Source organism: Nyctibius grandis (genome assembly GCF_013368605.1).
Source record: "Nyctibius grandis isolate bNycGra1 chromosome 34 unlocalized genomic scaffold, bNycGra1.pri SUPER_34_unloc_1, whole genome shotgun sequence".
In the NCBI taxonomy this organism is placed as follows: Eukaryota; Metazoa; Chordata; class Aves; order Nyctibiiformes; family Nyctibiidae; genus Nyctibius; species Nyctibius grandis.
In genome coordinates, this window is record NW_027167468.1 from 164,178 (window position 1) to 235,376 (window position 71,199).

General features: G+C 49.7%; 1 protein-coding gene and 2 pseudogenes across 1 annotated transcript; 1 reads left to right on the top strand and 2 right to left on the bottom strand.

Moving 5' to 3' along the window:
- Positions 1-3,497: 3,497 nt before the first annotated feature.
- LOC137676990 (olfactory receptor 14A16-like) lies at positions 3,498-4,463 on the bottom strand. Its single transcript, XM_068424184.1, has one exon. It carries the CDS (start codon positions 4,461-4,463, stop codon positions 3,498-3,500), a length of 966 nt encoding a protein of 321 aa, XP_068280285.1.
- A 12,993-nt stretch (positions 4,464-17,456) lies between these two features.
- LOC137676991 (olfactory receptor 14C36-like) lies at positions 17,457-46,212 on the top strand (annotated as a pseudogene).
- Positions 46,213-66,310: 20,098 nt separating this feature from the next.
- The window catches only part of LOC137676993 (olfactory receptor 14A16-like), a 6,133-nt pseudogene continuing 1,244 nt past the window's right edge, over positions 66,311-71,199 (bottom strand).

Below are 71,199 nucleotides of genomic sequence, written 5' to 3' on the forward strand. Positions count from 1 at the left end.
CTGGCTCTGGGCAAAGACTGAGGAGTCCTGGGCAGGGAAGGTTTTGAGGGCATGGGGCTCTGTACAAGACACCAGATGATCCCATTTTAATGCCTGTAGGCCTGTCAGATGCCAGTTAATGTCAATGAAAATGAAAGTAAGAAGAACTTAAGACAAAAGCAAAACAAACAAATGTGTCAACACACTTGTCAGCTTTTTTTCAGTCTTTGGGGCAGATTTCCGTTTTTGAAATGGAAAGTGCTTTCCAGAACTGGGAATGGATGTAGGACACAAATGTCTTCAGCTACAGTGACACAGACACCTGGTGCCAGTGTAGATGCCCGGGGAACCCCTGCCCAGCCTCCACCTGCAGCTTGCAAGGTGCCCCGGTCTCCCACAGCTCCTCTGTGATAGATGCAAACCCCAGGCCAGCAACGCCTGTATACTGGGGCCCCTAAAAGTGGCACTGCCTCTTTATGGTCAGACAACTTATGTCTGCCTGGAAAGGTGCACAATTTTTAACTACTTTCATTACATTTGAAAATCACATACAAGCAGATTTTCATCAGCTGAATCATTGGAGTGCTTTTAAGAAATAACAATGTTTTCCCACCATGACAGAATGGGAATTTTCAGGAAGTGTACTAATGGCATGAAAGGAAATATTGATCTTTCTTGTACTTGTATTGCCGCTATTCTATTATTTCACCTCCCCCATCATTCAGGTGTTTCCGCCTCTCCTCATTCAATGGCCATGCCTAAGGACATCTTTTCAGCAGACTGTCTGGACTTATGCCCTTCCCATTCACCCAGGTTTCCTTCTCCCCTTGCTCTTCGGTCATTCAGATGCCTCTCAACTATCTGGGTTCTGTTTTGAGCTTCAGGGAGTTAGAAACTTACCTCAATTTCAGAAGTCTAATTAACTCTTTACTCAACACCTTAATTGTGTTTATGTCTATCCTTTCTTATCCCTCTGTCTAGAACAGTTCTTGTACGGAACCCCCTTCTGAAAGGTGGATCATGTTAGATGCTGCTTGAACTTAGCATACAGCTGAGGAGAGAGTTTTAATGTTTATTAAATTGTATCCTGCTTAACTTCTGTTTGTTGGCAATGAAGAGAAATCTTTCTGTGCCTGTGTGCAGCCAGTTGTCTAAGGAAAGCAGGTGGGAGCTGGTGCAAAGGAGCTGTAAAATCCAGCTGAAGACCTTGAGAAGTCATCTGGTGTGAAGAAAAAGTGATGCAAGTCCCAGGTGGCCTATGAGGGAACAGGTGGGCTAGGGGAGGTGAGGAGCAAGGCTGTCCATAGAGACCTCCAGGGACTGCTTGTCCTTCTTTTCCAGATCTCCTTAGGAGACAACATGGATCAATATCCATTGGAGTGTGCTGCTATCCCTGCTTCAGCAGACTGAAAAATTAGACAAAATACCCTTCAGATGCACCCATGGCTGCCCTCCCACCACGCCAGCTGTCCCACCAGGGCTCTGCAGTCCCTGTGGGCGAGCATGTTCCTGCCTCCCAGCAGAAATGACATTGCCGGGGAGGAGAGAGCCTGGCAAAGTGGAAGTGCATGGGAAGTTGGCTGGAAATTTACTTCTGCTGCAGGAAGAGAGAGATGCCTGACGAAGCATTGTAGCTGGGAGGTTGATTTTGAGGTCACTTGTTTGGCAACCTGACTGAACTGCAGCAGGCAGGCAGGTACTGTGACATCATCAAGCACATCACAAATGCCAACATGACACAGATGACTGCTCAGGGAGAGTAGAGATGAGGCTGTTGCTGGGAGGTCACCTCATGACAGCAATGTGATTGGCCAGGAGCAGGAAGGCATCATGAAGTCATCGAAAGCACCAGATGTGAACGCACAAGCAGATGAGAGATCCCCTGGTCAGTCCTTACCCTGGGGTGAAGACACCTGCACATCAGATGGGAACATATGGGACATGGAGCGAGAAACTGTGGGATGTGACAGAGATCCGTGTGAGAAGGGACTAGAAGTCCAGGCAGCACCATGTGTCCCAGCTGGATCCCACAAGTGGTTGAAGAGCAGAAACATGAGAAGAGGCGAAACTGCACGGGTAACTGAAGCTTCTGGGGAGTCAAGACTTGCAAGGCCAGCAGTGCCAGGGGAACACATCAGTGATGCCATTTCAGGCCCAGATGACCCAGGCAATGGTGTCCCAACTACCAAATAATGGTACAAATGGAACAAAGCTGAGACCATTGGGGAAAAAGTAATTGGTGACAGCTGGTAACTGGAGAGGGGCCTGGGGCACAGAAAGGGAAGGATCAAGGTGAACTGGGAGGAAGAAGCCTGTGGATGGGAAGGGATGCAAGGGGGCTGCTGCAGCTGTGAAGGGGCTGCTCAGTGCTGATCTATCCAAACCCTGTGCCTGATCACCATGGTGTGTCCTGCCTTCTTCTTAACCTCTGATCCTGGCTATTTGCTATGCGAACGTGCTCATTTGGGTGTGGGTGTGGGTGTGTATGGGGGAAAGAGGGTGTCTGAATGTATGTACATGTTTTGAAGGCCACCTCCAGGTGGCTGGAAGAGGAGGACATGAGGATGTGGAGAGACCCAAGGCTGAAGTTGCCAAGTGAGTAATGTCTCCAAGACTGGGAAGGACACCTAAGCACACCCAAAACTCAGGCCCACACTGGAGGAACTGTGTGTGTGTGTGCCCATGGGTTAAGTGCTGCAGCGGACAACCAGACCACTCCTGGCCTTCACCCCAGATCAGCCTGAGAAGGGAATAGCATGAGGACAGTTGTGTTGTCCATGGTTGTGTGTGTTCTGTTATTGGTGTGGTGCCTTCAGAGGTGCTGTTCCCTGTTGGAGATTGTCTGTTTATGGCCAGGTATGTCCACCTTTCTTTCGTTGCAGATACCAGTATTTCGCATTTTCCATTTCGGTGATGCCACCTTGGGTGACCTCTCACTTAATGGAGCTTCACTTACTGCTTACCCCAGGCACACATTGTCCCTGTAGAACACCAAGGCTCTACAGGAAGCTCTAGATTACCTTCCTGGAGAATTTCTTCTGCACTGGCATATCTGAGAAAGCCCTGGCTATGTACCTTACTGACCATTCACCATCTCCACAGTCACCACACACCACTGGGTGAGTCCAAAATCCAAGCCTGGTTTCTAACAGCTACCAACACGGAACCATGAGCTTTTCCCTTCCAATTCCAAGGAGAAACAGGGCTTTTTGGGGTGAAATTCCTTGGGCCTGTTGTTGACATCAGCTTTGGAAGAAGAGCCCAAGCGTCATTCAGTGCACTGGGGTGATCCCATTTAATTTCAGAGCTGCAATGAGAGTGTCAGCTCAGTCCCAGTGAAAGACACACTTTTATATCAGGTCCAGGTTAGACAGAGCAGGTTCATTCCTCAAGCGAAGTAAGATGGATTCACACATTTATATAGGAAAACAATAATAAATAATAACAACATAGATAATGATTAAAAAAATTATTATACAGCAAACAAAGGACAGGTCTGCAACGGGGCATGATGGGAGTCATTCCTGAAGAGCGCTGGAGAATTTACCAGTATTGACAACCATCCTTGAAATAACTATAACTTTCCCGATGGACTCCTTGAGCTCCTGGTTCCTCATGCTGTAGATGAGGGGGTTCACTGCTGGAGGCAACACCACATACAGAACTGCCACCACCAGGTCCAGGGATGGAGAGGATATGGAGGGGGGCTTCAAATAAGCAAATGTGCCTGTGATTATAAACAGGGAGACCACGGCCAGGTGAGGGAGGCACGTGGAAAAGGCTTTGTGCCGTCCATGCTGAGAGGGGATCCTCAGCACAGCCCTGAAGATCTGCACGTAGGACAGCACAATGAAAACAAAACACCACCAAAATACAAAAACACTAAACATGACAAGACCAACTTCCCTGAGGTAGGAGTGTGAGCAGGAGAGCTTGAGGATCTGGGGGACATCACAGAAGAACTGGTCCACAGCATTGCCTTGGCAGAGAGGTATGGAAAATGACTTGGCCATGTGCAGCACAGCATTGAGAAACCCACTGGCCCAGGCAGCTGCTGCCATGTGGACACAAGCTCTGTTGCCCATCAGGGTCTTATAGTGCAGGGGTTTGCAGATGGCCACGTAGCGGTCATAGGCCATGACAGTGAGAAGAAAATACTCTGCTGAAATGAAAAAGACAACCAGAAAGACTTGGGCAGCACATCCTGCATAGGAGATGACCTTGGTGTCCCAGAGGGAGTTGGCCATGGATTTGGGGAGAGTGCTGGAGATGGAGCCTAGGTCAAGGAGGGAGAGGTTGAGGGGGAAGAAGTACATGGGGGTGTGAAGGTGGTGGTTGCAGGCTACAGTGGTGATGATGAGGCCATTTCCCAGGAGGGCAGCCAGGTAGATGCCCAGGAAGAGAGAGAAGTGCAAGAGCTGCAGTTCCCTTATGTCTGCAAATGCCAGGAGGATGAACTCGGTGATGGAGCTGCCGTTGGACATTTGGTGCCTCTGAGCATGGGGATCTGTTCAAGGAGGTGAAGGAAGTGAGAAGTTAAGGCAAACTTGTCTGAGAAAAATCTATCCAATTTCATATTGAACCCCCTCAAACCACCTTTCACTTTTCAGGAAGACCTTCGGTGAGCTCTGGCTGCTGCTGCCTGAGTGTATCCCAGGAAGCAAGGGGCTCTGCTGTGAGCTCTGCAGGACTCTGTCTTGACATATATAAAGAGATAAATAAGAACATGAGGTAGTCTCTGATTAAATCCACTTATGATATCAAAAAAATTTTCAACATCATTGTTCGCAATTCACCTGACTGCAGAGCAGAGCTGAGGGGATTTTTGTGGTTTATGTTCTAGTTGCCCCACCACACCTGAGGAGTGTTTTTAAGGCAGAAATCCTTGGCATTTCTGCTGCATTGCAAGTGAAACCTTATGGGTTCTGAGAGACAAAGGGACTGTCCCTTAGTGCAGAGTGAGGACAACCCGTCTGTCCATCAGCCCTGTGCTGGCACCTCTTTGAGCTGGAGAATGATAGCACTCAGGTGTTCCCCCCAAAAGAAACAGGACACTGCTGAAAGCAGAGGAATCCAGTTCCCAAGAGCCGATCTCCAAACCCCTCACTCCATCCCATTGTACCTGAGGAGTATCTCAGCTCTGTTCTCCCAACTAGGGAATCATTGGTCTCATTACTGTTGCTTGTACACAGCAGCCCAACAACATTCCCATGGCCTTAGCACCGAGATGTCTTCTCCATGCGGCTCCTGCATAACACAGAGTTGCCATGGGAAAGCTTTGCCCTACTGGAGGGCAGCCTGCAGCCCAGCAGGACCTCCCAAGGGAAAATTCAACTGTCCTAAATTTGTTACGTCCTGAATGAAGGGTGAGATCACTGCCAGCCACACACACTGCAGCACCCAGAGCCCCAGAGATTAGCAGGGTGGGAGCTGGATGCTTTTCCTCCATGGCCATACGTGCATGACAGTACACACAGCCCTGGTGTCTCAGCTGCACTTGAAACCTCACCCCCACATGCCAGTGAGTGTAACAGTAAGAACAAGGGCAGCAGGGAAAAGAGGAGAATATGTCAAATTACCCCTTTCAAGGGAGGCAGGAGAGGGGCACACAATCAGACACTGGAGTTTTTCTCCTCTTTGGCAGTCAGGCTGCTGGGAAAACAACTCATGACCAAGATCCCATGACATTAAGGGCAGAGGCTGTGCTGTGTGAGTGAGGAGACCAGAGGGTTGCTCCAGGGAAAGCACTTACACTGCAGGGGATGGCTGGGAGATGCCTGAATCCCTCCTCACACGGCATTTCTGGTGCAGTTCTCTCTTCCTTCCTGCCCATGTCTCTGCTGCCTGGAGCTTGTCCTGGCCAGGACCTGCTTTTCTGTCCCCACATCACCTCCCTCTTCATGCTCACAGACCCCATCCCAGCTGCTGTGTGCTCAGCTCTGCTCTGCAGACCCTTCCCATCATCAGGGCACTGCCCAGGGACATCTCTGTGCATGCAGAGGCTAAGGAGCAGCTCAGACAAGTCCTAATGAGAAGTGGGGTCTCAGTGCCTACTCCAGAGGAGAGAAATCAATTCCAATCTCTCCCTGACCACGCAGCCAAGAAAGAGGAGAAACCTGAAAGCACAGATTTCTACCCTTTCAGGTAATCCAAACCTTGACATCTATCTTGCAAATGACCCTCTGCAAATGTCCTCAGGGTGATGCAGAATACTGAGCAGCCCTGACCCATGCTTCACCCTCTGGACAGAAGAAGGACCATACACTTCCAGGAGTCCCTCATTCCACCCACAGCTTCTTCCCACCGTGTCATGGAGAGCTCCCCAGGCAGGCTGAGTGCTGACCCTGGCAGGCAGCAGAGTCCCTGTCCCGCCACAAAGACCCCTGGGGTGCAGGGACCCTGCTCTGAAAGACAGCCCCGGGCACCTCTGGCTGCACACTCACCTTCACATCCTGGAGCTGTCTCCAGCAGAAGGCAGCTGTAATAACTTGTCCCTCTGAAGATGCAGCAGGAAAGCCCTGCTCTTCAGCATGTCCTCCTCCTCTTTTATGCTACGGGAACTGTGAGAGTCCTCCTGAAAGATCATATATGCTGCAGAATGTACAAGGTCTTGGATATCTCTCCAGGAACCTCAGCTGCATTGTCCTGCAGCCAGAGATTTACTGTGTCAGGGGCTCTGAATAATTCTCCCCCAGTGAGCTCTCAGCACCCTCCCACCCCACACTGCCTTTAACCTCTCTCTGCCTGGCTCCTCTCCCCTCGCTGCCTGCAGACAGTGCCCTCAGCCCTGCTGCGCTCTGCAGAGGAGCTGCTCCTGGCCAGAGCTGTCTCTCTGCAGTGCTGCCCACTTGCTATCAGCTCCCTCCATCCCAGGAGCCCAGCCCAGCTCAGCAGCAGAGGGACCAGCCCAAGGTGTCTCTTCCTCTGTCCCCTCTGGGCTCCCTCCAGGTGTCCCTGGGGCTCCAGGAGAACCTGCTGTGACACAGGCTGATGCAATCACCTGATGTTCTCTCCCACAGCTGGGGAAGGACACATCTTTCCAGCAGCAGCATTTCTCCTCTCAAAGACACAGTTAGGTCTAAAATTAACGTTCCCTTGTCCCATCATTAGACAGGACAAGTGGACCGTGACCGGGAGGGATCTCCTTTACCCCTGCTGAGGGAAGGGATGCAGATGAGTCAATAGAAGCATCTCATTTGTGGGTTTGTAGTCCTGGGGCTAGGAGGGGACTCAGCCCCCTCCCATGCACACCACACCCCAGAGGAGGTGGGATTCCTCTTGCCTCAGGTGGTCAGGTGTGCACAAAATAGGCATCTGCATGTGAGCTCCTTGTCTCAGCTCCCATAGTAATAATGCAGATGCAGATCAGGAGTGAGCTGTTCAGGCACAAACACCTGGTGACATGTGGAGTTCAGGAGGTGGTCCAAGATATGTACAGGCGACTGCAAACACTAATGGAGCAGTTCATAAAGACAGGGCAGCATCAGGGCTATGGGCCCAGATGGGATTCACCCCAGAGTAATGAAGGAACTGGCAGATGAACTTGCCAAACCACTCTCTATTATCTACCGGCAGTCCTGGTTAACTGGAGAAGTTCCAGCTGACTGGAAATTAGCAAATGTAACGCCCGTCTACAAGAAGGGCCGGAAGGATGATCCAGGGAACTATAGGCCTGTCAGCCTGACCTCGGTGCCAGGCAAGGTGATGGAACAGATCATCCTGAGTGCCATTACACGGCACATGCAGGACAATTGGGGCATCGGGGCCAGCCAACATGGATTCATGAAAGGCAGGTCCTGCTTGACCAACCTGGTCTCCTTCTATGACCAAGTGACCCGCTTAGTAGATGAGGGCAGGGCTGTGGCTGTAGTCTATCTAGACTTCAGTAAGGCATTCAACACTGTCTCCCACAGCATCCTCCTAGACAAACTGGCTGCCTGGAGCTTGCATGGATGGACTCTTAAATGAGTTAAAAACTGGCTGGATGGCCGAGCCCAGAGAGTGGTGGTGAATGGGGCAAAGTCCAGCTGGCGGCCGGTCACTAGAGGTGTTCCCCAGGGCTCAGTTCTGGGGCCGGTGCTGTTCAATATCTTTATAGATGATCTAGACGTAGGGATTGAGTGCACCCTCAGCAAATTTGCAGATGACACCAAGCTGGGTGGGAGTGTCGATCTGCTGGAGGGTAGGAAGGCCCTAGAGAGGGATTTAGACAGGTTAGATAGATGGGCCGAGACCAGCGGCCATGAGGTTCAACAAGAACAAGTGCTGGGTCTTACACTTGGCCTCAACAACCCCATGCAGCTCTACAGGCTGGGGGAAGAGTGGTTAGAAAGCGGCCTGGCAGAAAGAGACCTGGGGGTGCTGATCAACAGCCGGCTAAACATGAGCCAGCAGTGTGCCCAGGTGGCCAAGAAGGCCAATGGCATCCTGGCCTCTATTAGGAATAGTGTAGCCAGCCGGCCTAGGGAAGTGATCGTCCCTCTGTACTGGTGAAGCCGCACCTTGAATCCTGTGTCCAGTTCTGGGCCCCGCACTTCAAGAAACATGTTGAGGTGTTGGAGCAAGTCCAGAGGAGGGCGACCAAGATGGTGAAGGGTCTGGAGGGTCTGACCTACGAGGAATGGCTGAGGGAGCTGGGGTTGTTTAGCCTGGAGAAGAGGAGGCTCAGAGGTGACCTTATTGCAATCTACAACTACCTGAAGGGAGGTTGTAGTGAAGTGGGAGTCGGCCTCTTCTCCCGGGCAACTAGCGACAGGACAAGAGGACACAGCCTCAAGCTTCGCCAGAGGAGGTTCAGGTTGGACATTAGGAAGAATTTCTTTTCAGAAAGGGTTATTAGACATTGGAATGGGCTGCCCAGGGAGGTGGTAGAGTCACCATGTCTGGATGTGTTTAAGAAAAAACTGGACATGACACTTAGTGCCATGGTCTAGTTGACATGGTGGTGTCAGGGCAATGGTTGGATTCAATGATCCCTGAGGTCTCTTCCAACCTGGTTGATTCTGTGTAATGGGATGTTGGGGCTGAGGCTGACGTCATAAGCACCGTGATTGTCCAAGAGTGGAAAAGTGTGGAGCGAGTAATGTTGGTGCAGTGCCGAGCTCCCCTTGACATGCTTTTTCCAGCCCCAGTGTCCATGGAGCTGTAGGCTTTGTGGCTTTCTGAACCCCAACCCTAACCTTAAGAATAATGGGATGTTGTGGCGGAGACGGACGTCACAAGCACTGTGGGTGTCCAAGATTGGAAAAGTGTGGAGAGAGCAATGTTGGTGCAGTGCCGTGCTCAACTTGGCATGTATTTTCCAGACCCAGTGTCCCTGGAGCTGTAGGCTTTGTGGCTTTCTGAACCCCAACCCTAACCCTAAGAATAATGGGATGTTGGGGTGCAGACTGATGTTACAATCTCCATGGTTGGCCCTGACAAGAAATGTGTGGAGGGAGCAATGTTGGTGCAGTGCCATGCTCAAGTTGGCATACCTTTTCCAGCCCCAGTGTCCCTGGAGCTGTAGGCTTTGTGGCTTTCTGAACCCTAACCCTAACCCTAAGATTAGGGTTACAGGGGAATGCCACAGCGTCTCCCTGGTGGCAGGGGGCTGTGTGCGCTGTGAGCAGGTAGATGATCTGCTCAGCCGAGCGGCACAGCTGCAAAGCCAGGTTGAAAGGCTTCAAGCCGAAGTAGAAAGGCTTAGGAGCATTAGGGGGGCTGAAATGGAGATAGACTGGTGGAGCCAGGCTCTGCCCTCCCTGCAACAACAATGGGAGCACCTGCCGGAGAGCTCCCAGGATCGAGGGACCCCTGTACTCTGCCCCTCTCAGGTGGAAAACAATAACCTAGAGGAGAGGAGTAAGTGGAGGCAAGTCTATGGCCGTGGCAAAAGGCAAGTGCCCTCCTTGCCTACCTTGCCTCCACAGGTGCCTCTGAGAAATAGATATGAGGCCCTGGTGGCATACAGCCGGTCCAATGGGGATGTGGTGGAGGGGCAACCTATATCAGAGGTCCCACCACAGTCAGAAAAACCTGACAGGCGTATAGCTACCTCCTCCACAAGGAAGAAGAGAAGAGTTTTAGTGGTGGGAGACTCGCTCCTAATGGGAACTGAGGGCCCAATATGCAGAGCTGACCCCCATCACAGGGAGGTCTGCAGTCTGCCTGGAGCCCGAATCAGGGATATCACCAGGCAACTCCCCAACCTGGTGAAGGCCACAGACTACTACCCCCTGCTGATCTCCCAGACAGGTGGGGAAGAAGCTGCATCCCGTAGTCTGAGGGGGATGAAGAAAGACTACAAGGACCTAGGACGGTTGGTGAAAGAGTCTGGGGCACAAGTTGTTTTCTCCTCCCTCCTTCCATTTTCGGGTGATGACGTGGGATGGAATAGTAGGATTCTCTGTATAAATTCCTGGCTACGAGACTGGTGCTACAGGCAGGGCTTTGGGTTCTTTGATAATGACTGGTTTTATAAGACACCAGACCTGACCGTAATACATGGGAAAGGTTTATGTTGTAGGGGCAAAAGGGTTCTGGGACAGGAATTAGCAGGGGCTCATTCGGAGAGCTTTAAACTAGATTCGAAGGGGGATGGGGTAGTAGCTGGGCTTGCACCACTGGGGCAACGCTCTAGTGTTGAGGTAGACCAGGAGGCCTCCCATCCCCCTGGGGTGAAATCGGTGTGCTCAGCTCGCTCCCTGAAATGCCTGTACACCAATGCACGCAGCATGGGGAATAAATGGGAGGAGTTAGAAATCCATGTTCAGTCGGGGGGCTATGATCTAGTGGCAATTACAGAGACTTGGTGGGACACCTCGCATGACTGGAATGTGGTCATGGATGGCTATGTCCTGTTCAGGAAAGACAGGCCGCTAAGGAGAGGTGGTGGAGTTGCTCTTTATGTGAGTGAGCAGCTAGAATGTATTGAGTTCTGTCCAGGGGCGGATCAGGAGCGAGTTGAGAGTTTGTGGGTGCGAATTAAGGGGCAGGGGCTGGCAGGGGTGATACTGTTGTGGGTGTCTATTACAGGCCACCGGATCAGGATGAGGAGGGTGATGAGGCCTTCTACAGGCAGCTGAGAGCAGTCTCTCAATTACAGGGCCTGGTTGTCGTGGGGGACTTCAACTACCCTGATATTTGCTGGGAGGCCTACTCAGCCAGCCATCCTCAGTCCAGGAGGTTCCTCCAGTGCATTGATGATAACTTTCTGATGCAAATGGTGGATGAGCTAACTAGGAGAGGAGCGTTGCTGGATCTTGTTCTCGCTAACAAGGAGGGACTGGTTGAAGCGGTGAAGGTTGAGGGCAGCCTTGGCTGTAGTGACCATGAGATGGTAGAGTTCAGGATCTCATGTGGCAGGAACAGAATAGCTAGCAAAATAACAACCCTGGACTTCAGGAGGGGCAACTTTGGCCTTTTCAAGCAATTGCTAGGGGAAATCCCATGGGACAGGGTACTAGAAGGTAAGGGGACCCAAGATAGTTGGTTAGCATTCAAGGACTGCTTCTTCCAAGCTCAAGATCAGAGCATCCCAGCAGGTAGGAAGTCAAGAAAGGGTACCAGGAAACCTGCACGGTTAAACAGGGAACTGGTGGGCAAACTCAAGTGGAAGAAGAGAGTGTACAGATCATGGAAGGAGGGGCTGGCCACTTGGGAGGAATAGAAGTCTGTTGTCAGAGGATGTAGGGAGGCAACTAGGAAAGCTAAGGCCTCCTTGGAATTAAACCTTGCAAGAGAGGTCAAGGACAACAGAAAGGGCTTCTTCAAATACATTGCAGGTAAAACCAACACTAGAGGCAATGTAAGCCCACTGATGAATGAGGTGGGGGGCCTGGAGACAGAGGATAAAAAGAAGGCGGAGTTACTGAACACCTCCTTTGCCTCTGTCTATACAGGCTGTCCTGAGGAGCCCCGGACCCCTGAGGCCCCAGAGGAAGTCAGGATAGAGGAGGAGTCTGTCTTGGTTGATGAGGGCTGGGTCAGGGACCAATTAAGCAATCTGGACGTCCATAAATCCATGGGCCCTGATGGGATGCACCCGCGGGTGCTGAGGGAGCTGGCAGAAGTCATTGCTAGGCCACTCTCCATCATCTTTGCTAAGTCGTGGGCAATGGGAGAGGTGCCTGAGGACTGGAGGAAAGCGAATGTCACTCCAGTCTTCAAAAAGGTCAAGAAGGAGGACCCGGGTAACTATAGACCTGTCAGCCTCACCTCCATCCCCGGAAAGGTGATGGAACAACTTGTCCTTGGTGCTGTCTCTAGGCACATCAAGGATAGGGGGATCATTAGGGGCACTCAGCATGGCTTCACCAAGGGGAAGTCATGCTTAACCAACTTGATAGCCTTTTATGAGGACATAACCCGGTGGACAGATGATGGTAAAGCTGTGGATGTGGTCTATCTCGATTTCAGTAAAGCGTTTGACACGGTCTCCCACAGCATCCTCGCAGCTAAACTGAGGAAGTGTGGCCTGGATGATCAGATAGTGAGGTGGATTGTGAACTGGCTGAAGGAAAGAAGCCAGAGAGTGGTGGTCAATGGGACAGAGTCCAGTTGGAGGCCTGTGTCAAGCGGAGTCCCTCAAGGGTCGGTACTGGGACCAGTACTATTCAATATATTCATGAATGACTTGGATGAGGGATTAGAGTGCACTCTGAGGGGGGGGTCGCACGTCCAGTCACGGGATGGATGGATGAACCATGGCACCAGGGACAGAGAAAATATTTAATTATCATATTTATTGTAAAATTTCAGGTGGGGTGTGCCCAATGGGGGTTCCCAGCCCTGCACCCCATGGTCACTCAGTAGTTGGAGAACCTGTTTCTCTTCTGGGTCCAGCGCTGCCGGGGGCTTGCAGAAGTGGATGTAGTGGGGTTGGTAATGTCGTCTCCACCAGGCCTTCATGCAGTGCCAGAACCGGGTGCAGGCCTCCCACAGACGCCGTCCTGCCTTGCACAGCCCCAGCACCGCCTGGCCACATGCCTTGCCCTCAGGCACCCACCACCACGGACAGGACTCTGCCGGGGTGTTCCTGGACGAAGCAGTGGGGATGCTCCAGCCCAGGCCCATGGAGCTGCTTCTGTCTGTCCCCACAGTGCTCCTCCTGCTCTACTGCACGGGGCTGCTCCTGTTCTGCTCCATGGGGCTGCTCCTGTTCTGCTCCACAGGACTGCTCCTGTCGAGCCCCATGCAACAGCTCGTGCCCGGCCCGATCGAGCCCCGTGTAACAGCTCGTGCCCGGCCCCATTGAGCTGCTGATGTCCAGCCCCATGGGGCTGCTCCTCTTCACTTCCACTGGGCTCCTCCTGCCCAGCTCCACAGGGCTGCTCCTGCCCGGCTCCATGGGGCTGCTCCTTTCCAGCTCCATGGAGCTGCTCGTGTCTGGCCCCATCTCCATTTCTTTGCCCTTGTCCCCATTTGCAGCTTTGCCCATGTCCGCGTTCACCCGTGGCCGCTTCACTCCAAGGCACCGGGGGCACACTGTGGCCGCCAGCAGCCCCAGCCGCTCCTGTACATGCATCTGGGTGTGGGCGATGGAGGGGTCCCCACGAGGGGTTGCACCACAGTCCCCTGCCACCCCTTGCCACTGGCCCAGACCTGCCTGCAGCAGCTGGCGGAGCTGCTCAGACACCACCCGGATGTCCTGGACGACACGGTTCATCCCCAGGACAAGCTCCTCCTTGTCCATGGCCTTGGCTGGGGGGCTGCTGCAGGGGGGATGCACAGCCACGGGACTCTGTGCCCTGTTCCTCCTGTCCCCGGGGACCCGCTCTTGCTCTGTCACCAGCGGCAGATCCAGCGGGGGGTCCTGGACAGGGGCCGGCCCTGGCTTCCCCACTGGCCCCTTGACCAAATCACCCTCTCTGCGATGCTGTCTGGGGTGTCTGTCCTGCACCCTCCCTGAATTCAAATCGCTTTCCTGTAAGTCCTCTGCTGTCCCTGCAAGCCCTGGCATCTCATGTAGCTCTGTGGGCCTGGATGTGAACACTAACTTGAGTAGCTGCCCTGAATTCTGATAGGCAATGTGGGGCTGAACATGAAACCACTGCCAGTGCAGTCAGGAGAGACCTAGTAAATACAGCTGGTGGAGAAGAGAAAGAGAGAGACTGAGCTCTCCCTGTGGCACATGACTCTAATTGTTCAGATTAATAACTCTGTAGGCTGCCCTGAACGTAATGAGTGGGGGCAGGTTCAGTTGCCTTAGTTTGGGCATCAGCTGTCATTGCAGGTGGTCAAAGAAAATTCCCAGCAGCCTTTAAGAGGATTCCCTCTGATGTTGTCCTGTCTCTATGAACTGCTCTGTTAGAGCTTGCAGTTACCTGCACATCTCTGACCACCCCTGACACCTTCAATGTCACCAGGCTGGTGTCTGAACAGCCCAATCCTGCCCTCCATCTCCATTAATCACCATGGGAGCTGAGACAAGGAGCTCACATGCAGGTGCCTATTTTGTGCACACCTGAACACCTGAGGCAAGAGGAATCCCACCTCCTGTGGGTTTGTGGTGTGCATGGGAGGGAGCTGAGTCCCCTCCTAGCCCCAGGACTACAAACCCACAAATGAGATGCTTCTATTGACTCATCTGCATCCCTTCCCTCAGCAGGGATAAAGGAGATCCCTCCTGGTCACGGTCCAGTTGTCCTGTCTAATGGTGGGACACGGAAATGTCAGTCTTAGACCTCACTCTGTCTCTGAGAGGAGAAATGCTGCTGCTGGAAAGAAGTGTCTCTCCCCAGCTGAGGGAGGGAACATCAGTGATTGCTTCAGCCTGTGTCACAGCAGGTTCCCCTGGAGCCCCAGGGACACCTGGAGGGAGCCCAGAGGGGACAGAAGAAGAGACACCTTGGGCTGGTCCCTCTGCTGCTGAGCTGGGCTGGGCTCCTGGGATGGAGGGAGCTGATGGCAAGTGGGCAGCGCTGCAGAGAGACAGCTCTGGCCAGGAGCAGCTCCTCTGCAGAGCGCAGCAGGGCTGAGGGCACTGCCTGCAGGCAGCGAGGGGAGAGGAGCCAGGCAGAGAGAGGTTAAAGGCAGTGTGGGGTGGGAGGGTGCTGAGAGCTCACTGGGGGAGAAATCTTCACAGCCCTCGACATGGTAAGTCTCTGGCTGCAGGACAATGCAGGGGCAGTTCCTGGTGGGATTACCTGAAGCTGCTGCATCCCACAGTTTACAGGATCTGTCAGGATGTCTCTCACAGTATCTCTGTGGTAGAGGAGAAGAACATGCTCCAGAGCAGGGCTTCCCTGCTGCACGGTCAGAGGGACAGAGCATGACGGCTGCCTTCTGCTGGGGACAACTGCAGGGGTGTGCAGCCAGGGGTGCCCAGGGCTGTCCTTCAGAGCAGGGTCCCTGCACCCCAGGGGTCTTTGTGGCGGGGCAGGGACTCTGCTGCCTGCCAGGGCCAGCACTCAGACTGCCTGGGGAGCTCCCTCTGGTGCTGCAGGGAGAAGCTGTGGGTGGAAGGAGTGAGCCCAGGCAGGGCAGGGTCCTTCTGCTGTCGAGAGGGTGCTGTGTGGGCCAGGGCTGCTCACAGCTCCAGATCAGCACTAGGAAACTTGCAAGGGGATGTTTCAAGAGGAAGGTCAAGGCAGGGTTTAGTATAAAGGAAAAGAGTTTTTGTGAGCCTTTGTTTTCTGTTTCCTACTTTGAGGGCAGGGGACAGGAGGGGAGTGGTTGGGGGAGTGAAAGAGAAATAGAAAAGGAGCTTTCAAGTTTCAACAAGTCACAGAGACTCCTGAGCTGTATCTTTGAGTGGTCAGTAGGACTGCTAGGAGCCTCCTAAAGTGCCTTCAGCCACTCCTCTGCCCGTGGACAGCACCAGCATCACTTTTGCTGGACCCATCAGGGTGTTCTGCATTTCTGAACCTCTAAACAGGACCATGCACACAGCCAGTGCCCTGCAAACAGGCAGGTTTGTGTAGGTGAGTGCACAGAGGTTGCAATGGGGTCTGTGAGTGCTGACAGGGAAACACCTCCCAGGAGGAAAATCTCCAGGCAGCAGGGATATGATCTGGGAATGAGAGGAAACCAAAAGCAGAAATGTTGTGGGAGGGATAGTTCAGAAAACTCCCTGTGACCCCCTCCAATGCAGACCCCTTCTCTGAGCAAGCCCCCTTGCCTCCTCTCCCACCCACCAAAGCCTCTGCCCTCAGGGCCGTGGGGTCCAGGACATGAACCCCCTCCTGTGCAGCCAGAGCTCCAGCAGAGCCGTGGTGCAGCTCTCCAGCCACGTGCCCAGTTCCCTCTGCAGAGCACAGGGGCTGAGAGCAGCTGCCCGGCAATGCTGGTGTGTGGGAGGTGGCGTGCACAGCTGGGTCAGGGTACCGCTGTCCTGAGGGCCCGGCTGCCTCTGCCCTGGCCTCTCCCAGCCACACCCTCACTGGATTTTCCCTTGTTTCTCCACTTGTCTCTGTTATTGCTGTGGTTATTTCATTCTTGCTGCCAGGCTCTCTGGGGAGGTGGAGTTTCAGCTGCAGAGTCACACACTGATCTTGTGGGTCCTTTCATGCAGGTGTGTCCAGGGAACAAGTGTCCCAGCTTTCCTCTCACCTGTGGGATCTGGTCAATACAGTCTGTGGGGCTGGGATATGAGCTGACTCCTACTGAGATGCCCTTGTTAGGACACTTGTCTGTCCCCTTGAGATGTCCTTCCAAGCTGTGAGCTGCCCTCAAGGATGCAAACCCATCTCATAGCACCTCTGTTTTATCTTAAAGTCCCATGGAGAATGCAAAATCTCTGCAACTGAGGAAATGCTGTTGGGTTGGTGAAATAAGGCATGCGTGTTGTGGGCTGGAAGTGGGGTGCTGAGACCTTGAGAAAGGGTGAGACATTTAGTGGTCTGCAGTGGATCCCTCTGCTCTCAGCAGTGTCTGGTCATTTTTCATGGTAACATGGGAGTGTGATAAACCTCCATGTCAGAAAGGTGCAAGCCCAGAGAAACTGGGAACTAGACAGAGGGACAGACCAGCTCCTCTCACTCTGCACTAAGCCACAGGCAATCCTCTTGCCTCGCAGGACTTGCTCTGTTCTCCCTGAGTGCAGCAGAAATGCTGAGGGTTTCTGACATCCAAGAATACTCCTCAAGTGAGATGGAGGGGGAGCTGTAAAAGAACCTAGAACTCTTAAACTGCCTTCTGCCCTCCCTGTTCCTTAGCACTGGGGGTGCAGATGCTGACGGGTTGTTAACAGCAGTTTCATAGGACAAAGTTGACCACCAGGACCGGTCCCTGCCCCTACCCACTTCTGCAGAGCGGGGCTGACTTATCGAGAGCCCATGGGCAACTGCCCTGCTCTTCATTGCACACGCGGCCTGCACCAACCAGGGCTCCAGCCACAGAGCTGAAGGAAGGTCTCCTAGAAAAACAAAAGGATGTGTGTGTGTTACAGTGGGGGGAGACTGTGGGAAATGGCTTTGATTTTGCATAGAGAAGTCTCCCCTAACTTGTCACTGTCTTTTTCTCCTATGACAGGTCCCCATGCCCAGAGGCACCAAATGTCCAACAGCAGCTCCATCACCCACTTCTTCCTCCTGGCATTTGCAGACACATGGGAGCTGCAGCTCTTGCACTTCTGGCTCTTCCTGGGCATCTACCTGGCTGCCCTCCTGGGTAACGGCCTCATCATCACTGCTGTAGCCTGTGACCACCACCTCCACACCTCCATGTACTTCCTCCTCCTCAACCTCTCTCTCCTTGACCTAGGCTCCATCTCCACCACTGTCCCTAAATCCATGGCCAATTCCCTCTGGGACACCAGAGACATCTCCTATGCAGGATGTGCTGCACAGGTCTTTCTGTTTGTCTTTTTCATTTCAGCAGAGTATTTTCTTCTCACCATCATGGCCTACGACCGCTACGTTGCCATCTGCAAACCCCTGCACTATGGGACCCTGATGGGCAGCAGAGCTTGTGTCCACATGGCAGCAGCTGCCTGGGCCAGTGGGCTTCTCTATGCTCTGCTTCACACGGCCAATACATTTTCACTACCCCTCTGCCATGGCAATGCCCTGGACCAGTTCTTCTGTGAAATCCCCCACATCCTCAAGCTCTCCTGCTCACACTCCTACCTCAGGGAAGTTGGACTTATTGTGGTTAGTGTCTGTTTAGCATTTGGGTGTTTTGTTTTCATTGTGCTGTCCTATGTGCAGATCTTCAGGGCCGTGCTGAGGATCCCCTCTGAGCAGGGACGGCACAAAGCCTTTTCCACGTGCCTCCCTCACCTGGCCGTGGTCTCCCTGTTTATTAGCACTGCAGCGCTTGCCTACCTGAAGCCCCCTCCATGTCCTCCCCATCCCTGGATCTGCTGGTGTCATTTCTGTACTCAGTGATGCCTCCAGCAGTGAACCCCCTCATCTACAGCATGAGGAACAAGTACCTCAAGGATGTGCTGTGGAAACTGATGACTGGGTGTTTTTCCGAAGCAATAAATGACCATCATCTTCTGCAGAGCAGTTATAATGTAACTCATTACAGGCCCAGCCTGTCTTCTTTTTTTTTTTTGGTAGTGGTGATGGCTTTTTTGTTTGTGATAATGTTGTCATCCCCTTTCTAATTCACTGTCTGCTTTTCTTTTGTGGCTGTAGAAATGAGGAGCCGTGCTCTCTGTGTGTTTAAACAAAATAAAAGACCCTGTAGTGACTATTTCTGTCCTGATATCCTTCCTCCAAGGCCTTTTTGGAGATGCAGGGACAGTTCCTTTGTGCATGGGTGGAGGGGAAAAGAGTCCCGGCGTGGCAGCACTGCCAGTGATCACCACCATCTGATCTTCCAGAGCTGTTCTCTTTCCACTTCCACACTCTCTGATCCCTTGTGTTTATGTAAGGCCTGAGTGCTGTGGCAGCTTGGTCACAGTTGTGCTGCATGGTAGTCCTGTGACCACAGGCAGGGACAGGCAATGGGCACCTCTGTGAAAGTTTTGACCTCCATAACAGTCTTCCCATAAAGAAAGGTGATGTCCTCAGGGCAGTGCCTGAAGGCTTAGGTCTTCTTCCAAAGATTCTGTCAAGAACACGCCCAAGAAAGTGGTCCACAGACAAAAACAACAGTGTGCAGCTGAACAGTGTGGGTGTGCAGGGTTGGAGCACTCAGCAGTGTCCTCACAGCCAGACCTACTGTGAGACACCTGAAGGGCCAGTGGAGCAGGGTCTGGTCTGTACTCGTGTTCACTGGACACCCCAGGGCAGCTGCCCCAGAGCAATCATCATGGACCAGCCCCTCACAACCACCGTGCCCATCACTGACCTCTCATCCAGCTTGGACAGATTCTCTGTCCCTCTATGGAAGGACATCAAATGAATAGGTCACAATTCCATGTTTGCATTGTACAGATGTAAGCACGCACATCATGTGCGTGAGGTGACATGAATCTGAGTGAGCGCAAATGCCATCAGGTCTTTCTTGGGGTTCCGTGAAGGCCTGTGGGACAGAGAGTGGGTCAAGGTCACTTCACGTTGGGAGTAACATCCCATGGAAGCCACCTGAATGCAGCCCTTGGATGTGCTTTCTTGAACTGAGGTCCCTGTGTCCATTCCTCATGATGCTGGGCATCCCAGATGAGTGTGGAGCAGGGCGATACAGCACAGGGCTGAGGTTTTTCCCATCCTCTGGGAGTGGCAACAGGAGGCCAGAGATACACTGCGTCTGCGGCAGGGCACTGCCTACTTGTGTACAAAGTAAAGACTCTGTCTCTGAATATTCCTGGGTGCATAAGGCGCCCACGAGGCCAGCTCAGATGTGGACACCTCACAGAACCCTGACATTTGTGTGTGTAACTCCAGGAACAAACTCCACCGGCCCAGTGAGATTCATATCAGCTGCCTTGGACAAGCTTGTTGCAAGTGCTCCTGTCTGCTACGTCACCCTTGCCTGTGATTCTGGATTGTGCTCTCAAAAGTGCCAGAGCAATCAGAGAGGTTCTGGGGTCCTTGGAAAAGGCAGACATCAAACTCATCTTCAAGAAGGGCAGGAGCGAGAACTGGGAGAATTACAGGTTGGTCAGCCTACCTCTGTCCCTGGGAAGGGGATGGGACATGTCCTCCTGCAGCCATTTCCAGGCACTTGAAGGACAAGAAAGGGATTGCTGAACCAAAATGGGCAGGGGAAAGAAAGGCATGTTATGTGCATGGAGTTTTGAAAGGCCTTAGACATGGTGTCCCATGGTGTCCTTATAGGCATAGTGGTGCTTCTGGTCTGAAGAAGTGGACGATGGGTAGGAAGTTGTCTGGACGATCAAGCCCAAATATCATCAGTGGTACAAAGTTCTCCATGCAGCCAGTTACATCAGTGACCAGCACTTGGGCCAACACTGTTGAACATCTTTATTATTCCCCTGTATGATGTGATAAGCGCACTTTCAACTCCTTTGTGGATGATGCAAAGCTGGGTGGAGGCCTTGAACAACCTCATCTGGCTCACCCTGCCTTGAGCAGAAGTGTGAGAAAAGATCTTGTTCAGGGCTCTCTTCAAACCTGAGTTTTTCTAGGATTTAATGAATCTTTCCCTTGGACAGGTTTTTGAAGACAGAGTAGATGGAAGAAGAAGAAAAAGAAAAGAGGCAGAAAAGGAGATATAAAAGTTGTCAAAATAAATACAGCAGTTCCTGTAAAGCATGTTTCTCCACTCAAATCATGAGTAGGAAATATATTGGGTAAATTTGATAAATCAAGCAGACTTTTATCTGGTCAGGTCCTGGGCCATAGGAGGGTGATGGTTGGGTATGGTATTATGAGGTCAATTGTTTCTCAGAAACTCGTAATCCAGCAGGAAGTGTATGGCTGTGAAGGGGACTGTGAGGTCAGTTCTGTGTCTGGAGGTGATAGGCCAGCAGCAGGAACATGGCTGGGAAAGTACCTCTGCCAAAGTTCCCCATAGGCCCTATCCAGGAAGAGGGCTTGGATATGGGTTGTCATCTTCATTCTGCCTGAGTACATGATGGGACAGCAGCAGGCACATGGTCGTTTCTATCTGAGGAGCGGAAAGGCCAGCAGCAGTTACGTGACTTAGAAGATGGTGGTGAGGTTACTTGTCTCTGGTCAGGTGAAAGACCACAAGAAGGCTAACAGGTTGGGTCCCCTGCTTGAAGGTTAGTTTCTGAGATGGTAGAGCTTTCCTTGGTGGTAGGAAAAAGAGAGAGAGAGGAAAAATGTCACAAAGTGCAAATTGGAAAGTCAGGACTGGATATTAGGAGGAAGAAATGTCACTTGAAGTGTAGTGCTGTGGTGCAAGAGGTCACCCAGAGGGATTCTGGATCAGCCCACGGTTTTGTGTTTCAAAGAACAGCCAGTGAGGGTGGAGACATATCAGTGAAGATATGGAAATGGTAGTTTGAGAACAAGACGGGGAAGCAAGATGGGTGCCTACAGCCTGCAGGGAAAGAGGGGCAGGTGTAGGACGGTGTAGAACAGCCTGTGATGGAGATGGCCAAGGGCGCTGGTAAGGCTGAAAGGCACCAACAGAACCCAGGTCTTTGTCCCCTTGCCTATGGCAGTCGTCTCTGCCTCTAAGGCCTATGAGAAGGCACGTTGTCCTCATGGTACCCAGGTCTCGTTGCCTCCTTGCAGCCCCATGGGGAAGATGGAAGTAGTTGTACCATTGTTGTCCTTCACTCGGCCTTGCACACCCCACATCCAACAGTCCTAGGAAATGCCCTGAGCTGTGCGTGAGGGACAGGATCCCCCTTCCCATTGTCTTGAGGTCAGGGCTTGGCCCTTCTGCTTCATAAAGCAAACCAAGGGTTTTCTCACCATCAGAGCCACCTGCACAGTGCCTTGGCCTACCTGTAATCACAGCCTCCAATTATGTGCTCTAACGAGTGCCTGGGGAGGCTTTGTCACTAGTGGCTTTCAGTGGGGCCCATTAATACTTCATGTATTTTGGTTTTGCCTTTTGCCTCCTTGAAAACTTTGTTCAGTCTCTTCTCTTCATGCCCTTAGCCTCAAATACACCATGGGCTCATTAAAACACCAAAAGCCCTAACAAGCCATGTCTATTCCATCATTTTCCTCAAGTCTTGAAGACTTGTATAGCTGATCAGAGAGGTTTCAGGAGGGTAGGTAAAGAGGACGTTTTCAACGAGCACTTTGAAGAAGTGATAGAAGAGTTCTCCAACAGATGTTGATGCAGAGTGTCTCCTAAGGAGGTGTGGACAGGTAGGAAAAGCAGTCTCTTGAGGCTAGACATGGTATGGACAACCTTGCTCCTCACCTCTCCCACCTCACTCCTTCGCTTATTGGCCCCCTGGCAATTACATCACTTTTCTTTACATCAGACTTCCCCACTGGAGTCTGCACCTGATTGTCACATCTTCTTTGCAGCAATTCCTACCTGCTTTCCTCAGAGAACTGGATGTGAACAGGCACATGGGGTTGGTTTTTGAATTGAAGCAATGAAAAAAAAAAAGAAAAAAGAAAACACAGTAGAACTTAATGAACAATAAAATACACTTCTCAGCTGTATGGTTAGTTGAAGCGACTTCCAATGAGGTGCATCACCACAATTGAAGTGGTGAGTATGAGGGAGTATGAGAGAGACTACGAAAGCCAACTAAGTTTTAGCTCCCTGAAGCTCAAAGCAGGATGATAGGTGAGAAGGATCTGAATGATCAAAGAGTAAGAGGAGGAAGACCTCTGGAGAGCAATGGAAAGTGCACGTGTCCAGATAGGCTTCTGAAGGGATGACTTCAGACGTGGGCAGTTTAATAAGGACAGGTAGAAACACCTGGAAGGTTAGGGAGGTCAAATACATGGCATGATAGACAGAGCACTGGCAATGCAAGCACAGGATATGGTCAATGTTTCTTCTCCCATATTTCATACACATTCTGAAAATTCGTATTTTGGCAGGATACAAATTCCATGGACATTTTATTGAAAGTATTGAATCCTTTCAGATAATTAAAAAGTGTTTATTTGATTTTGGTTTTGGGGGGGGTTTTTTGTTTGTTTGGTTTTTTTTTAGTATTGAGAGCAGTTCTCAGGTTTCCAGGCAGAGCTCCATGGTCTGACCATGAGTACCCAGTGAAAGCCTCTAGAGACCCCAGTGTATCTGAGGTATTTGACCAGGACTGGCAGATATCAGAGAAGACTAACAGAGCCATGTTGCTTCCATCCTTTACACCTAGTCTTCAAGACTTGTACACTTAATTAGATAAGTTTCAAGAGTATAGTTAAAGGGGAAGGTAGGTAAAGAGCAATTTGAAGTGATAGAAGAATTCTTCAATTGATATTGATGCAGAGTGTCTCCTAAGGAGGTGTAGGCAGTCTCCTTGAGGTCCATCACTGCATAGATAACCTCGATCCTCACCTTCCCAACCCCTCCATATCTCTGTTTGCATGTTTGGCTATGTTAGTGGAAAATACATATCTATATGGCACACAGAGGGTTTAGGTCCCTCCCAGAGCAGGTGTCTGATGGGAGGGGTTTAGGTCTCTCCCTTTGATTTGCAGGTATCTCCAGATGTTGACCTTGGATCCCCTCATCTCCCCAGCTACCCCAGAAACAGACAAACGCACACACACACAAATGGGTCCGGGATGGACTACTCTTGAGCTTGAAGATCGTAGAATCATAGAATGACTTGATTTGGAAGGGGCTCAAGAATCATCGAGTCCAACTCCCTGCTCCTCACAGGACTACTTAAAACTAAATGATATGACTAAAAGCGTCATCCAGGCGTTCCTTGAACTCTGACAGGATTGGTGCCATGACCACTTCCCTGGAAAGGCTGTTCCAGTGACCGTCCACCCTCTCAGAAAAGAATCTAATGTCCAATCTGAACTTCCCCTGATGCAGCCTCATTCCTTTCCCACGTGTCCTATCACTAGTCACCAGAGAGATGAGATCAGCACCTCCCTCTTCACTGCCCGCCTTGAAGAACTTGTAGGCTGTGATGAGGCCCCAGCCGAGCCCCAGCTGTGTCCCATGCAGGGGTCTGCAGACAGCCCTGATCTGGGCTCTGCCAAGGTCTGGGCAAGAAGAGAGGTCGCGCAGGGCTGGCTGTTCCCCTGACACAGGCTCCGAGTGCCACAGGAGGAGGAGGATGGCCAGAGAGCAAACCTCACCTGTAAACTGGGGTGAGTGGCCAGTGCTGGAAATGGCGATGTGAGAGACAAAAGCTCTGGGGCACATTCCCAGTGTGTCCATACCACCAAGGGCACAGACTGGCCTCCTGTCTCCTGCACCTGCATGTCTGCACCTCACACCCACTGGAGTGTGTCCTCATGGTCACACAGCTCAGCCAACGTTGCTGTTGTCCTCTGCTGGACACTTTCCAGCTCAGTCCAGTCCCTCCCCAGCTTTCCCCACAACCCCTGCTTTCTCTCCAGCCCAGCCAAGAAGAGCAGCCCAGTCTGGGCTGGCCCCACGGCACTGCCCACCACAGGGTGCTGCAGAGCTCTGGGCACTCACCTCACAGCCCCAACCCCTCTGAAGAGCACAGAAGGTGCTGGAGGGCAGAGATCGGTCTCAGCCTCCCCCACAGCTCCAGGACTGCAGGCTGAACATGGCACAAGGAAATGGAGATCACTGGTATCAACTCCAGGAGAACCCTACCACAGATGGCCTGTGCTCCCTCAGTGCCAGCCCCTCTCCCCAGGCCAGCACAAGAGTCCTGCTCCAGCAACAGACCAGCCTGCCCCAAATGGGTGCCTGCAGAAGGATGTTTCTCTTTCTCATGGATTCCTCCCTGCAGGCACACAAATGCTGCCTTGCTTTTCTCCAGGGACATCCTTTTTCCCTGGTGAGCATATATGGGCTGGGCTGGGCTGGTTGGCTGATCCTGGTTCCCACCCTGTGCTCCCTGCAGGGCCCTGAGCTGGTCTGTGGTGCCTTGTGAGGCCATGGGGTGATCCTGCAGTGGCCATGCTGGTCAGAGTGGGAAGCAGACGCAGCTGGATGGGGATCACGCTGCTGAGCCCCCTTCCATCTTCCCTGATTGCTCATAAGCCAAGGACAAGGCTGGGCAGGACCATGGGATGTCTCCAATGGCACAAAAGGCAGGGGAGGACTGCACTGCATCCAGTCCACAGGGTTTCCAGGAAGGTGGGCTGACCCATTTTCCAGTTTCATGTCCCTTGGGCTTGCAGGGTCCTCATTAGCCCATGGGCTCCTCACATTCTCCTTTCCTTCAGCGAGACTCCAACTTGCATGGTCACTCCTTTAATGAGATGCCAGTCACTGCCCACCCAAACTGACATACTTTTCTTGGAGATCCCCTGAGTTCTTCTGGCAGTTCCAAGTTCCTCTCCAGGATAGCATTGGCCATCAGCCCCACCGCAAGCGTCACTGTGCCAGGCAGGTAAGTCAAAGACCATTTGTCATCTGTTTGGACATGTGCCACCAAGAAGGGAGATCTAGGTCCAGCTCTTGGTCCCAAACAGATCCCCCTGGGACTCTGTCTGTCCCCTTGAATCTGTGCAGAACCCCAGAACACCAAGAGGACTTTTCATAGAGCAGTGCCTTGGGTGTGTTCCTGGCACGAGCTCTGGAAGGAGGGGTCCAGCCTCTGACCCTGCCCTGAGGAGTCCCTTTAGTGACAGTGGTGCCAGCAGGGAGGCCAGCTCTGACACAGTGCTTCATGAGGCCTGCTCCTGCCTCCAGCCGCAGGGATGCCAGTGTAGAGACAGCAGGACTGTCACAAGTTACCTGAGACCTTAAAGGTAACACAAAGGCAAGTGTCCAGAAGGAATCTGTGGAAGTGAGGGGAGACCAGCACTGGAAAGGCTGTGTCCTGCTGCTGTCCTTGGCCATGGCTCCAGGGAAGCAGAAGCCCTGATGATGCACAGGCAGCAGAGAGGGAGTGCCCACTGAGGCAGCAAGGGGCCATGGGGGCTGCTCCTCCATGGGGCAGCTGGTCATTTGCCTCCTGAACCCCTCCTGCATGCTGGGGCTGCTTCCCCAGCACCCGAGGAGATTTGAAGAGATGGAAGCTGAGACAAATAATATTCTACTGGTTTCTTTATTGATTTTACGTAAACGGGGAGGCTGGATCCATATGTACGTGAAGTCTTTCTGTCAAGACAGAAACAAGTGTGTGTCAGGGAAGGTTATGGAGCAGATCATCTTTATTGACAACACGTGGCATGTACAGGACTACCAGGCGATCAGGCCCAGTCAGCGTGGGTTTATGAAAGGCAGCTCCTGCCTGACTAGCCTGATCTCCTTCTGTGACAAGGTGACACCTTACTGGATGAGGGAAAGGTTGTGGATGTTGTCTACCTAGACTTTAGTAAAGCCTTTGACACTGTCTCCCATAGCACTCTCCTGGAGAAACTGACTGCTCATGGCTTGGATGGGCGTACACTTCACTGGGTGAAAAACTGGCTGGATGGCCGGGCCCAAAGAGCTGTCATGAAAAGAGTTAAATCAAGTTGGCAGCCGGTCACAAGTGGTGTTCCCCAGGGCTTAGTATTGGGGCCAGTTCTGTTCAATATCTTTATCAACGATCTGGACGAGGGGATCGAGTGCACCCTCAGTAAGTTTGCAGATGAGGCCAAGTTGGGTGGGACTGTTGATCTGCTGGAGGGTAGGAAGGCTCTGCAGAGGGATCTGGACAGGCTGGGTCAATGGGACAAGGCCAACTGTATGAGGTTCGACAAGGCCAACTGTATGAGGTTCAACAAGGCCAAGTGTCAGGTTCTGCACTTGGGGCACAAGAACCCCGTGCACCACTACAGGCTTGGGGAAGAGTGGCTGGAAAGCTGCCTGGCGGAAAAGGACCTGGGGGTGTTGGTCAACAGCCAGCTGAACATGAGCCAGCAGTGTGCCCAGGCGGCCAAGAAGGCCAACAGCATCCTGACTGGTATCAGAAATCGTGTGGCCAACAGGACAAGGGCAGGGATCGTTCCCCTGTACTCTGCACTGGTGAGGCTGCACCCCAAATACTGTGTTCACTTTTGGGCCCTTCACTACAAGTGTCCTGGTTTAGCCTAAACCAGGCCGATTTTCCTTTCGGTGATTTTTACTTTCAGCTAAGTCTCCTCTAAGTAACTGCACTTTCTGAAACTAACTGCATGTTTTTGCAGATAGTGTCTGCTTCCAGGACTGATAACGCTCGAAGTTTGTAGTTATCGCTGAGGCACCGGTAGGGATGTTGTGCAGAAAGGCTCTTACTGTACTTGTTCTTGAGAGAAACCAAGGTCACTGCTGAATTCCTCACTGCTTACGAGTGAAGAGCCGAAGGGGGGTCGCAGCTGCAGGGGGGAGCGGACAGGGCAGGTGACCCAAAATTGACCAACGAGGGTATTCCATCCCATACACGTCATTCTCAGTATAAAGCGGGGGGATCACGAGGGTCTCGCTCTCTTTCTGCTATGGCCGGTGTCCAGGGAGGACTCCGTCTGTTTTCCTGCTGCCCCCGATCCCGAACCGTGCGTTCCTGAATCCAGCTCTCGACCATTGCTAGGCCCAGCCTGGGCCTTCCCGGAGCCTGCCCTGCAGTGCCGGTGGTGACGTGGCTGACTTCAGGGGAGCTCAATCTTGGTTTTGTATATATATTTGTATATATTTGATTATTTCTATTATTATTATTATACTTTTTTTTTCATTATTATAGTTTATTAAAACTGTTTTAATTTTCCAACCCAGAAGTCTCTCTCCCTTTTCCCTTTCCCTTTCCCTCTGGGGGGAGTGGGGGGGATAACAGAGGGCATCTGCCGCAGGTTTAATCGCCAGCTCAGCTTTAAACCGTGACAGATTTATTGGCGCCCAACGTGGGGGCTTGAGAGAAGCTCCGACAGGTTGCTCTGATAAGTCGAATCCCAGCTCCAGTGGGAGGAGACCCGGAGAGCTCAGCCAAGAGAGTATCAGATTTCTTCCTTTGAGATTTACGAGGGGTTGGAAATTAAAACCGATAGCTAAGATGATAATGTTATTTGTGAGCCTTGTGTTACCTCTTTTCTTTATAAAGCTTGTTTTAGAGTTATGTGTAATGATACCTTATTTGCCGTATGCGCTGTGTGTTAGTGCTTTCATATGGTTTAACAGGGCGTGCTGGTCGAAATGTGTCATTTTGGTATGGGTTTTGATACTGATTTATGTCATGATAAACTGGGCAGTTATTATTCCGATCTCTTATCTCTATGATACAATGATGGGCAGCTTTAATCGCGAATCGGTAGCTGCGCACACCGGGCGTCTTTTAACTGATTTTGATAGTATCTGCTCCTTTTTTGTCAAGCTGATTCCTGCAAAATTCGAACAGGGCATGTCGTTATTTTCGTGTGTCCTGAATGTGTTACTGGTGTGCTATGTGATTAGATGTCAGTGCAGCAACAGCGGGAGGTATCATGCTGCCCCGGTAACCAGGAGAAAACACCGAAAGAAATCAGCTCATAAAGTGAAGGATGATGACTCAGAGGCTTCTAAGGCAGAGCCAGCACAGGACCCAGGTGAGGGCCCTTCTCAGTCAGAGTCAGGGCCTGACACAGAGGGGGGTTTCCTTGATCGTCTTTTTAAAGAAGGCCCATTACACAAGAAGGACAAGAAAGGTCCTTCTAAAGCAGAACAATCACAGGAGGACTCGGACTCGGAAGTAGAGATAACCTACCACTCCTTATCCCTGAAAGAACTGCGAAATATAAGAAAAGATTTTAGTCGTTATGACGGTGAGCCAATAATTACCTGGTTGCTCCAATGCTGGGATAATGGGGCAGATAGCATAGAATTGGATGGTAGAGAAGCCAGACAGTTGGGATCCCTGTCCAGAGATGGTGGTATTGATAAGATGCTTCCAAGAAGGTCGAACAGTATCAGTCTCTGGAGGCGACTCTTGTCAGCTGTAAAGAGCAGGTATCCCTATAAAGATGATGTTATGAGCCACCTAAGCAAATGGACCACTATAGAAAAAGGTATTAACTACCTTAGAGAACTAGCTGTGCAAGAGATCATTTATAAACACCCTCAGGACATTGTAGATCCTGTAAATCCTGATGAAGTGGAATGCAACCGATCCATGTTCCGGAAGGTTGTGCAGAGTGCTCCACCAACACATGCCCATACATTGTCAATATTAGTCTGGGGAGAAGATGCTATGGCACGACCTAATGTGGGCAAAATGGCTAACTATATGCGACAGTATGAAGATAGTATTTCTTCCCCACTGCAGGCCCGTGTCTCGGCTGTGGAAAAACTGACTAAGGAAAACAAGGACTCATTGAAACAACTGTCAGAAAAACTGTCCAGGATCGAGAATAAACTTGACTCTCTACCTACACAGGCCCGTGTTGCAGCCTTTAGGAGGAAACGCCCTCCTACTGGACCGGCTCAAAGGAAACGGAACACGTCACGAGGTATCCTGTGGTTTACCCTGCGTGATTATGGGGAGGACATGAACAGATGGCATGGACAACCTACCAGTACCCTACAGGCACGAGTACGTGAGTTGCAAGCTAACAGAAATACCAGTGAGAATTTTCCTAGGAGGATGGCTGCTCCAGTTACCAATGAGCAGGACCCCAGTCAGGGTAGATGGGCCTCAAATCCCTTTTTTCCAAGAGTGAATAGGGGAAATGAAGGTCCAGTCCCCGTGAGCTGCACGAATCCAATCTTTAATTAGAGGGGCCCTGCCTCTAGCCAGGAGGAGTAGAGGGATAACCAGATTTATTGGACTGTGTGGATTCGATGGCCTGGCACATTAGAACCACAAAAGTATCGAGCCCTGGTAGACACTGGTGCACAGTGCACCCTCATGCCATCGAATCATAAAGGGACAGAATCTGTCAGTATTTCGGGAATAACAGGGGGATCTCAAGAGTTATCTGTATTGGAGGCCGAAGTGAGCCTAACTGAAAATGAATGGAAAAAGCACCCCATTGTGACTGGCCCAGATGCTCCGTGCATCCTTGGCATAGACTACCTTAAGAAAGGGTATTTTAAGGACCCAAAAGGATATAGATGGGCCTTTGGTGTAGCAGCTGTAGAGACGGAGGACATTAAACAGCTGTCTACCTTGCCTGGCCTCTCAGAGGATCCTTCTGTTGTGGGGTTGCTGAAAGTTGAAGAACAACAGGTGCCAATTGCTACTGCCACGGTGCACCGACGACAATATCGCACCAATCGAGACTCCCTGATCCCCATTCATAAACTGATTAGACAATTAGAAAATCAAGGAGTGATTAGCAAGACTCGCTCACCCTTTAATAGTCCTATATGGCCAGTGCAAAAGTCTAATGGAGAATGGAGATTAACTGTGGACTATCGTGGCCTAAATGAAGTTACGCCACCTCTGAGTGCTGCTGTGCCAGACATGCTAGAACTTCAATACGAACTGGAGTCAAAGGCAGCCAAGTGGTACGCCACTATAGACATTGCTAATGCATTTTTCTCTATTCCCTTGGCACCAAAGTGCAGGCCACAGTTTGCTTTTACCTGGAGAGGTATCCAGTACACCTGGAATCGACTGCCCCAGGGGTGGAAACACAGTCCTACTATTTGCCATGGACTGATCCAGACTGCACTAGAAAAGGGTGGAGCTCCAGAACATTTGCAATACATTGATGACATCATTGTGTAGGGTGATACAGCAGCAGAAGTTTTTGACAAAGGGGAGAAAATAATTCAAATTCTTCTGCAAGCTGGTTTTGCCATAAAAAGAGGCAAGGTCAAGGGGCCTGCCTGGGAGATCCAGTTTTTAGGGATTAAATGGCAAGATGGGCGTCGCCAGATCCCGATAGAGGTGATCAACAAAATAACAGCTATATCCGCACCAACTAACAAAAAGGAAACACAAGCCTTCTTAGGCATTGTGGGTTTCTGGAGAATGCATATTCCAGATTACAGCCAGATTGTACGCCCTCTTTATCAGGTGACCAGAAAGAAAAATGATTTTCAGTGGGGCCCTGAACAACAACAGGCTTTTGAACAGATTAAACAAGAGATTGTGCATGCAGTAGCCCTTGGACCAGTCCGTACGGGACAAGATGTTAAAAATGTGCTCTACACCTCAGCTGGGGACAATGGTCCTACCTGGAGCCTCTGGCAGAAAGTGCCAGGGGAGACTCGAGGTCGACCCCTAGGATTTTGGAGTCGAGGATACAAGGGCTCCGAGGCCAATTACACCCCAACTGAAAAAGAGATACTAGCATCATATGAAGGAGTTAGAGCTGCCTCAGAGGTAATTGGTACTGAAGCACAGCTTCTCCTGGCACCCCGATTACCAGTACTAGGCTGGATGTTCAAGGGTAAGGTTCCTACTACTCATCATGCAACTGATCCTACATGGAGTAAATGGATTGCATTAATTACACAGAGGGCTCGAATAGGAAACCCTAATCGCCCAGGAATCTTAGAAGTGATTATGGACTGGCCAGAAGGCAAAGACTTTGGAATGCCACCAGAAAAGGAGGTGACACGTGCTGAAGAAGCCCCACCGTATAATGAACTACCAGAGGATGAAAAGCAGTATGCCCTGTTCACCGATGTATCCTGCCGTCTTGTAGGAAAGCATCGGAAGTGGAAAGCTGCTGTATGGAGTCCCATACGACGAGTCACAGAAGCCACAGAAGGACAAGGTGAATCAAGTCAATTCGCAGAGGTAAAAGCCATCCAGCTGGCTTTAGACATTGCTGAACGAGAAAAGTGGCCAAGGCTGTATCTTTATACTGACTCATGGATGGTGGCAAATGCCTTGTGGGGGTGGTTAAAACAGTGGAAGCGAAGCAACTGGCGGCGTAAAGGTAAACCTATTTGGGCTGTTGAACTGTGGCAAGATATTGCTGCTCGGCTAGAGAAACTAGTCGTGAAGGTACGTCATGTAGATGCTCACGTACCTAAAAGTCGGGCAACTGAGGAACATCGAAACAACCAACAAGCGGATCAAGCTGCTAAAGTGTTCCAAATAGATTTGGACTGGGAACATAAAGGTGAACTATTTTTAGCTCGGTGGGCTCATGACACTTCAGGTCATCAAGGGAGAGATGCAACATACAGATGGGCTCGTGACCGAGGGGTGGACTTCACTATGGACTCTATTGCACAGGTTATCCATGATTGTGAAACATGCGCCGCAATTAAGCAAGCCAAACGGTTAAAACCTTTGTGGTATGGGGGACGGTGGTTGAAATATAAATATGGGGAGGCCTGGCAAATTGACTACATCACACTCCCTCAGACCCGCCAGGGTAAACGCTATGTGCTTACCATGGTGGAGGCGACCACCGGATGGTTGGAAACATACTCTGTGCCCCATGCCACTGCCCGGAACACTATCCTGGGCCTTGAAAAGCAAATCTTGTGGCGACATGGCACACCAGAGAGAATTGAGTCGGACAATGGGACTCATTTCAAAAACAGTCTCACAGACAACTGGGCCAAAGAGCATGGCATTGAATGGGTATATCACATCCCCTATCATGCACCAGCCTCTGGGAAAATTGAACGGTATAATGGGCTGTTAAAAACTACCCTAAAAGCAATGGGAGGTGGAACCTTTAAAAACTGGGATAAGCATTTGGCACAAGCTACCTGGCTAGTCAACACGAGAGGATCTATCAACCGAGCTGGCCCTGCTCAGTCAGACCTTTTACATACAGTAGAAGGGGATAAAGTCCCTGTGGTGCATGAAAGGAATCTGTAGGGAAAAACTGTCTGGGTTCTTCCTGCTACGGGCAAAGGTAAACCCATTCATGGGATTGCTTTTGCTCAAGGACCTGGATGTACTTGGTGGGTGATGCTGCAGGATGGTGGAGTCCGATGTGTCCCTGGAGGTGATCTGATCTTGGGTGAGAATACTTAATTCTGAACTGCATGATGTTAATTGCTGCATAATACTAACAGTGTTCATAAGTGTCTTTCAGGTTGAAGCAGTGGTGATGAGACCGGAGCTAGCTGCAAGTGGCGTCCAGTAACCTCCTCGAGACTGACATCTTTAACCTGCAACCGGTGGGCACGAACTGTGACAAAGCTCATACCATCTTTCCTACGCTGGGAGACACTAGCCAGATGGAAACCCACAATCCTGAACTAAATGAACTTGATGAACTTTTTTTTTTGTATAGAGATGAATCATAAACTAATGTTATCTGTATATATTTTAAAATGAAAAGTTAGTGGTGATCTGAGTATGACGTGAATGGTATGGAATAAGGGGTGGAATGTCCTGGTTTGGCCTAAACCAGGCCGATTTTCCTTTCGGTGATTTTTGCTTTCAGCTAAGTCTCCTCTAACTAACTGCATGTTTTTGCAGACAGTGTCTGCTTCCAGGACTGATAACGCTCGAAGTTTGTAGTTATCACTGAGGCACCGGTAGGGATGTTGTGCAGAAAGGCTCTTGCTGTACTTATTCTTAGAGAAACCAAGGTCACTGCTAAATTCCTCACCGCTTACGAGTGAAGAGCCGAAGGGGGGGTCGCAGCTGCAGAGGGGAACGAACAGGGCAGGTGACCCAAAATTGACCAACGAGGGTATTCCATCCCATACACGTCATTCTCGGTATAAAGGGGGGGGATCACGAGGGTCTCGCTCTCTTTCTGCTATGGCCGGTGTCCAGGGAGGGCTCCGTCTGTTTTCCTGCTGCCCCCGATCCCGATCCGTGCGTTCCTGAATCCAGCTCTCGACCGTCGCTAGGCCCAGGCTGGGCCTTCCCGGAGCCTGCCCTGCAGTGCCGGTGGTGACGTGGCTGACTTCAGGGGAGCTCAATCTTGGTTTTGTATATATATTTGTATATATTTGATTATTTCTATTATTATTATTATACTTTTTTTTTCATTATTATAGTTTATTAAAACTGTTTTAATTTTCCAACCCAGAAGTCTCTCTCCCTTTTCCCTTTCCCTTTCCCTCTGGGGGGAGGGGGGGGGATAACAGAGGGCATCTGCCGCAGGTTTAATAGCCAGCTCAGCTTTAAACCATAACAACAAGAAAGACATCGAGGTGCTGGAACGAGTCCAAAGAAGGGCAACAAAGCTAGTGAAGGGTCTGGAGCACAAGTCTCATGACGAGCAGATAAGGGAACTGGGATTGTTTAGCCTGGAGAAAAGGAGGCTGAGGGGAGACCTTATCGCTCTCTACAACTACCTGAAAGGAGGCTGTAGCGAGGTGGGTTTCGATCTCTTCTCCCAAGTAACAAGCAGTAGGACAAAAGGAAGCGGCTTCAAGTTGCACCAGGGGAGGTTTAGGTTGGATATCAGGAAAAATGTCTTCACTGAAAAGGTTGTGAAGCCTTGGAACAGGCTGCCCAGTGTCGTGGTTGTTTCACCATCCCTGGTGGTAGTTAAAAGACATGTAGATGTGGTACTTAGGGACATGGTTTAGGGGTGGACTTGGTAGTGTTAAGTTAAAGGTTGGACTCGATGATCTTAAAAGTCTTTTCCAACCAATACAACTCTATGATTCTATGATTCCGCTGCTGCCTCCTCCTCCTTCTCTGTCGAAGGTTCATGAGAGGGCTCGGAGTAACTGCGCACAGACCAATATGATCAGCAAGCAGATCTCGTTTATTCACATACTGAGTGGTATATTTATACTATTCCAAGCTACGTGCACGTCTAGGATTGGTTAGTATATTTACGCGTCTCTCTAGGATTGGTTAGTATTGTCCAGTCTCTTTTGCAATGGTAACCCAGATATTTTGTCTAGGATCTATCGTTGCCTGCCCAAGGGCTGTGATACACAAGACCATCGCAATTGCTGTCGCTCCCAATCCTCGGGAGAAACTTCCCATGATCGTGGTATGTTAATTTGTTCTCCACACTGTACCTTTACCACACTACCTGCCAATATAATTTGCTGCTGCAGCAGGCCTATATGTAGTGTACTAGCTAGTTCAGCTAGGAGAATTTGCTGACAGTCGCCAATTCTTTGTGACACGTGAAATGCTGGAGTACCAAATCTCCCAAGTGAATGAACCTCTCTCCCTAACAATTGAATTGCCTTACTTTCTAGTGAACTTTCTGCTCCAACCCGTTCAATACATGCGCTACACCAAAAATACCTCCACCACGGCTCAGATGGTGGAATAACCCGCCACTTACTTTCCCCACATACATTACACTTTTTTAGAACCCATGGTCGACAACCCTGTCCATGTTCATCACAGCCCCGTGCCAATTTCTCTTCTGCTTCAGCTGCTACACGTAAATGTGGTATTGACATGAAGATATCCTCAAGGTTGTTCAATGATGACGGCGCAATCCCCAGTCTCTTTAGGTACGGAGCCAATACCCTCAGTGCTCGGTGCCGCTGTCTCTGTCCGATCTCCGGATCTGGATTCCACCTCCACATGATCAGAAACCACCGTTCTCCTGTGCCTGTAGAGACAGAAGCATAACCTCAACCCATTAGTAATAGTTCCCCTGGTCCCAACCACTCAGTTGTACCTGGTTCCCTATACCACACTTCGCCTTTGTTTTGCACATAGCTTGCTCCCTGTCGAACTGCCTCCCAATGTATTACTATTGGGGGTCGCTCCTTATCTCCTGCTAAAGTTAAGTGACTGAGTACATAAACAGCTTTTGCAAGTCTCTCAGAAGGTTCAGTCTCCTCTCCCCCTTTTTGTTTTTGCAGAAGCTGTTTCAATGTACTATGAGCACGTTCCACAATCGCCTGACCTGTAGGCGAATGAGGAATCCCAGTGATATGTGTAATACCCCATAGTTGACAAAATTGTCAAAAAATCTGTGAACAGTATGCTGGTCCATTATCAGTCTTAAGTTGTTGTGGAACCCCAAGACTCGCAAAGCAAGCAAGTAAATGTCGTTTGACATGACGACCTGTTTCCCCAGTTTGTGCTGTAGCCCATATTACATGTGAAAACGTGTCAACAGATACATGAACATATTTGAGCCTTCCAAATTCTGCAATGTGAGTAACATCCATTTGCCACAGTTGCAACGCACTCAATCCTCGAGGATTTACCCCTATTCCAATTCCCATGCCAATTTTCTGACAACTAGGACAAGCACTGACCAATTCGCGTGCTTGTGCCATGGTGAGCTGAAATTGTTTCACCAGCATTTTCGCTGATTGATGAAAGAATTGATGGGATAGGCGCGCTTGTTCAAATAAATTTGGCGATATTTGCATATAGGACACAAGTGTGTCTGCTTTATTATTTCCAATGCTCAAACCTCGATCAAATTGATGACTACGAACGTGAGTGACAAAATAAGGTACCTCTCTGAGGTTTATTGCTTGATGCAACTGTAGCAAAATGGTATAAAGTCGCATATTCTTCACTGGTCGTATAAAAGCACTTTCAATTCGATTTACAATGCCTGCTGCATAAAGAGAGTCTGTTACAATATTTACAGGTGTATCCTTCCATTTTATAAAAACCTGGTACATTGCAAAAAGTTCAAGTGTCTGCAATGAGTCCTCAGTTTGTCCTGAGAATTTGTAATGTTTCCATTGTTCATCCTCTTGCCAGGTAATAGCTGCTGAATGTGATCGCTTTCCTGCATCAGTAAAAACAGTCCAGTCACAGGTATCTCTGATCTGATAGGTTGTTCTTCCCAATCCTGTTTGCAAATAAACTGTAGCTTTTTATCTTTTGGTAAATGCACCAACAATTGTCCAGTAAAGTCCTGTAAAGCCATTTGAAAAATAGTTGATTGACTTGTTAACCACTGTAGATATTCCTTTCTGATAGACAAATAGATAGAATTTGGATCTAGTCCATTAATTTCTGTAATTCTTTTATGCACTTTAACAATCAGTTGAGCTATTGCTTCCACTTTGGTACAGATTGTTGTTTTAGGATGAAAAGGTGGAAAAACCCATTCTATGATTTTAACAATTGGATTTAATTGTACAATTAAAGCTTTCAAGTGTTTGTTTTCCAGTGATGTGTTTGCTGTAATTGCTGAGAGTGGCTCATTCTCAGTAATGCGAGCCACGTCCTGTGTAGCCACCTTGTGTGCAATTTAGTCTATAGCTGCTTGTTGGTCTGCAGTGAGAGTACGGCTCACAGTGACATCAGGGTTTTGACCAGCAATGGCATTAACGGTGCAATATCATCATTTGTAATGCCGCAAGTACTGCGAGCGCACTGCAATTCTGCTAACAATTTCTGAGCATCAGCCAATGTTGATATATCCACTTTTAGGGTGATTTTTTGAGGTCGTATTGTTTGCTTAGTTACCTCCCAGCCTAGGTATTTCCAAGGCTCTGATCTTTGTATGTTTTCAGGGGCAATTTTCAGTCCTCGTTGTTCTAGCATTTTTTCTAACATTGGTAACACAAATTCCACCTTTAAATCCTGTCCAGCGATCAGAATATCATCCATATAATGATAAATCAAAAGATTAGGAAACTTTTGGCGAAAAGGTTGTAAAGCCCATGCAACATATAATTGACACAATGTAGGAGAATTTTTCATACCTTGAGGTAAGACTACCCATTCATACCTTTTAGCAGGTTCCTGCTTATTGATACTCGGAATTGTGAATGCAAATTTGGCACGATCATTTTCATGTAAAAATATTGTGAAAAACCAATCTTTTAGATCAATTACTAAACTTTGCCAACCTTCTGGAATCACGGTAGGAGCGGGTAGTCCAGGCTGTAATGCTCCCATCTCTTCCATAATATCATTTATAGCCCGCAAATCATGAAGCAATCGCCATTCACCCGATTTTTTCGGAATAGTGAAAATTGGAGTATTGTAAGGGCTTGTAGATGGTCTGATATGTCCTGCTTCTAGCTGTTCTTGGACTAACAGTTCAATCTGTTCCAGCCTGTCTGACCTAAGCGGCCACTGATCCACCCATACTGGTGGTTCCATTTTAAAGGTAGGACAGGCCCTTTTTCAGTGACCGCTCCTAAAAAGGCGTTACCAATTTTGCACCCAATTGTGTTAGCACATCCCGTCCCACAAGTGATACTGGCACCCTCATAACATAGGGTCTAACATTTACACAGACTCCATCTGTAAATTGGAGCTGTACTGGTTGCTGGCTCATCATTGGCAAAGTACAACCCCCAACTCCAGCTATTGCTACCGGAGCTGCTCGCGCAGCCCAAGCATGTGGCCAGTGCTGCTTTGCAATAATTGTAACATCAGCTCCTGTATCAATTAGCATAGAGATCTGTCTTTCTTCCCCATTCTGATTCCACAATGTTACCCTTTCACGCGGTTGGCTGCTAGTGATGTCAATTGCAAGATTAACCAATGCCTGTCCTGTTGATCCGAAACAACCCTCCCCCCTGTCTTTGTCTTCCGCCTTCGGAACACAGCTCTTAAAGGGAACTAACTGAGCAATCTTTTGACCCTTCGGGATAAATACAGGCAGGGATAGGGTGTATACCATAGCACATATTTGACCTGTATAATCTGCATCAGTAACCCCTGGCAGTACAATTATTCCCTGCTTGGAAAGAGATGATCGTCCAAGAAGTAACGCACTCAAACCATGTCCTAAAGGTCCTTTCATGTTAGTTTCCACCACAGTTACTTGTTTGTCTGTTAAGTGTATGTCTCATTTTGTTTCCACATCCACTCCGGCACTTCCTCTTGTGGCCGCGGGGTGGCGCTCCAAGCACCCTGACTTGCTGTCTGCGCGCGCGGGCGCGGCGCGCTCGGCTGGAAGTTTCCCTGCACTCGCCTACACTCTGCTGTATTGTGATTTGACTTTCTGCAGTTAGTACACCACTTTCCAGATCCCTGTCTGCAATCACGTCTAAAATGTCCCATCTTTCCACATTTAAAACACTTTTCCTTGGCCCTTGCTCCTGCTCCCAACAAAGGTTTCACCGTTGCTCCAACTACAGCAGCCATAACCTGAGCCTGTTCCATACCGAACATTCTTTCTGCTGCCTCCAGCATAGCTGCCACACCTGCTCCTCTCGGTAAACGTGCCAATGCCTTTCTAGTTTTCTCATTTGCATTATCATAAGCAAGAACATCCAGTAATTTGTCTCTAGTACTTTCATCTAAATCAGGCGTGCCTTGCAAAGCTGCATACAGACGATCTATAAATTTGCCATATGGTTCTCCTGCCTTTTGAAAAACTCTGGTATACGCTTGTTGAACACCTTCACTAGGAACCGACATTAATGCTTGAAATGCTCCATCTTGAGCTGCTGCTAATGCCTCAATAGAAAACTACGCTTGCCAATTTGCAGTAGCAAAAGGACCTTCTCCTAACAGCATTTACGCCGTAACATTAAAAAGAGGATCATCCCGACCCCTAGGTGTATTAGCTATTTTATGACAAGCACTAGTCCAGGCATTAAGAAAATGTAATACTTGAGAAGGAGACAACAGCATGGACATTAGTTGCCGAATATCATTTGCCGTGAGAAGGTTAGTTGCAAAAATATGTTTAAGCAAAGCTTGTGTATGTTGAGAGCTTAACCCATTTGTCTGTATAGACTGGCGCGCTTCTTTAACAACTTTCCAGTCTAATGGTTGCCAAATATTTCTTCCCTCAGGACCCGTACCCTCATGTACTGGATATGCCTGTGGAAGTATAACTCCTTCTAACAATGCATCCCGAATAATCCCTTTCCATTGCACTCCTCCCTCACCTCCTCCCGCTTCTCCCGTACACACGGGCAGATGTCGTCCCTCTCCCACATTACCAGATGGATGCAGACCACCCCCCCATCCCTGATCTAAAGGTGGAATAGGGATTTGAGGTAGTTGAGATTGAGGTAGTTGTAAAGGAGGTTGAGGTGGCCCTAATACTTGTCCCGAATACGGAGGAGGGTTTTGGGGAGACATAGTCATCATGTGTTCCAGTGTGTTGGCTGGACGGTGCTGTTACAATTCCTTTTTTAATTCTTCCAGTTGTCTACCAAGCTCTGCCATGTCAATTTCACGTCCATCTTGTGCAGCTTTTTGAGATGGTAACGATCCTTTCAATCCATGCAACTGTGGAACTACTGACTCCGGTGACTCTGGAAATGGCGAATCCGGTAAAGGTGGATACAGAGTAGATTCATTCTCCTTCTTGCCTTCCTGTTTAGCCTCATCTGTAGAAAGTTCAATGAGAGGAGGGGATTTCGTCCGACTCCCCTTGTCATCGTTTGCAGAGGGGAAATCTGGACCTGCTTCTCGCTCCTCAGCTTGTTTCGGAGCCGTCTGTACCCGTGACGGTAAAGGAGCTGCAACTGGCATCGCTACTGGGGCCCTTGGTGCTATCTGTCCTGTAAACAGCGAGGGAGTAACAGAGGGAGTAGTAGACGCCTGTGGTCCTAGAGCCATAAAAGCTGTGTGTGTAACTTCTCTCTCTGCTTTCAATCCTTTCAACGCCTCACTTACTAACTTCCATGTAGTTGACAATTTTATTGCGTCCTTATCACCACTAGATACCGCATCCCAGAGAGACTCACCAGTCTTCTCCCATAAGGTCACTTCAAAAACATCATTAAAAGTCTCAAAAAGTCCTTTATCCTTTGCCCAAAACAGTAACTGCTTCAATACAGTTTCATCACATTTAATTCCTTTCGTAGAGAGAATATGTTGGAGGAGTTTCACCACTGCCTCTTCTGTCTTGGTCAGGGTAGCCCCCATCTCCTCCCCAGCCACCTGGGCAGCCCTACCCAGGTTTTTCCTCCGCTAGCGATAAATCTTGGGCTTACCGCATCCGTTCCTGCCGGTGCGAAAATCCAGTGCCGGGGCAGCACTCTACGGCTGGCTTCCTCTCATCCCCCTTCGGTCCGTTGTCCGCTGCTTCTCCGCAGTCTCCGGCCAAAGAGTCCGAACTGTCCCTGTTTGGGCACCACTTGTCGTAACTCCCACGGCGCGGTTCACGAGAGGGCTCGGACTAACTGCACTAAGACCAATATGGTCGTTAAGCAGATCTCGTTTATTTGCGTATCTGAGGGTACATTTATACTATTCCACTATAGTGCACACTCCGTGTGCGTGTCGTCTTAAGCCTAATTGGTTAACATACCTTACTTGTACTAATTTGATTGGTGAGCATGCTTTGTCCACGCGCCTCTATATTAGTTCTGATTGGTTTATGCTAAAAGGCCATACCATGCTGTCATAGCATTCTTCTTGTTTCAATCTTGTTTCAACTTCTCCATATCTCGTTTGTCTCAATAGCCAAGGTCCTTGCTCGTCATTATGATTGGTCAGTTCATCACCACCTACTACCACCCCCTTGGACATGGCTCGTTCAGTACGTGACCATTGTCTCGTAAGAACCCCACACAACACTTCGTGTGTTTTTCCTGATACCATCAACGAAAATTAATTTAATTTTGATTAAAATGGAGAATGTTGTTGTAGAGTTCTGCCAACACTGTAGTCCCAAGCAAACCTTAAGAACTGTAAAATCGCAAAAAAAGAGATGTTGCTATTTCAGTTGAATACGTAAGTAATATTCAGATAACATATATGCCAGATTGTCCCCGTGTCCCCCCCCATGCAGTCACTGTAGGAAAACTTATGGAAAAAAACCCTCTCTCTTGTAAACTTGATTATGGACACCTGGTTGCAGATTCACTGAACTGCAGTCATCACCTCTTGCTAGAAACTACCGGCTTAAACACTCAGATCACTCCCCTAAACTGTTCCAAAGCCAGCCAGTCAATTTGTACTGTATCCTAACCTAATGATGCTTCCTTTAGTTGAAAGAGATTAGGGAGTGATCTCTTGAGCATCTAAACTAGCATGTCAAAATGCAATAACGAGCAGCTAGAGAATGGCCTGGCTGAGAATGGCCTGGTATTCTAATTGCAGCTGCATTCATCAGAGATTAAATATCCATGAAGTTCACCGAGGCTACACTTGGATTCGAAGGGTGCCTCTTCAGAGTCTCTTAAATGCAATCCATTAACCATGCCACTGCTGAAAAGCACAGTCTCATTTCTCCTCCCTTCCCTACGTCATCAACAGCAATAACAAAGTCAAGTGGTAAGCTGGTACTCTTACCGCACGCTCACATAGTTCTGACACAAGTAAAAATAATGCTTTTGCTTTAAGTCACACTACAGGACACCTCAAGAACTCCAACAATATCTTTCAAGTCACCCTTCTAAAGCAGCAGAGCTGAGCTTTCTGACAAGTATGAGATAATACAGTACTAGTCGAAGAATAAGCAACATATTTTACTGCAACAGTGCCTTTACATGGTCATTTCAGTTGTATTGGGAGGGATATTGTCTTTCTGTAAAGATTATTTGGCAGAACTATTATCAAACTTACTTCTGTTTAATTGGCTCACATACAACACTATGTGCTGGCCAATCTTTCTTCTGACAATCTGCAGAACAGTAGTAGATTTGCTTGCATTGTGAACATCTGAGGGATCCTAAAAAAAAAAAAAGAAAAAAGTCAGAGAGAAACATCTGTATCAGAAGAGACAACAGCTGTTAAGATACAGACTTCATCTATTATTTAATAACTGCTTTACAAGACTGTTCCACTACAGTTCTAAGCACATACAAATAGGCATTTGTACTCACATACAGCTATGAGACATTACTGCCCCAGATATCCCAAATGTCTTCTATATTTAAGAAGGAAAAAAAAAACCCAAGGATTTTTCATTAAGGAGACACTGACCCCTCCCCGCGCCCCTCCAGCTCCTCCTGGCCGCCTGCGCTGCCACGCCCGGGGGGGACCCTCCGCTACCCTGATGTCCCCTCCTCGCCCCAGCCCTGTCCCTGTCCCCAGTTACCCCCGTTACTGGTCACCCGGCTGCACCCCAACAGCCCAGTTACCCCCGTTACTGGTCACCCCGGCTGCACCCCAACACCCAGTTACCCCCGTTACTGCTCACCCCAGTCACCCCGGTGTTGATGGGGTGTCACTGGGGCTGTACCCCCGGCTCTCTGCAATCCGGCTCTGAGCACCGGCTGATTCCCCGCAGCCCGTTTCCCCCCCGGCTCCTGTCGCCCCGGCCCCCCCCGGCACGGCTCGCAGGGGCTGCCCGAGGTGCAGCCGCTCCCCCGCAGGCCGCAGTGCCGGGGGTGGGAACAAGCCTCCGCGGGGCTGGGGGGGGATTTCTGCCCCTCTGGGCCCGGACCTTGGCGCCGTCGGTGCCTGGTTTGGTGGCTTTGGGCTTGCTTTGGCGTTATTTTTTGGAGGGGTTTTGAGGGGTTCGGTTTTTTTTTGTGTTTTTTGGTGATTTCTTGGGGGGTTTGTTTTTGGGGGTTTGGGGTTTGTTTTGGGTTTTGGAGGTTTGGGGGCGTTTTCTTTGTTTTTTTCTTTTTGTTTTTTTTTGTTTGTTTTTTCGTTGGTTTCTTGGGTTTTTTTTGTTTTGTTTTGGTTTTGTTTTAGGAGGTTTTTGGGTTTTTTTGTTCTGTGTTTTATTGGTTGTTTTGGGTTTTTGGTTATATTTTTGTGGGTTTTTGATTATTTTTTTGTGGGCTTTTGTTTTTTTGGGGGAATTTTTTAGATTTTTTTTCTGTTTGTTTTTTTTTTCCTTCTTTTGGGTTTTTCTGTTTTCTTTTGTTATTTTTTTCAGTCTTTTTGCTTTTTAAAATTTTTTCCTTTTTTTTTTCGGGGGGTTGTTTTTTGTTGATTTTTCGTGTTTTTTTGGTGTTTTTGCATGTTTTGGTTTTTTTTATTTTTTTTGTTTTTTTCGATTTGTTTTGGTTTTTTTTTCTTTTTCAGAGTTTTTTGGTGTGTTTTTGTTTGGGCTTTTTTGTTGTTTTTGGAGGGGGTTTTAGTGTGGTTTTTTTGTTTGTTTGGGGGTCTTAGGGGTTTTTTTTGGTTTTATGGCAGGGTTCGGGGTTTTTTTTCAGTTTTTTTTGGTTTTTTTTTCTGGGTATTTTTTGTTTCTTTTTTGTTTATTTTTTTGAGTGTTTTTTTTGTGTGTGTTTTTTTTTTGTTTTGGGGTGTTTTTTTTGTTTTTCGGGTTTTTCTTTTTTTGGTTTCTTTTGTTTTTTTTTTCTTTTTATTTTTTCGTTTTGTTGGGTTTTGGGGGGGTTGCGTTTTTCGGTTTTTGGGGGGTTTTTGAGATTTTTTTTGGAGAGGGGTGTTTTAGGGGTTTTGGGGGTGTTTTTTTGTTTGTTTTAGTTTTGTTTTGTTCTAGTTTTGTTCTTGTTTTGGGTTTTTTCTTTGGTTTTTGGTTGTTTTGGGTTTTTTTGGTGGTTCTTTGGGTTTTTTTAGGGTTTTTGGGGTTTTGGGTTTTTTTTTAGGTTTTTTTTTCTTTTTACGAGTTTTTTTGGTTTTTGTTTTTGGGTTTGTTTTTTTGTTTCTTGGAGAGGTTTTTTTGGGGGGGGTTGGCGTTTTTTTTGTTGTTTTGGGTTTTTTTTGTTAGCAACACAGCAGTATTCAGTCAGCCAACAAAGCAAACCTAAATCACTTTCAAGATTGAATTTGCAATCCTTTTGTATCTGACAGAACGTTGTACCAAACCCCTCTCCTGAAGGTTACAGCCTGAAAACTTTTGAAAACTTACTTCAAAAACCTTTGCCATAGTGCAGATGGCAATAGCAAGGACAAGTCTTTACTGATAATCTCAAGCAAGTAGTTATGACCTTTTGCACCAGTGTCCAAAAAAGGCAAAAAAAACCCATCTTTTGGGTTTGCATATTGATTTCTATCTAATTCTCCCACTTTGCAGCTGATCTTCCATGTAGTCTTCCCAGTAACGCTCGTGCCCTTTTCAGATTTCAGGAGGAAATTTTCAGTTTCTCTTTCTTCTCAGGTGTTTCTTTTCTCTGGGTCATTTTAGTTTGTTAAGAGGCGGGTCCGTTGTCCATTTATATTTGTTTGGGGAGGCCCAGAAGTGCAAAGCACCTTGTCCGATGTTTCTTACCGTCCTGAGCCACCAGCAGACAACCCAACGAGTGCCTTTCACACTGCAACGATGGTGGAAACTCTTGCCCCTGTGATTTTTATGAAGCGTGGTGAGTTTTCCAGCATGTGGCCCATTCTCCTGTAAAATCCTTGTGATGGAAGGGTTAAATTCTCGGGGGCGGGGCGGGGTGGGGGGGGAACAGCAAATAGAAATATACACAATGCTTCCAAAAAAAGGTGCAGACAGAAATATGCAGGTCTTTAGGGCAGACAGCAGGTCTGAAGTCCAAGGATTGCCATCTCCTTGCTGCCCATGTGCTGATATCTTTGATATCCAGCTTCGACTTGGTGGTACAGACAGTGGAGATCAACACTCAGGAATCAGACAAGTGGCTGCCATGCAGGTGTACAAGCTTATCCCAGTAAGACAGCAAGACTCGAACAAGCGTTACAGCTACACCAGCTGAATCCATTGCCAGAGAAAATGGTATCACCACATCACGACCGTGCCCCCAGCCGGGCAGGGAGCGTGTATAACCGGGTCTGTGTTACCGGGCCAGAAACCAGCCGCAGGGGAGAAACACGGAATTTCTCCTGCTTTGTGCTGACCCGTCTCCAAACTCCGATCTGTCTGAAACAGTTACGCAGAGCTGATAAATTATTGCCATTTGGTTTAAACACAAGCAAGACAAGACTAAAACCATCCTGTGACATTTCTTCTTCTCTTCCATGACCCCAGATTTGGTTTAGGTGGTAACTGTTCTCATCCTATCCCAAGACCAACTGGCTCCCAAGCCTGTAATAATATCATGGGTCTGCGTTTTTGTCTCTGGATTGCTCATTTCTTTGATAAACTCAGCTTCTAAGCGGTTAATAGCACCGACAGCGTATAGTAATATGAAAACAACCCCCCACGTTGCTCCTAAATCCTCTAGAATATCAAACTGCAACGTTTTCCAGTTTTGGATTTCTGCCCCACTTTGGCCCAGGTCTTTGCATCGTCGGTCCCTGATACAGGGAACCTGGGAACGAGCCTGTCCCGTGTTTACTGTGATCCTAGAACTCCCCGGTCCCTGGGATTCTCCCTGTCCCGTGTTTATTCTCAGCGCGCTGAGAGCCGGGAGCCGGGAGACGTTTTATCTCTCGATTGCTGGGACACAGCTGTGGGGCTTCCCACGCCCCCATGGACCTCCAGTGCTCTTGGGGTCCCCAAACTCCCTGGGGGTCCTGCTGGGTCCCTTTTGGGGTGTCCCCACGACCCTCCAGTGCTGTTGAGCTCCCCACAATCTTCCCGGGATCCACCTTGATCCCCCTCAGGGCCCCCCCCAAGCCTCTCCTCCACCTCCTGTCTCTGTCCCCAACCCTTCAGGGGAGGCACAACCCCCCACTACCACCTAGTTCTGGGGGGCCCCCCAAGTATTTCTTTGTCACCCCCCAGTGCCCCAGGTAACACGGTGCTGCAGAATGTGAAGGAGATGTGGACGGAGGTGCCCAAGAGCAGGAAAGGGAAGAAAAACTCCCAACCTGTCACCAAAGATCGCTGCGTCTCCAAGATGTTCCTGCGTGGGGACTCTGTCATCGTCATCCTCCGGAACCCCCTCATCGCCGGGAAGTAGCGGACCCCCCCGTCACCCGGGACCCCCCCGTCACCCGGGGACCCCCGCTCACCCTGATGCCCCCCACAGCATCCCCTGAGAGCCCCCTCAGGGGGACAAACCGTGTCCCCCAGGGTCCATCGGCGTCGGCATCCATAGGAGTCTCTATGTGCCATCCTGGGGCTGGACCCCCCCGACACTCAGGGCCCCCCCTCAGGACCCTCTGGGACCACCCCAACCCCCCGCCCCCTGCCCTGGGTCCCCCTGAGAACCGTCAGCATCCTCGGCTTGGGCCCCTCCCCCCCCTTCTTGTGTACCCGCCCCAGGATCCCACACAAGGCAGCTCGGGGGGTATTTTGGGGAGGGGGTGGTGGCTGAGCCCCCCCAGGAGGGCAGAATTAGGGGGTATCATGTGTTTCTCACCCCCCAGACACTGTGTTCACCTCCACCCCCCCCGGGGGTAATTGAAGTAAGGGGAAAAACGGGGGGGGGTGCACGCTCGCAGGTGCTGGGTGACGGGGTCCGGAGTAAACGACACAATCTCAATGTGAGCATGGAAGCTTCTCGTTTATTCGCAAAGCATGCCGTGAATATAGAGGCGGTAACCTGAGTACATGCTAATCACGCGTCCCGATCGCACTTGTGATTGGTCTATGGATTTACATACTCAGAGCTCTGGACTTAACTCTTGCGTAGCTCAAAGCCTGGGTTGCTCAGACTGCTCAGTGGCACAAGATCGTGCCCCTTCTCACTTAACCAAACCTCTACAGGTAATAAAGCTGGTTTGTCACTCCCTGGTGTCACACTTTGTGCCCCCCACACCCGGGGCTGATCTGCCCCCCCGCCCCCGGGGTCAATTCTCTCCCCCTCGGGGCTGTTCTAACCCCCCCCCGGGGTTCATCAAGTTCCCCCTGGGGGCAATTTAATTCTTATTCCATTTTAATGGGAATTAAAATGCGAACAAAATGGGAGTTTTAATGGGAATTGAAATGTGATCAAAATGGGAATTTTAGTCGGGATTAAAACACGATTAAAGTGTGCATTTGCCCACTCAGCATTTGCTCTCAGCTAAGAGCTGTGCTCCTGGTTTTGGAGGGTTTGCTTTTCTCCGAGGTCGCCCCAACCAGAAAATGCGGGCCAGTGTTTTGGGGCGATGGGACTTTTAGGTTTGGGTTTAGGCGTAGCGGTCGCTGATTTTTAAGCTCCACGGGGGCTTCTCGTCTCATGTGGACACGTACATAATTTTAGAGTGGGGTGTGGTGTTAAAAGGGTAGTATTTTGTTGTTGTTGTTCTGAATGCCCCTTTTTTATTTAGATAAACTAGATAATTTGTAATATAAATGCTCCTTCCTCTCAAGCTTTTTGTGCAGTTTCAGCGGAAGCTCTTCATTGTAATAGGTTATTTATCCTAAATGAAAAGGTGGTCCCTATTCCTGCCATCTTAAGGGGACACTTGTCGATGGATCTCAAAATTGAACTTTGTGCTTCTTTGCTAAAATACAGTTATGATGGTGGAAAAGCTCTGTGAGCTTTTCTATTAGCACCTCGGTATCTGGAATGTAGCAGCAGAAATAATATTTACAGCGATAAGGAATATAACTCCTCTTTCTTTTTTTACTTGCTATTTGATCTGGGTGCGAGCTGTCCTAGGGGTGGAGAAATTCTTTAATTCTTTATCTTATCAGCATCATGCGTAAATTACGTGCCTAAGCATATCTCAATAGAACAAGTTGCAGAACATTAAGGCTGTGCAAAGCCCAGCTAGAACTGGTCTTGCGGTTTGAGCCAAGATGTTACGACGCCTGTGCAAGAAGAAAGGTGAGAAGTGCACAGTGAGGAAGACATACGGCCTTCATCCCTGAGACCCCGGCCCAGGACCAGCAGGGGAAACTGGGTGTGGGTAACCAGGAGGAGTTAGAGGCGGAGTCTATGGAAATGATCTCCTGGAACTTATTATAATAAAGACCGCCTTCTTGGGGAAAGTCATCAATATGTGTAGGCGTCCTTGAAATTATGATGAATATGTAACACTTTGCCACATAAATACAAGCTGAATTACCGCGAAGGCGCGCACAGCTTTGGTGGGACTAACCCCCCGTGCTGCCCAGCGCTGAACAAACATACCTACTTTACAACCTTGTCGGTCATGGAGTCTGTTTTCTGCACGTCAACAGAAATGAGTGGAAGGTTCAGTGCTGAAGATATTTCAGCGGATGCATCTAAGTGTGCAAGAGCGATGTAGTAAAAACTTAAGAAAATGAGGACATGAATAATTGCAAATATTAACGTGAGCTTATAGAACGTGAAAAACTTATTACACTCAGGCAGAGAAAGTCTGTCTAAATCAAAAAGAAAATGCAGAGTTGTTTTCTAGGTTATGAAGATGCCCTTGAAGAATACGGGGGGCAAAATGTCCCGAGTCCCTTGTTTCAGCGTTAATTCTCCTGGTGCTCTGGGGTGGCTGTTGGGGCTCAGGGAGTTGCTGCCGGGGGGGTTTCTAGGAGTGGAGCTTTGTCGCACTCGTTGTTGGGGGCTGCTGAAAGGCCACAGTGCGAATAGTAAAGTCTGATCCCCCCCCCGGGGCCTGGAATCCCCCCCCCGGGGCCTGGGACACACCCCTGAGGCCTGGCACCCAGCCCAGCGCCTGGGACCCGCCCCCGGGCCTAGGACTCCCACTCCCACAGGCCTGGGACCCCTCCCCGGGGCTGTGACCCCCCCCCACAGGCCTGGGACCGCCCCCCAGCACTTGTCCCCCCACCCCAGATGCAGCAGCCAGGGGACAGCGCCCGGGGCCGGAGCCTCCCCGCAGACACCGGTAAGGGGACACACACACACACACACACACACACCCCTCTGCATCCTTTCGCCTGTCTCCCCTCCCCCAGTGTGTCCCCCCCCGCGCAGTGTCCCTTGTGCCCCCCCGGTGCCCCCCCCGTGTCCCGTCCCCCCCCCCAGTGTCCCCCTCATGTCACCCCCCACATAGCTATATGTTCCCCCCCACCATGTCAGTGCCCCCCTGGCGTGTGTGTCCCCTCCCGTGTCACCCCCCCCCACAGTGTCCCCCTCATGTCACCCCCGACATAGCTATATCTTCCCCCCCCATGTCACTGTCCCCCTCTGTCACCCCCCCCAGTGTCCCCCTCATTCACCCCCCCATATCTATATGTCACCCCCCCCCCGATGTCACCTCCCCCACAATTGTCACCCCTCGCCCGATGTCCTTCCCCAAGTGACACTGGGGAGGGGGAAGTTGCGGGAGGGGGAGGGGCTACACCCCAAGGTGCTGACCCCCCCAGGCAGCGGCTGGTTCACTGCGACAAGGAGAAGGAGGAGGAGCTGGGGGAGGCCGAGAGCCCCAGGCTGTGCCCTACTGGGCCGGACTGGGAGGCACTGGCGGGGCTGAGGGGCTCCTTGTGTCCCCCAGCTCCCCCCCCGGGGCGAGTTCTTGGGGCTCAGCCCCTCCCTGCCGCCGTCCCTGCCCCTCCCCGGGCCCCCCCGAGGAGGTGATCAGAGGTGAGGGGGGGGGGGCACGGGGTTGGGGGTGACAATGTCTGTGTGTGTGTGTGTCCCCAGTGTCACCGTGGTGTGTGTCCCCCCCGCCCGAGCTCTTCCCAGAAGTGTATCTCGGCCCGGAGTTGGGCACCGGCAGCCACCCCGCCGTGTCACCGGGGTCTGTGTGTCCCCCCCCAGATTTTGTCGATGACATGTGTCTCGGCCCGCAGGTGGGTACTGGCACCCGCCCTGGTGTCACCCCCCCCACCCCAAGTGTCACACCCCCCCTTGGTGTCACCCCCCTGCTGTCATCCCCCCCCTCGGTGTCACCCCAACTCTAGTGTCACCCCGTCAGTGTCACCCCCCTCCCCCAGGTGTCACTCCCCCCTCGGTGTCACCCCGTGTCCCCCCAGGCCCCGGCAGTGTCCCCACAGGTGGCAGTGGCCGGTAGCAGCGCGGTGTCCCCCAGGGGAGCCGGAGTGGACAGCGAAGCCCCCCCCGGCCCAAGAAGAAATGTGTCAGTGGGTTCGTCACGTTCTGCCGCGTCCAGCTGGGACCCCTCCGCATGTGGGGACAGGGGACATGGGGGGGACATGAGAGGGACAGGGGGGGATGTGGGGCCATGGGGGGCCATGGGGGACATGGGGAGGAAACAGGGACACTGGGGGACAGGGAGGGGGACATGGGGACAGGGGACACGGGGACATGGGGGGACAGGAGGGGAGATGGGGGACATGGGGACATGTGGGAGGACATGGGGACACTGGAGGGGACAGGGGGACGAGTGGAACATGGGGACACGGGGGGGACAGGGGGACACTGGAGGGGACAGGGGGATGAGTGGAACATGGGGACACGGGGGGGACATGGGTGTCACTGGGGCTGTACCCCCGGCTCTCTGCAATCCGGCTCTGAGCACCGGCTGATTCCCCGCAGCCCGTTTCCCCCCCGGCTCCTGTCGCCCCGGCCCCCCCCGGCACGGCTCGCAGGGGCTGCCCGAGGTGCAGCCGCTCCCCCGCAGGCCGCAGTGCCGGGGGTGGGAACAAGCCTCCGCGGGGCTGGGGGGGGATTTCTGCCCCTCTGGGCCCGGACCTTGGCGCCGTCGGTGCCTGGTTTGGTGGCTTTGGGGTTGCTTTGGGTTATTTTTTGGGGAGGTTTTGGGGGGTTGGAGTTTTTTTGTGTTTTATGGTGGTTTCTTGCAGGGTTTCCTTTTTGTTTTTTTGGGTATTTTTGTTTTGTTTTTGTTTTAGGAGGTTTTTGGGTTCTTTTTCTTTTGTGTTTTTTTCGTTGTTTTGGATTTTGGGGTTTTTTTGTAGATTTTTGGTTTTTGGGGAGGGTTAGTGTTGAGGGTTTTTTTTTCTGGTTTCTTTTGTTATTTTTGGGGTTTTTTTGCTTTTTAAATTTTTTTTCTTTTTGTTTTTTTTAAATTTTTTTCCAGGGGGTTGGTTTTGGGTGTTTTTTGTTTGTTTGTTTGTGGTTTTTTGGTGGTTTTGCATGTTTTGTTTTTTTTATTTAGTTGGTTGGTTTTTTGGATTTGTTTTGGTTTTTTTTTTCTTGCTTTTTCAGGTTTTTTTGGGTTTTGTTTGGGGTTTTTTGTTGGTTTTTTTGAGGATTTTTTTAGTGTTTTTTTTTTGTTTGTTTGGGGGGGTTTAGGGTTTTTTTTTGTTTTTATGGCAGGGTTCGGGGTTTTCTTGAGGGTTTCTTGTTTTTTTCTGGGTATTTTTTGTTTCTTTGTTTATTTTTTTGTGCTTTTTTTGGTTTTGGAGTGGTTTTTTGGTTTTTCTGAGCTTTTTTTCTGTCTTTTCTTTTTTTTTGTTTCTTTTAATTTTTTTCATTTTTTTTTTGGGTTTTGGGATTTTTTTGTGTGTTTTTTGGCTTTTTTGTCTGTTTTTTGTTTTTTGAGTTTTTGGGTTCTTTTGTTTTGGTTTTGTTTTGGTTTGGTTTTGGTTTTTTTTGTTTTTTTGGTTGTTTTGGGTTATTTTGGTGGTTCTTTGGGGTTTTTTTAGGATTTTTTTTGTTTGTTTTTTGTTGTTTTTTTTTCTTTTCCGAGATTTTTTGGATTTTGTGGGGCTTTTTTGTTTGTTAGTTTGTTTTTTCGTTTCTAGGGGAGGTTTTTTAAGGGATTTTTGGGGGGGCTTTGTGGGTTTTTTGTTTGTTTTTTTAGGGTTTTTATTCTGAGTTTTTTTGTGTTTTGTGTTTGGGTTTGTTTTTTTATTTCTTGAGAAGGCTTTTTAAGGGCTTTTTTTTGGGGGGGTGGTGTTTTTTTGGTTTTGTTTTTTTGGGGGGAGTTGGAGGTTTTGGGGTTTTTTGGTTTTGGGGTTCTTTTTTGTTTTTTTCGGGGTAATTTTATGTTTTTTTGTGTTTTTTTTTTGTTTGGGGGAGTTTTTTGAGTATTTTTGTTGTTTTGTGTTTTTTTTTTTGTTAGCAACACAGCAGTATTCAGTCATCCAACAAAGGAAACCTAAATCACTTTCAAGATTGAATTTGCCATCCCTTTGTACCTGACAGAGAAAGTTGTACCAAACCCCTCTCCTGAAGGTTACAGCTTGAAAACATTTGAAAACTTACTTTAAACACCTTTGCCATAGTGCAGATGGCAATAGCAAGGACAAGTCTTTACTGATAATCTCAAGCAAGTAGTTATGACCTTTTGCACAGGTGTCCAAAAAAAAAGCAGAAAACCCCCATCTTTTGGGTTTGCATATTGATTTCTATCTAATTCTCCCACTTTGCAGCTGATCTTCCACGTAGTCTTCCCAGTAACGCTCGTGCCCTTTTCAGATTTCAGGAGGAAATTTTCAGTTTCTCTTTCTTCTCAGGTGTTTCTTTTCTCCATGTCTCCAGAAAAATCTCCCAGCCTGTCACCAAAGATCGCTGCGTCTCCAAGATGTTCCTGTGCGGGGACTCCGTCATCATCGTCCTCCGGAACCCCCTCATCGCTGGGAAGTAGCGGACCCCCCCGTCACCCGGGACCCCCCCGTCACCCGGGGACCCCCGCTCACCCTGATGCCCCCCACAGCATCCCCTGAGAGCCCCCTCAGGGGGACAAACCGCGTCCCCCAGGGTCCGTCAGTGTCACACCGAGTCTCCATGTGCCATCCTGGGGCTGGACCCCCCCGACACTCAGGACCCCTCCTCAGCAACCCCTGGGACCACCCCGACCCCCCGACCCCCTGCCCTGGGTCCCCCTGAGAACCGTCGGCATCCTCGGCTTGGGGCCCCCCCACCCCTTCTTGTGTACCCGCCCCAGGATCCCACACGAGGAAGCTTGAGGGGGTATTTTGGGGAGGGGGCGGTGGCTGAGCCCCCCCAGCAGGGCAGAATTAGGGGGTGTCATATGTATACCCCCCCAGACACTGTGCTCAGCTCCCCCCCCCCAGGGTAATAAAGCTGGTTTGTCACTACCTGGTGTCACACTTTGTGTCCCCCACACCCGGGGCTGATCTGCCCCCCACCCCGGGGTCGATTCTCTCCCCCTCGGGGCTGTTCTAACCCCCCCCGGGGGTTCATCAAGTTCCCCCATGGGGGCAATTGAATTCTTATTCCATTTTAATGGGAATTAAAATGTGATCAAAATGGGAATTTTAGTTGGAATTAAAATGCGATTAAAATGGGAATTTTAACTGTAATCAAAATGCGATCAAAATGTGAAATTTAATCGGAATTAAAATGCGAACAAAATGCGAAATTTAATTGGAATTAAAACGCGATCAAAATGGGAATTTTAATAGGAATTAAAACGCGATTAAAGTGTGCATTTGCCCACTCAGTATTTGCTCTCAGCTAAGAGCTGTGCTCCTGGTTTTGGAGGGTTTGCTTTTCTCCGAGGTCGCCCCAACCAGAAAATGCGGGCCAGTGTTTTGGGGCGATGGGGCTTTTAGGTTTGGGTTTAGGCGTAGCCGTCGCTGATTTTTAAGCTCCACGGGGGCTTCTCGTCTCACGTGGACACGTACATAATTTTAGAGTGGGGTGTGATGTTAAAAGGGTAGTATTTTGTTGTTGTTGTTCTGAATGCCCCTTTTTTATTTAGATAAACCAGGTAATTTGTAATAGAAATGCTCCTCCCTCTCAAGCTTTTTGTGCAGTTTCGGCAGAAGCTCTTCATTGTAATAGGTTATTTATCCTAAATGAAAAGTAACTGTTTCCACAGCAGGGAATAACAGCTGCATCCATCATCATCTCTTTACCAATGAGACATAACAACTCATCTGGTACAGGATCATCTGAGGAGGAGCGTGGCTCCTCTGGTAAAAAGGGAGGCTTTTCCTTCTTTCCTCTAGCATAAGCTTCCCTGGAGGTGGGCTGGGGAAGGAAAAAGAAAAAAAATGCACACACAGCTCATCTGAAGACCCACACCTACAATGACATTTCAATGATTATTCCCAGCAGCAAAAGCCTTTAGTCCTCTCCTTTTACCTAGCGTGAGGGTTGCTTGACTAAAATACTTGTTTGCCGAAATGAATATAGCCAGGACGTCCCAAAGGCTTGAGCAGTGTTTTGAATTCAGTTGACATTCTTTGGCTTAACTTCGGGTTCCTGAGGGGCGAAATAGCCCTCAGCTACCATCCACGGAGAGACACAAACCCGCTCCTGATCCAAAGCACAGTTCGGAGGGAGAGCTTATTTCAGGGCCCTGAACCAGTCGTTGGAGACCCTTGCATCCACCATCTGGGTGTGAGGGCTGAATTCACACCTCACGCATGTACATTCAGTGACTAACGTTAAGTGGCATGAATGCTCAGCCAGAGGCTTGTGTAACTAAAACAGACAAACGTTCAATAGGCGGAGTCAACAGAAACATCTTGGTATGACACGAAATACTAAAAACTGTGAACTGTCCTTCAGAAGAGTTAAAACCAGAAAAATTCCCAATAATATTGAAATATATAAAAGTATGCACGAACATTCACAGAGAAAGATCTATGGACACGAGTAATGTCCGTGACCTAGAAAAAAGAAAATGTTCCCTTTGCCATTGCAGCTTTCCCTCGAATTTTGCCGGGCTTTGCCACCTCACCTCTCTATTTCACCGCAGGAGAAACAATGCTTAAGATGGGGATTCCTGGCTTTGTTACGGTGAGGGACCGAACTGGCAAACAGATGTCCCAGCGCCTGCCCGTGCGGGCGCACCTGGACGCTGGTGCGCAGCAGGACTTGTCCGGAGCGGCCGTTTGTCCCTGTCGCTCGCACTGGTGACACTGGGGCGAGCACTGGTCCCGTCACCTGCCTGTCAACGCTCAGGCGGGCCGCGTGGGCACACCCATTGGATGGAGAGAGCGCGGGCACACGCCCATTGGACGGGACAGGTGCGCCCGCCCGCCCTCCCTCACTGCCCAGGCAACGGACCGCGCAGCGGGGCCCGCGGCCGCCGGTTCTCGCCGTGCTGCCGCCCGGGCTGCGCGCGCTCGGCTTTCCCAGCGCTGCTGCCTCGTCGGGGTGTGCGGTTGCCTTTACCCCGCCGCGTCACTCGCCGCTGGAAGAGAGACGGCGTCGCGGGACCCGCGGGGGTGAGTATCCCCGCGCATCTCTCTCTCTCGGGACGCTCGCTTCTTTCCCCCCTGTCTTTCCCACCTTTCCTGTTGCTCGGTTTCCTGCGCCTTTGCCCGGTGAAGCGGCGTGTTCGGCAGCGTTGCGGGCCAGAGTTTTGAGAGAGAACGGCTTGTGAGCTGAGACTTTCGTGGGCGTGAGGGCGTGGGCGGTCTCGGCTTCTGTAAAAAACCCGCGTGTCAGATGTGGCGGTGAGTAGCGTGTTGCATGACCGAACTCGTGCCGTACTGAAAGGTGGCAGATTTGGGGCTGGCAAAGGGAAAGCCGTTGCCTGGGCCGTTTGGGGTGTGAGTTTAGTGGCGGCTGTGACGGCCCGAAACCGGCAGCGTGGTGCCGCGTCTCCGCTGGTGCAGCCCCTGCAGGCTCTCGTCCGGTCCCTGCAGGCGCAAGTGGAGACTTTGGAGGGGCGGCTGGAAGAGCAGAAGGCTCAGGCAGGCTGTCTGCAGCCTGTGCTTACAGAGCAGCTCCGCGCGGGCGAGAGTCGCCGTTTGCAGTCGCCCCCCGAGGGGGAAGCCGCGTGTTCTGTGAGGAGTTAGAGGCGGCAAAACAGACCAGACAAGCAAGAAATGCCCGCTGGTCGCGAGCCTTAGTTAAACCAGACTTTATGTATGCTGATGATCTGAGTTCCCCTCCTCAGATTGCCGCCAAAGACACTCCCCATTCGGCCGTAGGCCTGGCCGCACTAAAACAGGAGTACAGCCGCGCTCCTGGGGAGTCGGAAACCGAATAGGCACGGAGGGTGTCACGGCCCGGCGGAGACCACCCGCTGTTACGCGTACGGAGGGCGGCTTGGCTCCCAGCGGTGTAGGAGCGCGAGCTCGGAGCTGAACAGGAATCGCCAGCGATGCTGCCCGTGGGCCCTGCCCGGAGGACACCCTTGGTACGGGGTGTCCCGGCATCATTAAAACTCCTGGGCATAGGATTGCAGAGCGCGGTTACAGCAGTGCCCCGGAGCGAGAGGGTCTCCTCCGCAGCGGTGGGGCGGGTGAGCCCTGAACGCGGGTCCCGGGAGTTGGAGGTGTGGAGCTGGGGGGAGGTCGCCGAGGAGTTAATTAATTAAGGACGAAAGTATGGTCGGCTTAACATGCCGTCGGCGAGATCTGCCCTGGGGTGTGGGATGTCCCCTCTGTCCCCCCAGCCAGCGCGGTGTCCCCCGCCATGTCCCCTCTGTCCCCGCAGCCGGCGCGCGCGGCGCTTCAGCCGCCTCCACAACCGGGTGCTGCGGCCGGACGGGGACAACGACAGCGACGGGGACAGCGACCCCCCCGCGCCCCTCCAGCTCCTCCTGGCCGCCCGCGCTGCCACGCCCGGGGGGGACCCTCCGCCAGCCTGATGTCCCCTCCTGGCCCCAGCCCTGTCCCTGTCCCCAGTTACCCCCGTTACTGGTCACCCCGGCTGCACCCCAACAGCCCAGTTACCCCGTTACTGGTCACCCCGGCTGCACCCCAACACCCAGTTACCCCCGTCACTGCTCACCCCAGTCACCCCGGTGTTGATGGGGTGTCACTGGGGCTGTACCCCCGGCTCTCTGCAATCCGGCTCTGAGCACCGGCTGATTCCCCGCAGCCCGTTTCCCCCCCGGCTCCTGTCGCCCCGGCCCCCCCCGGCACGGCTCGCAGGGGCTGCCCGAGGTGCAGCCGCTCCCCCGCAGGCCGCAGTGCCGGGGGTGGGAACAAGCCTCCGCGGGGCTGGGGGGGGATTTCTGCCCCTCTGGGCCCGGACCTTGGCGCCGTCGGTGCCTGGTTTGGTGGCTTTGGGGTTGCTTTGGCGTTATTTTTTGTGGCGTTTTCGTTTTTTAGAGGGGTTTTTCTGGTTTTCTTTTGTTATTTTTTGGTTTGTTATGTTTTTTATTTTTTTCTTTTTTTTCCGGGTGGTTGTTTTGGGGTGGTTTTTTGTTGTTTTTTCGCTTTTTTTGGTGTATTGCATTTTTTTTAGGGTTTTTTGTTTTTTTTTATTTGTTTTGGTTTTCTTTTCCTTTTGAGGTTTTTTTTTCAGGGTTTTGTTTGGGTTTTTTTGTTGTTTTTTGGAGGGGTTTTTGGTATTTTTTTTGTTTGGGAGTTTTAGGTGGTTTTTTTTGGTTTTATGGCAGGGTTCGGGGTTTTCTTGAAGTTCTTTTGGGTTTTTTTCTGGGTATTTTTTGTTTCTTTTTTGTTTAGTTTTTTTGTGGTTTTTTTTGTTTGTTTGTTTTGGGGTTTTTTTTCCGGGTTTTCTTTTTTTTCTTTTGTGTTTTTTTTGTTTCTTTTAATTTTTTCGTTTTGTTGTTTTTTTGGGGGGGTTGAGTTTTTTTTGGAGGGGAGTGTTTTAGGGGTTTTGGGGGTGGTTATTTGTTTTGTTTTTTTTTGTTTTTTTCTTTTTTGGTGTGTTTTTTGAGGGTTTTTTGTTTGTTTGTTTTAGTTTTTAGTTTTGTTCTAGTTTTGTTCTTGTTTTGGGTTTTTTTGTTTTTTGGTTGTTTTGGTTGGGGTTTTTTTGGTCGTTCTTTGGGGTTTTTTAGGGATTTTGTGGTTTTTTTGTTGTTTCTTTTAGTTTTTTTTTTTACGAGTTTTTTGGTTTTGTTTTTGGGTTTGTTTTTTTGTTTCTTGGAGAGGTTCTTCAAGTTTTTTTGGGGGGGTTTTGGCGGTTTTTTGGGGGGAGTTGGAGGTTTTGGGGTTTTGGGGGTTTTGGGTTTTTTTGTTTTTTGTTTTTTTGTTTTGGGGAGGTTTTTGGGGTTTTTTGTTGTTTTGGGTTTTTTTTGTTAGCATCACAGCAGTATTCAGTCAGCCAACAAAGCAAACCTAAATCATTTTCAAGATTGAATTTGCAATCCTTTTGTACCTGACAGAAAGTTGTACCAAACCCCTCTCCTGAAGGTTACAGCTCGAAAACATGAAAGAATGTTCGGTATGGAACAGGCTCAGGTTATGGCTGCTGTAGTTGGAGCAACGGTGAAACCTTTGTTGGGAGCAGGAGCAAGGGCCAAGGAAAAGTGTTTTAAATGTGGAAAGATGGGACATTTTAGACGTGATTGCAGACAGGGATCTGGAAAGTGGTGTACTAACTGCAGAAAGTCAAATCACAATACAGCAGAGTGTAGGCGAGTGCAGGGAAACTTCCAGCCGAGCGCGCCGCGCCCGCGCGCGCAGACAGCAAGTCAGGGTGCTTGGACCGCCACCCCGCGGCCACAAGAGGAAGTGCCGGAGTGGATGTGGAAACAAAATGAGACATACACTTAACAGACAAACAAGTACCTGTGGTTGAAACTAACATGAAAGGACCTTTAGGACATGGTTTGAGTGCGTTACTTCTTGGACGATCATCTCTTTCCAAGCAGGGAATAATTGTACTGCCAGGGGTTACTGATGCAGATTATACAGGTCAAATATGTGCTATGGTATACACCCTATCCCCGCCTGTATTTATCCCGAAGGGTCAAAAGATTGCTCAGTTAGTTCCCTTTAAGAGCTGTGTTCCGAACGCGGAAGACAAAGACGGGGGGGGGAGGTTGTTTCGGATCAACAGGACAGGCATTGGTTAATCTTGCAATTGACATCACTAGCAGCCAACCGCGTGAAAGGGTAACATTGTGGAATCAGAATGGGGAAGAAAGACAGATCTCTATGCTAATTGATACAGGAGCTGATGTTACAATTATTGCAAAGCAGCACTGGCCACATGCTTGGGCTGCGCGAGCAGCTCCGGTAGCAATAGCTGGAGTTGGGGGTTGTACTTTGCCAATGATGAGCCAGCGACCAGTACAGCTCCAATTTACAGATGGAGTCTGTGTAAATGTTAGACCCTATGTTATGAGGGTGCCAGTATCACTTGTGGGACGGGATGTGCTAACACAATTGGGTGCAAAATTGGTAACGCCTTTTTAGGAGCGGTCACTGAAAAAGGGCCTGTCCTACCTTTAAAATGGAACCACCAGTATGGGTGGATCAGTGGCCGCTTAGGTCAGACAGGCTGGAACAGATTGAACTGTTAGTCCAAGAACAGCTAGAAGCAGGACATATCAGACCATCTACAAGCCCTTACAATACTCCAATTTTCACTATTCCGAAAAAATCGGGTGAATGGCGATTGCTTCATGATTTGCGGGCTATAAATGATATTATGGAAGAGATGGGAGCATTACAGCCTGGACTACCCGCTCCTACCGTGATTCCAGAAGGCTGGCAAATTTTAGTAATTGATCTAAAAGATTGGGGTTTTTTTTCACAATATTTTTACATGAAAATGATTGTGCCAAATTTGCATTCACAATTCCGAGTATCAATAAGCAGGAACCTGCTAAAAGGTATGAATGGGTAGTCTTACCTCAAGGTATGAAAAATTCTCCTACATTGTGTCAATTATATGTTGCATGGGCTTTACAACCTTTTCGCCAAAAGTTTCCTAATCTTTTGATTTATCATTATATGGATGATATTCTGATTGCTGGACAGGATTTAAAGGTGGAATTTGTGTTACCAATGTTAGAAAAAATGCTAGAACAACGAGGACTGAAAATTGCCCCTGAAAACATACAAAGATCAGAGCCTTGGAAATACCTAGGCTGGGAGGTAACTAAGCAAACAATACGACCTCAAAAAATTACCCTAAAAGTGGATATATCAACATTGGCTGATGCTCAGAAATTGTTAGCAGAATTGCAGTGCGCTCGCAGTACTTGCAGCATTACAAATGATGATATTGCACCGTTAATGCCATTGCTGGTCAAAACCCTGATGTCACTGTGAGCCGTACTCTCACTGCAGACCAACAAGCAGCTATAGACTAAATTGCACACAAGGTGGCTACACAGGACGTGACTCGCATTACTGAGAATGAGCCACTCTCAGCAATTACAGCAAACACATCACTGGAAAACAAACACTTGAAAGCTTTAATTGTACAATTAAATCCAATTGTTAAAATCATAGAATGGGTTTTTCCACCTTTTCATCCTAAAACAACAATCTGTACCAAAGTGGAAGCAATAGCTCAACTGATTGTTAAAGTGCATAAAAGAATTACAGAAATTAATGGACTAGATCCAAATTCTATCTATTTGCCTATCAGAAAGGAATATCTACAGTGGTTAACAAGTCAATCAACTATTTTTCAAATGGCTTTACAGGACTTTACTGGACAATTGTTGGTGCATTTACCAAAAGATAAAAAGCTACAGTTTATCTACAAACAGGATTGGGAAGAACAACCTATCAGATCAGAGATACCTGTGACTGGACTGTTTTTACTGATGCAGGAAAGCGATCACATTCAGCAGTTATTACCTGGCAAGAGGATGAACAATGGAAACATTACAAATTCTCAGGACAAACTGAGGACTCATTGCAGACACTTGAACTTTTTGCAATGTACCAGGTTTTTATAAAATGGAAGGATACACCTGTAAATATTGTAACAGACTCTCTTTATGCAGCAGGCATTGTAAATCGAATTGAAAGTGCTTTTATACGACCAGTGAAGAATATGCGACTTTATACCATTTTGCTACAGTTGCATCAAGCAATAAACCTCAGAGAGGTACCTTATTTTGTCACTCACGTTCGTAGTCATCAATTTGATCAAGGTTTGAGCATTGGAAATAATAAAGCAGACACACTTGTGTCCTATACGCAAATATCACCAAATTTATTTGAACAAGCGCGCCTATCCCATCAATTCTTTCATCAATCAGCGAAAATGCTGGCGAAACAATTTCAGCTCACCATGGCACAAGCACGCGAATTGGTCAGTGCTTGTCCTAGTTGTCAGAAAATTGGCATGGGAATTGGAATAGGGGTAAATCCTCGAGGATTGAGTGCGTTGCAACTGTGGCAAATGGATGTTACTCACATTGCAGAATTTGTAAGGCTCAAATATGTTCATGTATCTGTTGACACGTTTTCACATGTAATATGGGCTGCAGCACAAACTGGGGAAACAGGTCGTCATGTCAAACGACATTTACTTGCTTGCTTTGCGAGTCTTGGGGTTCCACAACAACTTAAGACTGATAATGGACCAGCATACTGTTCACAGATTTTTTGACGATTTTGTCAACTATGGGGTATTACACATGTCACTGGGATTCCTCATTCGCCTACGGGTCAGGCGATTGTGGAACGTGCTCATAATACATTGAAACAGCTTCTGCAAAAACAAAAAGGGGGAGAGGAGACTGAACCTTCTGAGAGACTTGCAAAAGCTGTTTATGTACTCAGTCACTTAACTTTAGCAGGAGATAAGGAGCGACCCCCAATAGTAATACATTGGGAGGCAGTTCGACAGGGAGCAAGCTATGTGCAAAACAAAGGCGAAGTGTGGTATAGGGAACCAGGTACAACTGAGTGGTTGGGACCAGGGGAACTATTACTAATGGGTTGAGGTTATGCTTCTGTCTCTACAGGCACAGGAGAACGGTGGTTTCCGATCATGTGGAGGTGGAATCCAGATCCGGAGATCGGACAGAGACAGCGGCACCGAGCACTGAGGGTATTGGCTCCGTACCTAAAGAGACTGGGGATTGTGCCGTCATCATTGAACAACCTTGAGGATATCTTCACGTCAATACCACGTTTACGTGTATCAGCTGAAGCGGAAGAGAAATTGGCACGGGGCTGTGATGGACATGGACAGGGTTGTCGACCATGGGTTCTAAAAAAGTGTAATGTATGTGGGGAAAGTAAGTGGCGGGTTATTCGACCATCTGAGCCGTGGTGGATATATTTTTGGTGTAGCGCATGTATTGAACGGGTTGGAGCAGAAAGTTCACTAGAAAGTAAGGCAATTCAATTGTTAGGGAGAGAGGTTCATTCACTTGGGAGATTTGGTACTCCAGCATTTCAAGTGTCACAAAGAATTGGCGACTGTCAGCAAATTCTCCTAGCTGAACTAGCTAGTACACTACATATATGCCTGCTGCAGCAGCAAATTATATTGGCAGGTAGTGTGGTAAAGGTACAGTGTGGAGAACAAATTAACATACCACGATCATGGGAAGTTTCTGCCGAGGATTGGGAGCGACAGCAATTGCGATGGTCTTGTGTATCACAACCCTTGGGCAGGCAACGATAGATCCTAGACAAAATATCTGGGTTACCATTGCAAAAGAGACCGGACAATACTAACCAATCCTAGAGAGACGCGTAAATATACTAACCAATCCTAGACGTGCACGTAGCTTGGAATAGTATAAATATACCACTCAGTATGTGAATAAACGAGATCTGCTTGCTGATCATATTGGTCTGTGTGCAGTTACTCCGAGCCCTCTCACGAACCTTCGACAGAGAAGGAGGAGGAGGCAGCAGGGGAATCATAGAATCATAGAGTTGTATTGGTTGGAAAAGACTTTTAAGATCATCGAGTCCAACCTTTAACTTAACACTACCAAGTCCACCACTAAACCATGTCCCTAAGTACCACATCTACATGTCTTTTAACTACCGCCAGGGATGGTGAAACAACCACGACACTGGGCAGCCTGTTCCAAGGCTTCACAACCTTTTCAGTGAAGACATTTTTCCTGATATCCAACCTAAACCTCCCCTGGTGCAACTTGAAGCCGCTTCCTTTTGTCCTACTGCTTGTTACGTGGGAGAAGAGATCGAAACCCACCTCGCTACACCCTCCTTTCAGGTAGTTGTAGAGAGCGATAAGGTCTCCCCTCAGCCTCCTTTTCTCCAGGCTAAACAATCCCAGTTCCCTTATCTGCTCGTCATGAGACTTGTGCTCCAGACCCTTCACTAGCTTTGTTGCCCTTCTTTGGACTCGTTCCAGCACCTCGATGTCTTTCTTGTAGTGAAGGGCCCAAAAGTGAACACAGTATTTGGGGTGCAGCCTCACCAGTGCAGAGTACAGGGGAACGATCCCTGCCCTTGTCCTGTTGGCCACACGATTTCTGATACCAGTCAGGATGCTGTTGGCCTTCTTGGCCGCCTGGGCACACTGCTGGCTCATGTTCAGCTGGCTGTTGACCAACACCCCCAGGTCCTTTTCCGCCAGGCAGCTTTCCAGCCACTCTTCCCCAAGCCTGTAGTGGTGCACGGGGTTCTTGTGCCCCAAGTGCAGAACCTGACACTTGGCCTTGTTGAACCTCATACAGTTGGCCTTGTCCCATTGACCCAGCCTGTCCAGATCCCTCTGCAGAGCCTTCCTACCCTCCAGCAGATCAACAGTCCCACCCAACTTGGCCTCATCTGCAAACTTACTGAGGGTGCACTCGATCCCCTCGTCCAGATCGTTGATAAAGATATTGAACAGAACTGGCCCCAATACTAAGCCCTGGGGAACACCACTTGTGACCAGCTGCCAACTTGATTTAACTCTTTTCATGACAGCTCTTTGGGCCCGGCCATCCAGCCAGTTTTTTACCCAGTGAAGTGTACGCCCATCCAAGCCATGAGCAGTCAGTTTCTCCAGGAGAGTGCTATGGGAGACAGTGTCAAAGGCTTTACTAAAGTCTAGGTAGACAACATCCACAACCTTTCCCTCATCCAGTAAGGTGTCACCTTGTCACAGAAGGAGATCAGGCTAGTCAAGCAGGAGCTGCCTTTCATAAACCCACGCTGACTGGGCCTGATCGCCTGGTAGTCCTGTACATGCCACGGGTTGTCAATAAAGATGATCTGCTCCATAACCTTCCCTGACACACACTTGTTTCTGTCTTGACAGAAAGACTTCACGTACATATGGATCCAGCCTCCCCGTTTACGTAAAATCAATAAAGAAACCAGTAGAATATTATTTGTCTCAGCTTCCATCTCTTCAAATCTCCTCGGGTGCTGGGGAAGCAGCCCCAGCATGCAGGAGGGGTTCAGGAGGCAAATGACCAGCTGCCCCATGGAGGAGCAGCCCCATGGCCCCTTGCTGCCTCAGTGGGCACTCCCTCTCTGTTGCCTGTGCATCATCAGGGCTTCTGCTTCCCTGGAGCCATGGCCAAGGACAGCAGCAGGACACAGCCTTTGCAGTGCTGGTCTCCCCTCACTTCCACAGATTCCTTCTGGACACTTGCCTTTGTGTTACCTTTAAGGTCTCAGGTAACTTGTGACAGTCCTGCTGTCTCTACACTGGCATCCCTGTGGCTGGAGGCAGGAGCAGGCCTCATGAAGCACTGTGTCAGAGCTGGCCTCCCTGCTGGCACCACTGTCACTAAAGGGACTCCTCAGGGCAGGGTCAGAGGCTGGACCCCTCCTTCCAGAGCTCGTGCCAGGAACACACCCAAGGCACTGCTCTATGAAAAGTCCTCTTGGTGTTCTGGGGTTCTGCACAGATTCAAGGGGACAGACAGAGTCCCAGGGGGATCTGTTTGGGACCAAGAGCTGGACCTAGATCTCCCTTCTTGGTGGCACATGTCCAAACAGATGACAAATGGTCTTTGACTTACCTGCCTGGCACAGTGACGCTTGCGGTGGGGCTGATGGCCAATGCTATCCTGGAGAGGAACTTGGAACTGCCAGAAGAACTCAGGGGATCTCCAAGAAAAGTATGTCAGTTTGGGTGGGCAGTGACTGGCATCTCATTAAAGGAGTGACCATGCAAGTTGGAGTCTCGCTGAAGGAAAGGAGAATGTGAGGAGCCCATGGGCTAATGAGGACCCTGCAAGGCCAAGGGACATGAAACTGGAACATGGGTCAGCCCACCTTCCTGGAAACCCTGTGGACTGGATGTAGTGCAGTCCTCCTCTGCCTTTTGTGCCATTGGAGACATCCCATGGTCCTGCCCAGCCTTGTCCTTGGCTTATGAGCAATCAGGGAAGACGGAAGGGGGCTCAGCAGCGTGATCCCCATCCAGCTGCGTCTGCTTCCCACTCTGACCAGCATGGCCACTGCAGGATCACCCCATGGCCTCACAAGGCACCACAGACCAGCTCAGGGCCCTGCAGGGAGCACAGGGTGGGAACCAGGATCAGCCAACCAGCCCAGCCCAGCCCATATATGCTCACCAGGGAAAAAGGATGTCCCTGGAGAAAAGCAAGGCAGCATTTGTGTGCCTGCAGGGAGGAATCCATGAGAAAGAGAAACATCCTTCTGCAGGCACCCATTTGGGGCAGGCTGGTCTGTTGCTGGAGCAGGACTCTTGTGCTGGCCTGGGGCGAGGGGCTGGCACTGAGGGAGCACAGGCCATCTGTGGTAGGGTTCTCCTGGAGTTGATACCAGTGATCTCCATTTCCTTGTGCCATGTTCAGCCTGCAGTCCTGGAGCTGCGGGGGAGGCTGAGACCGATCTCTGCCCTCCAGCACCTTCTGTGCTCTTCAGAGGGGTTGGGGCTGTGAGGTGAGTGCCCAGAGCTCTGCAGCACCCTGTGGTGGGCAGTGCCGTGGGGCCAGCCCAGACTGGGCTGCTCTTCTTGGCTGGGCTGGAGAGAAAGCAGGGGTTGTGGGGAAAGCTGGGGAGGGACTGGACTGAGCTGGAAAGTGTCCAGCAGAGGACAACAGCAACATTGGCTGAGCTGTGTGACCATGAGGACACACTCCAGTGGGTGTGAGGTGCAGACATGCAGGTGCAGGAGACAGGAGGCCAGTCTGTGCCCTTGGTGGTATGGACACACTGGGAATGTGCCCCAGAGCTTTTGTCTCTCACATCGCCATTTCCAGCACTGGCCACTCACCCCAGTTTACAGGTGAGGTTTGCTCTCTGGCCATCCTCCTCCTCCTGTGGCACTCGGAGCCTGTGTCAGGGGAACAGCCAGCCCTGTGTGACCTCTCTTCTTGCCCAGACCTTGGCAGAGCCCAGATCAGGGCTGTCTGCAGACCCCTGCATGGGACACGGCTGGGGCTCGGCTGGGGCCTCATCACAGCCTACAAGTTCTTCAAGGCGGGCAGTGAAGAGGGAGGTGCTGATCTCATCTCTCTGGTGACTAGTGATAGGACACGTGGAAAAGGAATGAGGCTGCATCATGGGAAGTTCAGAATGGACATTAGGAAGGTTCTTTACTGAGAGGGTGGACTGGTCACTGGAACAGCCTTCTCACTGAAGTGGTCATGGCACCTAATCCTGTCAGAGTTCAAGGAACGCCTGGATGACGCTTTTAGTCATATCATTTAGTTTTAAGTAGTCCTGTGAGGAGCAGGGAGTTGGACTCGATGATTCTTGAGTCCCTTCCAAATCAAGTCATTCTATGATTCTACGATCTTCAAGCTCAAGAGTAGTCCATCCCGGACCCATTTGTGTGTGCGTTTGTCTGTTTCTGGGGTAGCTGGGGAGATGAGGGGATCCAAGGTCAACATCTGGAGATACCTGCAAATCAAAGGGAGAGACCTAAGCCCCTCCCATCAGACACCTGCTCTGGGAGGGACCTAAACCCTCTGTGTGCCATATAGATATGTATTTTCCACTAACATAGCCAAACATGCAAACAGAGATATGGAGGGGTTGGGAAGGTGAGGATCGAGGTTATCTATGCAGTGATGGACCTCAAGGAGACTGCCTACACCTCCTTAGGAGACACCCTGCATCAATATCAATTGAAGAATTCTTCTATCACTTCAAATTGCTCTTTACCTACCTTCCCCTTTAACTATACTCTTGAAACTTATCTAATTAAGTGTACAAGTCTTGAAGACTAGGTGTAAAGGATGGAAGCAACATGGCTCTGTTAGTCTTCTCTGATATCTGCCAGTCCTGGTCAAATACCTCAGATACACTGCGGTCTCTAGAGGCTTTCACTGGGTGCTTATGGTCAGACCATGGAGCTCTGCCTGGAAACCTGAGAACTGCTCTCAATACTTAAAAAGAAAACACAACAAAACAAAACAAAACAAAACCAAAACCAAACAACAAAATCAAATAAACACTTTTTAATCATCTGAAAGGATTCAATACTTTCAATAAAATGTCCATGGAATTTGTATCCTGCCAAAATACGAATTTTCAGAATGTGTATGAATTGTGGGAGAAGAAACATTGACCATATCCTGTGCTTGCATTGCCAGTGCTCTGTCTATCATGCCATGTATTTGACCTCCCTAACCTTCCAGGTGTTTCTACCTGTCCTTATTAAACTGCCCACTTCTGAAGTCATCCCTTCAGAAGCCTATCTGGACACGTGCACTTTCCATTGCTCTCCAGAGGTCTTCCTCCTCTTACTCCTTTGATCATTCAGATCCTTCTCACCTATCATCCTGCTTTGAGCTTCAGGGAGCTAAAACTTAGTTGGCTTTCGTAGTCTCTCTCATACTCCCTCATACTCACCACTTCAATTGTGGTGATGCACCTCATTGGAAGTCGCTTCAACTAACCATACAGCTGAGAAGTGTATTTTATTGTTCATTAAGTTCTACTGTGTTTTCTTTTTTCTTTTTTTTTTTCATTGCTTCAATTCAAAAACCAACCCCATGTGCCTGTTCACATCCAGTTCTCTGAGGAAAGCAGGTAGGAATTGCTGCAAAGAAGATGTGACAATCAGGTGCAGACTCCAGTGGGGAAGTCTGATGTAAAGAAAAGTGATGTAATTGCCAGGGGGCCAATAAGCGAAGGAGTGAGGTGGGAGAGGTGAGGAGCAAGGTTGTCCACACCATGTCTAGCCTCAAGAGACTGCTTTTCCTACCTGTCCACACCTCCTTAGGAGACACTCTGCATCAACATCTGTTGGAGAATTCTTCTATCACTTCTTTAAAGTACTCATTGAAAACGTCCTCTTTACCTACCCTCCTGAAACCTCTCTGATCAGCTATACAAGTCTTCAAGACTTGAGGAAAATGATGGAATAGACATGGCTTGTTAGGGCTTTTGGTGTTTTAATGAGCCCATGGTGTATTTGAGGCTAAGGGCATGAAGAGAAGAGACTGAACAAAGCTTTCAAGGAGGCAAAGGCAAAAGCAAAACCCAAAGTTCATTGAAGTATTAATGGGCCCCACTGAGGGCCATTACTGACAAAGCCTCCCCAGGCACTCGTTAGAGCACATAATTGGAGGCTGTGATTACAGGTAGGCCAAGGCACTGTGCAGGTGGCTCTGATGGTGAGAAAACCCTTGGTTTGCTTTATGAAGCAGAAGGGCCAAGCCCTGACCTCAAGACAATGGGAAGGGGGATCCTGTCCCTCACGCACAGCTCAGGGCATTTCCTAGGACTGTTGGATGTGGGGTGTGCAAGGCAGAGTGAAGGACAACAATGGTACAACTACTTCCATCTTCCCCATGGGGCTGCAACGAGGCAACGAGACCCGGGTACCATGAGGACAACGTGCCTTCTCATAGGCCTTAGAGGCAGAGACACCAGCCATAGCCAAGCGGACAAAGACCTGGGTTCTGTTGGTGCCTTTCAGCCTTACCAGCGCCCTTGGCCATCTCCATCACAGGCTGTTCTACACCGTCCTACACCTGCCCCTCTTTCCCTGCAGGCTGTAGGCACCCATCTTGCTTCCCCGTCTTGTTCTCAAACTACCATTTCCATATCTTCACTGATATGTCTCCACCCTCACTGGCTGTTCTTTGAAACACAAAACCGTGGGCTGATCCAGAATCCCTCTGGGTGACCTCTTGCACCACAGCACTACACTTCAAGTGACATTTCTTCCTCCTAATATCCAGTCCTGACTTTCCAATTTGCACTTTGTGACATTTTTCCTCTCTCTCTCTTTTTCCTACCACCAAGGAAAGTTCTACCATCTCAGAAACTAACCTTCAAGCAGGGGACCCAACCTGTTAGCCTTCTTGTGGTCTTTCCCCTGACCAGAGACAAGTAACCTCACCATCATCTTCTAAATCACTTGACTGCTGCTGGCCATTCAGCTTCTCAGATAAACACATCCATGTGCCTGCTGCTGTCCCATCATGTACTCAGGCAGAATGGACATGACAACCCATATCCAAGCCCTCTTCCTGGATAGGGCCTATGGGGCACTTTGGCAGAGGTACTTTCCCAGCCATGTTCCTGCTGCTGGCCTATCACCTCCAGACACAGAACTGACCTCACAGTCCCCTTCACAGCCATACACTTCCTGCTGGATTACGAGTTTCTGAGAAACAATTGACCTCATAATACCATACCCAACCATCACCCTCCTATGGCCCAGGACCTGACCAGATAAAAGTCTGCTTGATTTATCAAATTTACCCAATATATTTCCTACTCATGATTTGAGTGGAGAAACATGCTTTACAGGAACTGCTGTATTTATTTTGACAACTTTTATATCTCCTTTTCTGCCTCTTTTTCTTTTTCTTCTTCTTCCATCTACTCTGTCTTCAAAAACCTCTCCAAGGGAAAGATTCATTGAATCACAGAATAACTCAGGTTTAAAGAGAGCCCTGAACATGATCTTTTCTCACTCTCTACTTAAGGCAGGCTGAACCAGATGAGGTTGTTCAAGGCCTCTGCCCAGATTTTCATCATCAACAAAGGAGCTGAAACTGCACTCATCACATCATACAGAGGGATAAGATGTTCAACAGTGTTGGCCCAAGTGCTGGAAACTGAAATAACTGGCTGCATGGAGAACTTTGTACCACTGATGATATTTGGGCTTGATCGTCCAGACAGCTTCCCACCCTGTGTCCACGTCTTCAGCCCAGAAGCACCACTATGCCTATAAGGACACCACGGGACACCATGTCTAAGGCCTTTCAAAACTCCATGCACACAACATGCCTTTTTTGGTTCAGCAATCCCTTTCTTGTCCTTCAAGTGCCTGGAAATGGCTGCAGGAGGACAGGCCCCATCCCCTTCCCAGGGACAAAGGTAGACGGAACAACCTATAATTCTCCCAATTCTTGTTCCTGCCTGTCTTGAAGATGAGTTTGACATCTGCCTTTTCCAAGGACCCCGGAATATCTCTCATTGTTGGGGCACTTTTGAGAACACAATCCAGAATCACGGGCAAGCAGACAGGAGCACTTGCAACAAGCCTGTCCAAGGCAGCTGAGATGAATCTCACGGGGACAGTAGAGCTAGTTCCTGGAGTTACACACAGAAATGTCAGGATTCTGTCAAGTGTCCACATCTGAGCTGGCCTCATGTACTCCTTATCTACCCAGGGATATTCAGAGACAGAGTCTTTACCTTGTACACATATAGGCAGTGCACTGCAGCAGACACAGTGTATCTCTGGCCTCCTGTTGCCACTCCCAGAGGATGGGAAAAACCTCAGCCCTGTGCTGTATCGCCCTGCTCTACACTCATCTGGGATGCCCAGCATCATGAGGAATGGACACAGGGACCTCAGTTCAAGAAAGCACATCCCAGTGCTGCATTCAGGTGGTTTGTCATGGGATGTTACTCCCAACGTGAAATGACCTCGACATACTGTCTGTCCCACAGGCCTTCTTAGAACCCTAAGGAATAGCTGATGACGTTTGTGCTCACTCGAGTTCATCTCACGTCACACACACAGGATGTGCGTGTTTACATCTCATCTGTACAATGCAAACACGGACTTCTGACCTTGGTGTCCTTCCATGGAGGGACAAAGAACCTCTCCAAGCTGGGGTGAGAGGCCAGTGCTGGGAATGGTGGTTGTGAGGGGCTAGTCCATGATGATTGCCCTGGGGCAGCTGCCCTGGAGTGTCCAGCACACATCGATACAGACCAGACCCTGCTCTGCTGGTCCTTCAGGTCTCTAGTAGGAGGCCAGGCTGTGCAAGGACACTGCTGAGTGCCTCCACATTGCAAACCCACACTGTTTAGCTGTACACTGGTGTTTTCATCTGAGGGCCACTTTCCTGGGCATGTTCTTGAGAGAATCTTTGCAAGAAGACCTTATCCTCTGGCACTGCCCTGAGAAGATCACCTTTCTTTATGGAAAGGCTGTTATGGAGGCCAGTGCGCTTTCACAGAGGTGCCCATTGCCTGTCCCTGCCTGTGGTCACAGGACTACCATGCAGCACAACTGTGACCAAGCTGCCACAGCACTCAGGCCTTACACCAATGCAAGGGATCAGAGAGTGTGGAAGTGGAAAGAGAACAGCTCTGGAAGACCGAGGGCTGGTGTTCCCTGGCAGTGCTGCCATGCCAGGACTCTTTTCCCCTCCACCCATGCACACAGGAACTGTCCCTGCAGCTCCAAAAA

Bases quoted from the DNA above. Each gene is read 5' to 3' on its own strand.
- LOC137676990 (XM_068424184.1), bottom strand. From the start codon at position 4,463: ATGTCCAACGGCAGCTCCATCACCGAGTTCATCCTCCTGGCATTTGCA.